The following is a 59,855-nucleotide window of genomic DNA, read 5'->3' on the forward strand; positions in this document are numbered from 1 at the left end:
GACCTTGAAGTTTGTCCTACCTTTCAAACTTTTAACTTTACATTAAATCGGTGATAAAATTTAAATAAGAAAAGATAAGACTATCATATTATATATGTACATTACCTGTGACAAGGCCTTTCCAAAAATACTTTGAATTTTGCCCCTGCGACTTTAACCTTGAAATTTGACCTACTTTTCCAAATTGTTATCTTTGCTTAAAACTTTTGATTCAGAATACACAGGGCTTTCATATTTGACATGTGCCTTACCTGCGACAAAGTGTTTCCGAGCATGCTATGATTTTTTACTTCTTGACCTTGACCTTCATGTTTGATTGATTGATTGTATATTATTTTACGTCCCATTCGAGAATTTTTCACTCATATAGAGACGTCACCATATACCGGTGAAGGGCTTCAAATTTTGACCTTTACTCGGCACTCAGGGCCATTGAGCAGTGAGGGATCTTTATTGTGCCAACGACTGCCGTGACACGGGGCCTCGGTTTTTAAGGTCTCATCCGAAAGACCCGCAACTTTCACTCCAAATTGCCGAGCGCATGGCAAAGGAACAGTTGTTACCTATTTTTTATCGACTTAGGTCTGTCGCGGCCGAGATTCGAACTCACGACCTCCTGATCACGGAGCGAGCGCTCTACCGACTGAGCTACCGTGAACGGTCCTTCATGTTTGAAGTTATTCTCAAAAATTTGCACTTTGGTGATTGCTTTTGAATGATATATGATAAGGCTTTCATATTTGACAAGTGCATTAACTGTGTCAAAATGTTTCCAAATGTTCTGTGATATTTGACCCCGTGACCTTCAAATTGACCTAATTCTCAAACGTTTCACCAGTATTGATAACTTTTGAAGGGCAAAGATAGGACATTCATATTTGACACGTGCATTACCTGTGACAATCATTTTCAAACATTTACATTTTCCAACGTCTTTCTTTGAGATAAAACTACAAATAAGGTAATGGCTTTATAACCCCATAAAGCGATTTGCTCAGCACTTGACAGAACTGTATGCTTTTTCGCTGTGTGTTGCTTAATTAGTAATACACCTGGCGGGGATGCTGAGATTTCTTATTATTGAATTTTTTTTATTGAATCAAGGATCAGGTAAAAATGTAAATATAAGGAATAACTGTCTGGTTTTTTCGATTTATGATGATGATCAATCAATTTGCTCGCATGATAATTTTACGCATAAACGCTTTCGGCATTTATGCTAATTATCACGCGAGCAAATTGATTGATCTCATCATAAAACCAAAAAACTAGACAGTTATTCCTTAAATGAACTATGATTTTTAACCCCGTGACCTTGAAGTTTGACCTAATTTCAAAACTTTTAACATTGATGATAACTTTTTATTGAGAGGAAATATATGACATTTACATTTAACATGTGGATTACCTGTTTCAATTTCCGATTGTGTACTCTGATTTTTGATATTTATTTCACAAGAGCATGCATTACTTGTGACAAGACATCACGAATTGTATTATGATATTTGACCTCATGACCTTGATCTTGCAGTTTGATGTAGTTTTGAGAAGCTTTAATCTTTGCCATACCTGTAATTAATTCAATAATTTTTGTCTTTTCATATAATGCGGAGACAGGACAGGACACACACACGAGACAGTTACAATATTCCATAAATAATGGCATCCCATCCACAAAGAAACCGAAAGCGGGGGACCACAATTCTTTGATTTTGCTTGTTATATTGAATATATCATACTTTCGAAACAAATATCAGACTTGATATGCAACTTAATAAACAAAATACTGATCTAGTCTCTTTTTTCGGGGATTACTTGGGTGGGGTTAAACGGTGCGTCAATTTACCCACAGGAGTTCGCAATTTTATCAATAAAGTCAATAAAAATCACTCGATTGACCAAGCCATGAGCTATGCGTTAGCATAGCGAACTGTTCGCTATGCTAACGCATAGCTCATGGCTTGGTCAATCGAGTGATTTTTATTGACTTTATTGATAAAATTGCGAACTCCTGTGATTTACCCAAAAGGACCGAAAAGGAACCCAAAAGGAAATTAAAAGCAACCCAAAAGGACTAGAAATAAAGGGGATAACTGGATATTCAATGAACGCTTTCATACTTTATTGAAAATAAAACAGTAATTTTGGGGGGGGGGGGGGGTTGGGGTAGGGTGTCCTCCCTTCCCCCATCCCCACCCCCGGATATCATATGCCTAGAATTTAACAAGTCATAACATAAAACTTATTGCTTAAATTAATGTTATAAATAAGTGTTTTTGATTTTTTTTTTTTAAGTTGAGAATAATGTCATAGAAGAGATATAAATAAAATTTTAATTAGTTACTGTTCATAGATATGCGGCGATAGACCACAAAAATATTTTGCTGATAAGACAGATTATGCCCCTTTAAATATTTATTTACAGATGGCGTTTTATCAACATGGTGGCTGTGGAGAAGTGCGAGTTCCTGTCATTGCAGCGTAGTTTAGGGTCCTGATATTAGAGGTATAAAAAATCAATTTGAGCAACCTATTCAATGATTTTAGACATTTAACAGGGAACTTTTATCGTTCTCGTCCATTACATCGGTATTTTTCAATATCCTGATGCTGATGAATGTGTAACGTTAATGACAAATATTATAAATATGGCAACGATGCTGTTTATCATCACTAAGCTAAAGCAGATTATGGAAAGTTGGGTAACATATACCCATTTTATTATGGAGTATGTGTAGAAAAAGTCTACGCAAGTAATGACTATTAAACACACAAGTCAGTGTTTTGTTATGGCAGGGTTGCAAATAACACTTGAAACCTTAAGGGCCATGTGGGCCCCAACTTTAAAAGTTTAACTAACCTAACGTTACATTGATATTTTGGGACCCAAATTTCCATTCAATTCCTTAAAAAAAAGAAGAAAAAATCGATCTTTTAGCATTATAATATCTGGGAAGTATACTTTGCTCTCCATAGTCTTTCATTGTCCTGATTATTTTGACACCATGAATGATTTATGAATGATATTGCATGAAATTTTATGTTTTCCTTCATTTTGAGACCTCACAAAGTCATAACATTAAGGCAGTTTGGGTTAGAAAACAATTAGTTGGTAGGAAATCAAGAAAATGAAAGTGCATTTAATTGTAAAATCAAAGGATGGACAGGTTCTGGAAAAGTTCTGATAAAATTCGTACTCACCACATCATGTACTTGTACATCCTCAAGAATTGGTCACCCACAGACAAAATTAATAGCATTTGCTAGTGGGCAAGTGATTATTTGCAACCTGTTATAGTCATCATAATTACATAGATAAAAGACATGATGAATTATTAAATCAGATAATAAAAAAAATTGATGTGTTAGCATATCTGGCCTATTAAAAATGATTGTCATTATGTATCCTATGCATGTACATGTATAGAACAGTGCACACCCCTCCTACACATTGCTTAAAAATCACAGAAAATACATACATGTATTCACTGAAAAACTGAAGAAGCAAGTTAACAAAAGTGATTATTATACATTAATTAGTATCGCAACACGTACAGCATTGGTATAGAGTTTGAGTTTTATTTATTTATTTTTTTTTTATTTATTTATTTATTTTTTGCTTGGATAAGAGCAGAACATTATGTGTATGCAAAAATGAAAAAATTCCTCCCAGAAGACAATTTTTTTTACTTATACTCTTGACAGAAAATTGCACATGAACTCAATCTAAAGCTTAAACACCTGGATCCCAATTTTTGAGAAATCTCTTGGAATTGTAATGATGTTTAAAGGTCGTACAAAACAGTCTCCCATGCATTTTGAGTTGTTTATGGAAATGAGTTCATCTGAGCTACTTTAATAAGCCTGATATTATATTTTTGGATTTTTAATGTAAGGAAGCAGCAGCAGAGTCAATCAAAATTATTTCATAACGAAAATGAACTTCAACTAACACGGCTTACCTCCCCTTACATATGACATCAGTAAGACCCAGTGGCTGTTCAATGCTGTGTATTATACTTATATGTACACAAACGATCATGTCATTTTGCACCGTAGTTTTAAGAAATATCACAGTCATGGCTAGAACCTTGTATAATTGTACAATGTTCAAACAAGCCAGTATATATTTGATTTTTAAAATGCCATTTATATATTTGCAAGATTTTAGTAGTTTTTTCTGTCCTTAAAAGTTGACACTTCGAGCGATCAAAAGAGAGAGAGAAGAGAGATCGATTGAGAGAAAGAAAACGAGTGACAGAGAGAAAGGGAAAGAGCAACAGATTCAATTCATTTTCCATAAATAGATTAAATTCTTTTAATGAAATCATTTTTTTACTAGTACCTAGTTTCACTTTCAAACACTGGATCAATCAAATTCAGCTTTACTTATGCGCCACGTGCTATTGTACATTGGTAGCATCATGGCTTAAATTTTTTAATCAGAAAACAAATCAACAATATTCTTGTATTAGAAATTTATTCAATTGTAAATTATTTGACAGCATCTATATTCACTTATTTGTATAAAGCCCCCCCTTTCTTTCTCTCTCTCTCTTTCTCTTTCGTATTTTCCCCTTTTCCATGAGAGTTCTTGAAATAATCTCTTTACTTTCAAAACGCTTGTAGAGATTTTTCTTTTAAATCAACAACTTTGACAAACATACACATACATGTATAATAATAATGCGGGTTAATTAGAAACTAATCGAAATAAACAAATAAAGACTCTGAAATCCTTTTGGCATGTATCATAAATGTATCAAATAGGAATGAGAGTATTTTTGTGTCTAAAGAATTAATTTAAAATAAGTAATCATGGAGTGGAGAAATCATGGGGTATTCATCAGTATCATCCTACGAAGAAAAGCTCTTGTTTTCAATAGCTGTGCTTATAATTTACTACTATATCAAACAGAGTTGACTACACTATAGAATCAGATAGCTCATCTGTAAACATAATCACATTTCTATCCACAAAAATGGCTAAAATTAACTCGATAAAATACATTAAAAATACACTAAATCTAATGCGTTATTTACATCAATGGGTCTTTGTGACGTCGTAAAACTACAAAATTAAGAACAATAAGCGGGTAACAAATTTATCAAGTGCACAAGTTTGCGCCTTCATTTCTCAGTTAAGCAAAGGCAAAATTTTTTTACTAAACGTAATTTGACATTCTTTCATACCAATCTTTGTGTTTAAAAAGTACAATCCTAGTGTTAAAAACTGTTTCATCTTTAAGAAAATTATGTTAAATGAATTATGTAAAAATAAATTCATCACTCATCCTTCATATACATGTATGATAGATTCATGTAATGATGTATGTATGAAACATAGTGGATATACATGTATGGCTAGATTTACTATCTTTCAAGAAAAAAGAATGATATGTGAACCAGAAATCTCCTGTTGAATAATAGTCGAAATTTCTTTTTGATTTCTATGTTAGCAGTATTTCTTGAGCAAACCATTTGAAAAGTCTATTTGGGTAAAAAAAAATTACCCCCCCCCCTCCCCCCCCAAAAAAAAACATTTGTGTTGTAACATCAGCCATCATGTAGTGTGGAAAAAATTGTTGTTGTTAAAAAAATTCCAGTTGTAGGCAATACAAAATTACCAAATATTTATATTAAGCCATAATTTGGAATTTACAGCCACAGTATACCAGCATTCTATTAAAATTTCAGATGGGAGTAGAAAATTTGTCAGGACAATATGTTCGAGCTGTTTATCCTTTTGAAACGAACCATCCAAGGGAGATAAGTCTATCTAAGGGTGACATTATTAGAGTGACTAGTGTGATTGATGATAACTGGTACTGCGGACAGTTAAGAGGGAAGGAGGGGAACTTTCCCTCCAGCTTTGTGGAGGTTCTTAACCTGCCCGCAGTAGAGGAGGGACAGATATTGTTTGGTGCTATAGAAAACTTTCCTGCTCAGCAAGATGGAGATCTGGAGTTTAGAAAAGGTGAAATTTAAATATCAGTTCTACATATAATCTAAATCTACATGCATTGATAATTAATTTAGTGATAATAATACAGTAAAATATGCATATATTGAAGTTCCAGGGATAAATAATTTTGATTCATTATAAATGTACAATGTAATTTGTTATTTCTGATAAGTTTATAGTAGGTTTTAAAACTTCAGGGAATGAAAATCAATTTGCTTTAAGCATGCATGTGCTGGTATTCATTATATGCATGTAAGCCACTGTAAGGTGACTCTGTTTTTCTGTATCTACTTGTAGATAATACATGAAGATATGCAGTCTATGCAAAAGTTTTTTGGACCAAACAGGACATTCAGTCCTGTGTAATCAATGAACACACAGGACCAAACCAAATTTTGTCAGACCGAAAAACCTAATGTAAAAAAGTGAAATACGTGAAAATGCAGAACTAAGGAAATCTTATTACTGTAGACGGTCCATGCGGTTTTAATCAATTCATTTACGTATTTGGATTTGTGCGATATTTTTTTACTTATAACAAACATTTGAATGACTCCTCGTCAAAATAGTAGAGCTCAAAACCGGACGCTGAGAACATCGGACATTCTGGTCCGGTGTAAAAAATGACGCATCGGACCAGAGGCACTGCACATCGGTCAGGTCCGACGGTCCAATGTCTTTCGCATAGACTGGATATGACAAGATTGAAAAACAGATTGAAAAACACATTAGCATCTTCATCAATTTAAAAATCACTTTGCCAACCTCTTTGCACTGCTTTGTCAAGCTAAATCTGTTTAATTTATAGAGTCATAGAAGACGTTTAGTTGTAATGTTATTTTACAGAAATAGCCATCCTTATATCGTGTATATATTCATAGTGTTGAAATATGATTGTAGGTGCTATTATCATGGGGACACATCAGATTGATGCCAACTGGTGGCAAGGACAACTGGGGTCTCATAAGGGGATTTTTCCAGTCACACATGTCATGGAGCTGGAACTCCCACCCTCCCTCAAGGAACGGAGTCACAGTGTCCACTCAACAGAGCCTCTGTTTGCCTTGGCGCTGTGTGACTCAGTCGCTCAGCTTGATGAAGAACTCGGGTTTAAGACTGGTGATATCATTACTGTGACTGAGATTCTAGATTCGGATTGGTATTATGGGGAGCTCGGTCGTAAGAAAGGGATGTTCCTTTCTTCTTGTGTGGAATTGATACAAGATACATCACCAGGTAGCGGGTCAATACATCATCAGCCCACTAAAAAATCCAGTTCCACAATTCAGAAATCTTTCTCACTGGATCAGTCTTATTATAGTAGTGTTAGTGATGGACAGCCTTCTGAAGTTGATGATAGCCAATCAGGATCATCCAATGTGCCAAATAACCAATCACAGTTAACAATACCAGATCAAAGTGCTGCCTACACCAGCGAGAACACAAAGAGTTTGGACTCTTCTGTTAGTCCATATGCCATGACATTGTACAAGTTTGAAGGACAGTCTGACAATGAACTTTCTTTTGATGCCAATGAGATTGTGTACCTTATCCAGCATGTAGACGACCAGTGGACAGAGGGGGAGATTGATGGGAGGATTGGACTGTTCCCCACATGCTTTGTCTCCATTATTGTTGATTGTCCATATGCTTTCTCTGGGAATGAGGCAATAAATAGAACAAAAATAAATGCTTCTGAAGAAGAAAGGACAAGAGATTACCATGAAGAACAATTAAAAAATGACCAAGAGGTGAAAAATAAAGATCTAGATATAAATGAGAATCAGAATTGTTCAACAATGAAAGATAGATTGAACATCAGTGATGGCAGTGTTGATGAAGTTGAACAACATGAGAGCAGGGACCAGTATGCACTTGTTTTGTTTTCCTTCTCTGCAGAAACAGACCAGGATCTTACCGTAACAGAAGGGGATACAGTTAAGATTTTAGAATATCTAAATACCGAGTGGGTGAGGGCATTAAATGAGAATTCTGGGAAGTCTGGACTGGTTCCCACTGTCTTCCTTGACATAATTGATGATAGTCCTATACAGTCTCCAGCTGCTGATTACAGAAATCATGAACTTAAAGATAAAATGAGTGTAATTATTAATGATAAAGAGGAACTGAGTGTTGAACCTCAGGGACTTGTAACACCACCTATTGATAAAGTGAAAACGGAGATTGATGACAGAAATTTATCATTTTCACTTGTAAAGCCAGGTGTACCAATAAGTGACCATGTGACTGAACATAGGGAAAACAATATAGCTCAAGAAACATCCCAACAAAACATACACAGAAGTAATATTAAAGAGAAGAGTGGGACCCAAAGCATAAATTTTACTTTGGAACAAAAACCAGTATTACCAGTTAAACCTCAGATTAACCCTAAACCTGTAATGAAGCCTAAACCAAGCCTTTCACCCAAACCCAATCTGCCAAACAAAATGAGATTACAACCTGTAAAAGAAACCGAAGATGGCGAGGCTTCAATGGCCAAGTCATCATCTGCTCAAGTTCTTCACAGCCATGATGAATCGAACAGTACATTACAAAAATCTCTGTCCACAAATGAACTGTCTAGTTCAGCATCAGATATGAAAACTGAAAGTAGGAGAGCTACATTTTCTTTCGGTGATGTAGATACATCAAAATCTTTAAATGACTTAATATCAGGTGAACTTTCCAAAGCAAAAAATGATGTGAAAACTGATGATGCCAAAGAGAAACTAGGCAATAAATCAGCTCACCCAGCCAAGCCAATACTTAAGAGAGATCAAGTCAGTAACAAGTCTTCTAGTTCTTCAAATTTGATTAAAACAACAGATCCAAAGAGACACTCTGTAAATTTTCCAATACAAGACACTACACATCAAAGAATGATTGCTAATGATGATTTCCATGGTAAATTCTCAACAGGAAATTCTGTTTTCTTTGTGGACCCAGTTCCATCCAAAAAAAGTTACCCATCAATGAGAAAACCTCCTCCTATTCCACAAAGGTCATTTGAACAGAGCTTTCAGTTTGACCGTACACCCTCCCTTAAGAAAGACCCCCCACCCCGCCCCAATGGCCCCAGACTGGCATCTGCCCCTCCAACTGTTCCTTTAATTCCTGTTAAAGTGACTGATCCTAATCATATGAACCAAAATGGTCAAATACCAAGGACAAGACCATCCAGACCTGCCCCTTCATGTCCAATTCCCTCAAGACCCGCACCAACACGACCAATGCCAACCAGACCTGCCCCAACCAGACCACAGATGTCATCTACCAAGCCAGCTCAGCAGGGACCAGAGGAGGGACTAATTGTTCTGGAGGATACATTTAAAGGTAATGACTTTTATCAAGTACATAAAAGCAGATACTGTATCTCTTGAATTAGGGCATGTACAAGGTCATATATTTTTTATTGGTACAATGTATGAAAGGTCCTCATTTAAGTGTAGTTGTTTTGTTACCAGGATATGTAAGAACACGTTAATATGTTGATAAGATTGTTATTTTTCCCTAAAGAAAGAAAATTTGCTACAAGATAAAACAGCATACCTCAAAAGACATCCTGGCTGAAAATCCCTGTTCAAATAAATGTGTTGCACTTAAACATGTTAAATATAAGGTTGTAAATATTTGATAATATGCCTTGATTTTTATCTTTGCCAACAAACTTTCATTACATGTGTCCTGAGTAGAACAATTTCAAAATGTCAGATGCAGGTATGATTTAAATTCCTGACCCAGGTGTCATAAAATATCTGGACTCTGGTTTGTTGAAAGTGGTCACTGACAAACCTAAACAGCTAATGAGCTTTCTACTTTAAAATATAGAAAGTACTTTGATAATTAAGAAATAAGGTATCATTTTTAGAGTTTCATTGGGATACGACATGAAATTGGTCACATGATCAAATTCCAGTGGGTGTTATTTAGTTGAATGTTGACCTACATTTTTCATTTAAATTGTTAGGCCATTATTTCACACTGAATTGGCTACAGATTTTTTCCATTTCCTGATCATTACAAGGAACACACAGTGGATGTGTGACTGGTCGACAGGGGATGCTTACTCCTCCATTGCACCTGATCCCACCTCTGCTCCAAATTTGTATTGTTTCAATTGACTTTTAAGCTTGATTACTGTTCATTATCTTTATATTTTGTAGTAGATTTGATTATGTACTAACTTCATGTCATATCCCAGTGAAACTCTAAAATGTGATATTTTATTAAGTATATTTATAAACCTATTTTGATTTGTGATACAAAGAAAAATTTTGCACTTACATAGATGTAGGATGTGATGACATCACAGTCTGGACCCTCCAAATATCTTGTGTAGAAAGTCTAATGTGCCCAACTTTGTGTCATCAAAAATTGAATGTCAATTTCATTAGTATTGTCATTTAAGGAAACACAATGGCAAATGTAAATATAATGCTTTGATTTATATCTTGCATTGCATGTGTCCTGGGTAGTTCAATTTCAGAATAAGACAAAAAGCAGAGGCATAATTTAAAAATGTGTGTAATTCTGGACTAAGCTGTCATATAAAATCTCTAGACTCTGGTTTGTCTGAAGTGGTCACAGATAAACCCAAATACCTATCTATCTGGAAGATGTATAACATTGCTTTAGAGATAAATATAGTACCCTGCTATAAATAAAGATAAACTCGCTGAATTGGTCAGTAAGAAATCTTAACAGGGTATTGCTACAGAGTTTGCTGACAAGGAATGTACAGCGTAACTTTGTGTGGATGTTTTTCTATATGAAGCAGGATTCATACCAGTGAGGTATAGTTCATGATGTAACATTTTACATTTAAAATTCCTGCTGTATACATGTACTGTGCAGGTTTTAAAATACCTTGTAAAGTGAAAGCATAATTGGGATGATAATGTACAGAAATATGTTTAATGACATTTTTATAAAAATATATCAAACCTTCATTACATGTAAGTAAATTCTCAAATTAAACCAGTGTTTAAAAAAAAGTTCAGAACAATTAAGTGAAGTGGAGAGCTTGTGGAATTTAGTCAAATCAGATATAGAATAATTAATGGTAAACGACAAGGAAGTTTTGACTGTCTCATTTCTGTTTTGTTGTCTAGCTTGTTATCTCTTGAATTCACAATTTTCCTCTTTAACGTGTTTAATTTGTTTTGAATTTATTTTGGTACACGTATATGAATTTTTAATTCCTTTTGTTTTTTATTGGGTTTTTTTTGAAGGGTTGATCCTCAGTAACTAATCATATCTGGAGGTTGTTTTAATTCTTATTCTAATATCAACTTTTACTGCATTTTTTTTCTCTTCACCAATGTATCGTACTAATCCAGTATTTATTTTGGAATTAGTTCAACATTGATTAGTTGAGTATAATCAGAGCAAATGAAATTTAATATGAAATGAAAGTAAGTAACATATAAAATTTTTTTTAAAAAAATGGGCATAAAATGTGTGGACTTTTAGCAGTGCATTATCTGAAAAATATTGTTAACTTTAAACATCCAAAACTTTTGCAATTAAAGTGAAATATGAGTATTCTTGGTACTGTATTATTTTTAACCCATTTTTTAAATGCATCTATGTAATTGTGATATTGAGAACTAGTGTGGATCCAACCCTTATTTTAGCTCACCTGAGCTTTTCTGATTGGAGGGTGTCTGGCATCCATGTGTTTGTCTGTTGACTTTTCACATTTTCGACTTCTTCTAAAGAATCTCTGGGACAGTTTCAACCAAACTTGCCACAAAGCATCCTTAGGTAGAAGGGATTTAGGTTTGTTCAAATGAAGGGCCATGACCTCTTTCAAGGGGAATATTGTAAACATACCTTTTTCCATGGGTTCATAATTTCGCAGGATCACAATTTCTTAGCTCTACTGGTCAGAGACCAGAAGAGCTTATGCGATAGTAAGGTGTCCATCGTCCGTCCATCTAGCTGTCTGTCCATCTGTCTGTAAACAATTTTTAGCTCACCTCGACGAAGTCGAGATGAGCTTATGCTATACCCCCGACGTTGGCATCGGCGTTAGTGTCGGCGTCTTGGTTAAAGTTTTAGGAGCAAGTCCCATTCCCAAGGAATTATAAGCCCTACCTGGACCAAACTTGCATGGATGATGCATCTGGGGATGGACACTACCACACTTGCTTCAGATGCTGGATCTGACTTAGATTTTCTAGATACCGTAAGTTTTGGAAGATAAGACGATACTTTTTTTCTCAGAACCGCTGGGGTCGTCCTATTTAACGAATCGTCCTATCTAAGGGTCAAGTTTACGAAAAATGCCCCCAAATCAGTAAAATTAACGTCAATTTTAAAGGAAATCTGTGCCATTTTCGTATTTTTTAAAATTATTTTCCCGAAAAAAAAATAAACAAAGAATTAATCAATTATTTATTTCATTGATTTCTTACAAAATAAGTTCCATTAAATATCCGTCGATGTACAAAAAACTTATAATATCATCTAGTAAATAATGTCTCAAAGTAGATTAAAATTTTACAAAATGTTGTGTCCATCTTGTGAAGTTGGAAGTCGCAATCGTTTACTAAAAATAAAACCGCAACCGTATCAAAGTTTAAAATACGGAAGAGTTTTTCACAATCGCAATTGTAATCTTTTTTTCTTTGTAACGAATAATTGAAATAGTATACCTAAATATTTTTTCATTGTCTTGTGATATTTATTTATGAGTAAATGTAAAATGCGTGAAATAAATTGTTGCCAGTAAATTCCTAAAATTATTTACTAAATACACCGCTAGTCATAACTATTTTGTTTTATATCCCAAGGGGTACACTGAATTATACAAAGATTGGCCTCTAATATAATTTTCATCGTCTGACAGATAAATGGATATACACTGTGTACACAAAGGTGTTAACACCTGTGTTGGTTTAAACACCCGAAGGGCATGATTAACAGATCCACGTGCCGTTACAGGGGTATTAATACATCATCGAACAAACAAAACAGTGAAATTCATGATGACTGTTAAATTGCGAATGTACTCTCAATTAAATTTATTTTTTACAACAACATCTCAAGCAAAATTAAAGCATGATAATATGATTAATTTCAATTGCTCACAGTTATATGTAATAGTCAATTGCGTGTTTTAGCAAATCCCTGGACAAGAAATATAAAAATGGCGGTCTTCGATGTTAATATTGTACCCCGGTAAATAATGTCGGAATAAAAGAATGTGTTCACGATGTTCTAAAATGGAAATAATTATTGTTTGATTTCGGGGATTTCCCTAATTATAGCTGTTGTATACTACCGTATTTATGTGTTTAACGACAGAGTGAAACTACGACGGCATTTAACAGGCAAGTTGGAGAAAATACGTTACATCACAATTCAACGAAGTTTTAGGTATGTTTGTATAAAACACTATTAAAATGCTGTACTCATAAAAATACCAGTTTATTTTATCAATACGTTAATATCACGGGTTACGTTAAAGAGGCTTACATGTTCTGATACGTAGTATCTACGTAAGAATCTCTAGAAAATCGATATACAAAGCCTCGTCTTATCTTCTGAGTTCGTCCTATCTAAGGATTTTTAAAAAATTATGGCTAAAAATGAGCCTTTCGACCTATATATCCCATCGACATATACCCCAAAACTTACGGTAATTGACCAGGTTAAAGTTTTTGGAGCAGGTCCATTCCCAAGTAACTATAAGCCCTACCTGGACCAAACTTGCATGGATGATGCATCTAGGGATGGACACTTCCACACTTGCTTCGGATGCTGGATCTGACCTAGATTTTTCAGATGAGTGACCAGGTTAAAGTTTTTGGAGCAGGTCCATTCCCAAGTAATTATAAGCCTTACCAAGATCAAACTTGCATGGAGGATGCATATAGGGATGGACACTACCACACTTGCTTTGGAAGCTAGATATGACCTGGATTTTCCAGATGGGTCACTAGGTTAAAGTTTTTGGAGCAGGTCCATTCCCAAGGAACTAATAGTCCTACCTGGACCAAACTTGCATGGATGATGCATCTGGGGATGGACACTACCACACTTGCTTCAGATGCTGGATCTGACCTAGATTTTCCAGATGAGTGACCAGGTTAAAGTTTTTGGAATAGGTACCTAACTATAAGCCTTACCTTGACCAAACTTGCATGGATGATGCATCAAGGGACGGACACTACCACACTTGCTTCAGATGCTAGATCTGACCTAGATTTTCCAGATGAGTGACCAGGTTGAAGTTTTTGGAGCAGGTCCATTCCCAAGTAATTATAAGCCTTACCTTGACCAAACTTGCATTGATGATGCATCTGGGGATGGACATTACTATACTTGTTTCGGAAGCTGGATCTGACCTAGATTTTCCAGATGAGTGACCAGGTTGAAGTTTTTGGAGCAGGTCCATTCCCAAGAAACTGTAAGCCCTACCTAGACCAAATTTGCATGGATGATACATCTAGGGATAGACACTACCATATTTGCTTCAGATGCTAGATCTGACCTAGATTTTCCAGATGAGTGACTAGGTTAAAGTTTTTTTGGAGAAGGTCTATTCCTGAGGAGCTGTAAGCCCTACCTGGACCAGACTTGCATGGATGATGCATCTAGGGATGTTCACTAACTAACCTGCTTCAGATTCTGGATCTGACCTAGATTTTCCACACGAGTGAATTTTAGCCATATTTTAACCAAATTAGCATGGATAATGATGTATCTAGAGATGGACACTTCCAGACTTGCTTTGGATTCTGAATCTAATATTGATGGATATTAATCTTGGATGTACACCAACTAGGAAAAAAATATGTTGTGAGATTTGCCTTACTTATAGATAACATTCGTCGAGGTGAGCTTAGTAATCTTTGATTACCTATGTTTCAAAATGCTACTCCTCCTACAGTTTGGTCTGATTTCAATGTAACTTGGCACACTAGTAGACTACACTAAGATACATAATTCTATGTATCGGTTTTTGATTTCTATGAATGATGTTGCCATGGTTACTAAAATTAGAAATTTCTGTGAAATACTTTAAAAATGCTACTCCTCCTACAGTTTCAATCTGATTTCAGTGTAACTTGGCACACAAGTAGACTACAATTTGATACATAATTATGTTTATCAGTTTTTGATTTTGATGAACGATGTTGCCATGGTTACTAAAAATAGAAATTTCTATGAAATACTTTCAAAACGCTACTTCTTTTACAGTTTTGGTCTGATTTGAATATAACTTGGCACACAAGTAAACCACACTAAGATGCATTATTCTATTTGTCAGTTTTTGATTTCAAAGAACGGTGTTGCCATGGTTACTAAAAATAGAAATTTCTATAAAATACTTTCAAAATGCTACTCCTCCTACAGTTTTAGTCTGATTTCAATATGACTTAACATACAAGTAGACAACACTAATGCACATAATTCTCTTCATCGTTTTTTGATTTCAAAGAACAATGTTGCCATGGTTACTAAAAACCATCAAAATGCTACTTTTCCTACAGTTTTGGTTTAATTTCAGTATAAATTGGCACACAAATAGACAACACTGAGATACGTAGTTATGTTTATCATTTTTTTATTTCAATGAACGGTGTTGCCATGGTTACTAAAAAAGAAATTTCTGTGAAATACTTTCAAAACACTACTCCTCTTAAAGTTTGTTCCGATATTAATGTAACCTGGCACACAAGGAGACTACACAAAGATACATAATTGTCTTAATTGTTTTTTTTATTTTGATGGATGATGTTGCCATGGTTACTAAAATCGAAATTTCTGTAAAATTCTTTTAAAAGGCTACTCCTCCTACAGTTTTATTCTGATTGCAATAAATCTTGCCACAAAAAGAGACTAAACCAAGGATTATCATTCTATTTATTGCTGTTGCAAAGTTTCAAGTCCAACTTCTCTCTTCCTTTGTTATAAGTTCAAACCAGTAGAGCTACAGTCTCATCAGAGACTTCTGGTTTTTCAATCAATGGGTAGAAAATTACGCGGATTTCTTCTATTGCCATTGTATGTCTTAAATGCTCTTTAAGTATGCTTTGACAAATTTCCGTGAAAGATTTTTGACCATGTACCTAGAGATAATTAATCCCACACGGAAAAATGTAAGTCTACAGTAATTAATAATTGGTGAAAATTTAAGGGTATCTTTAATAGATCTTCTTCTCAATAACCACTTGGCCAGAAAAGATGAAACTTATGTGAAAGCTTCATTACATAGTGTAGATTCAAGTTTGTTCAAATCATGACCCCAGGGTTAGGATGGGGCCACAAGTGGCGATCAAGGTTAAACATAGAAATGTATAGAAAAATCTTTAAAAATCTTTTTCTCTAGGACAGCAAAGTCAGTATTAGTCATACTTATATGGAGGCATCCTCAGATAGTGTAGATTCAACTTTGTTCAAATCGAGACCCCCAGGGCTAGGGTGGGGCCACAATGGGCATGCAATCAAAGTTATACATAGGATTGTTAAGGGAAAATCTCTAAAAATGTTCTCCTCAAGAATGTCAAAGCTTTGGTTAGTCATTTTAATATGGAAGCATCTTCAGGTGGTGAAGATTCAAGAATGTTCAAATCATGACTCCCAGGCATAAGATGGGGCCACAATAGAAGATCAAATTTTTACATAGGAATATATAGGAGAACATAATGTAAAAATCTTTTAAAGCCGTGATTAATCATAAAAATATCTTCAGATTCAAGGTTGTTCAAATCATGCCACTCCAGGCATGACCATGTGCTGAGCCAAAGTGCTCAGGTGAGGTATGTTGCCTATGGCCCTTTAGTTTTTTTAAAGAATATGACTGCTATGATAATCATGAAAATTATAACTTGAAACTTAAGAGTTTCATAAGTAAGGTTTACTTAAGAAACTTAAGTAAATTAAAGTTCCTTGTTTTTAAGTTGAGTGTTTATTTTTTTTAGCTGAGGCTCATTCAGTGGCTGTGGCAGACCTCAGAAAAAAGATTAAAGACCTAGAAATGGATGTGGAAGTGAGTAGCACTGCTCTGTATGGAAAAATGATTGAAGATATTCAACGATGAAGTAAGTATGTAACAGTGAAGTAAAACATTGAAATCTCTTTTAGAACTGCGAGAAATCTAGGACTGAGTTAGAAAGAACACGACAAGGAAGTGAAGATAATGAGGAGATTAAAGAAAATATTGAGTTTTACACAGACAACATTAGTGGTCTTAATGCTGAGTTGAGTGAACTCAGGAGTGAGTATAAACCATGTTTAATTATAGCAAGAGTCTATTTTACAAGTTTTGAAGTGCTTCATTCTTAGTGTTAATTGTTTAAAAACACACCACATTGAATGAATATACAACATAGAAAACATAAAAGATCTCCCAAATATTATTTAAGATAATTAAGAAATTTACTCATGTACTCTGACAGAAAATCTGGTGGAGCTGTGTCCTGAGGAGGGAGATTTAGAGGCTCAGAGAGAGGCTGAGAGGAAGAGGAAGGAGGAGGAGGAAAGACAGTGGGAGGAGGAGAAGAGGAGAGCTGAGGAGATGAGAGAGAAGCGAAGAGAAAAGCGAGGGAAGGTGATAGAGGAACTGATACAGACAGAGAAAGACTTCCAACACAGTCTGGGTCTGTGTATAGAGACATTCCTGTCTCCTGCTGCAGAGAGGGTAGGCAGAGTGTTACTGAAAGAAAGGAAATTTCTTTTGGGGGTGCTATGGGGTTGTTCAGGGTCAGTAATGTAAGCAGGTCTCATTTATGGCTTAAAGGGAGTAACTTCTAATATATGGTGAATGAAAGAAGTTAAAGCTAAATATGTAACTGGATATGACATGGACATATATATACTGTATGACTTGAAATTGGCAGCACCCTGAGGTAGATCTGTCTGTGTTAATGGGGAACATTGAGGATGTGGCAGACATATCACAGAGATTACTGAGTGCTCTGGAGGGGGCTGTACAGGGGAAAGACTTTGAGGAGGAGGTCATAGGTAAATAGTCTTATTACACAGTGTAGAAAAGCCTTATAAAACATTTAACTATCTGATGTATCCATGTAGATTGACCTCAGCAATGATAGTTATGATTCTATTGAAGGACTCTTTCATGCAATATCATTTAAATGAGAGATTTGTCAAAAATATTTTAATATTCTATTGAAATATAACTCATTCAGTTTTGCATATAACCCAGTTTTTATTATTAAAAAAAGAAAGGTCAGACAACTTTTCAAAATTTCCTTAGCAGTAAACTAATTAGATGTATTATCTCAAGGTTCAAACCAAATTGATCCTTAAAAATTACAAAGAGGACAAAGTTTTTAGAACTTATGTCGTACGAAACGTTGTCGTAAAAATTGGGTCAAAATAAACATTTTTAAAAATTTAGCAATATGTTTCTTTACAAAGAATTTGTTACTATGAAAATTCACTGATGTGTTTAAATATCTTTATTATTATACAGAAGATGCATTATACAGGAAAACAGGGTTGTGATGAAATCTAAATATTTGAAATAAGCATGGACTGTGCTTTGAAATGATTGATTATTCACATATTTGACATTCTTTTAGGTGTGTGTTTTGTGGTGCTATCAGAAGACATGAAAACTGCCTTTGCTCCATACTGCCGTAACCATGATGAAGTGATCACACTGCTAGAGAAGGTAGAAAAAAAACAGGCCAAATGTTACTCACTTATCTTAGTCTAGAAACTGAGTACATGATGTTTCATGTGCCAAACAGTATTATGTGATGTTTAATGCCAGTTACATGTAGTTTGAATGTGATTTCATACATGTAAAATTGTTAGCTGTTTTTGAACACTGGTGCACTAATTAGGGCCCCGCAAGGATTTGTTTTGAAGTTAAGGTCAAGCCTGGGTGATATTTGCATTCACTGAAGGCTGGTATTTTAGAAAACACATGCTTCATTCTTCTTTGAATATACATTTAATTGAGTTATTATAGATATGATGTTTTTTACTACCTTATGTAAATACAAGGATGCTATTTAAAGGTTGTTGGATATTTAGCAGTTGCTGTTCCTTATTCTTCTTTATATATTTTTAAATTTTTGTAATCAAGTAAAATTCTCATCCCCTAATTTGCACTTTTATATTTCTACCCCTCGGCGGGGCCCTTGCTGACTGGTCAGATTTCTAGTTTAAATGCCGTGTACAATTACAGTATGAGGAAAGTGAGTCCATCATGGGGTACATAAACAAGATGTTGGACAAACTTCGACAGAAGACGGTGGTGTTTGATCTTGGTGCCCTCCTTATTAAACCAGTCCAGAGGATCCTCAAGTATCCACTGCTGCTTAACGAACTCTTCAAGGTCAGTAAACAGCATACAAAAGAAAAAATCATCCCTGTATAATACTTTACTGTATACTGATCTTAAAGAGGTTTGTACTGAGCACCTTTCTCTGTGACTATAGTCAGCAAAATGCATGATCCTCAAAAAACATCTATTCACTATGTGTGATAATTAATAGAAATATCAACAGTAGTAATTTATGATTGTGTTGATAAGTCCATGACTTGCAATGTGTTCCAAATTTTGAATTTGTTGCAGCTACATGTAATACTGTGAAATCATTATTGTTTGTGGGGGATCAATGTTCATAGATTTCGTGGGCAACCCTTACCCACAAATCTACATCCCCATGAACATTGATACACACACATGTATACACTGAACACAGTAGATTTATCTCTCTTAATAGTAACTAGTACTAGTAAAATTTTGGTTGCACACGAACATTGACCCCCCCTCAAACAATGATGATTCCACAGTTAAGTAACAATTTTGTTTAACACAGAAAATACATTTGTGGTGAGGTTTGTCTGTCTTTCCCAAGCAAAGACTTTACTTGCTTTTGATCAGAGTGTGATATGCTAATGGTGTTTCCATTGTTTTAATGGCTTACAGGCAACAGAGGATGACCATCCAGACAAGAAAGAAATTCTGACTGCCATCAACGCCATGACTGATGTAGCATCAGCCATCAATGAATACAAACGCAGAAAGGACTTAGGTCAAACAACCAACAACTTACATTTATACATGTTTATGTATTTAAACAATCTCAGAGGAAAATGAAACTAAGATATAATATTATTTGTTTTTCACAGTGTTCAAATATAAGAAAGTTTCAGATGAGTCTTTTGGAGACAAACTTGCCAAGCTGAGCTTCCACACTATAAAGAAAAAAGGCAGCAGGTTCAAAGGTCGAATTAGTACAAATCTGGGACTTCTGCTGGTAAGTGAATATAACTGTACACAAGTTTTATAAAGATTTGATTGTATGGGAAGCTTAACTTCATGTACATGTACCTGGTATATTTAAGGAATCACTGTCTAGTGTGTTGGGTATGTCAGGCCATTAACAACAGTTGCAAATGTAAATTATAGATTATCCCATGTTTCCAACTGTCATTGATGTCCCTAGCATATCCAAGAAACCAGACAGTGATTCCTTGTATTTACATTTATAATGATGTAAAATAAAATAAAAAAATTCTGACTTATAGATATGAAATACACATGTTAATTTTCATAGCCACTGCCCACTGATATCTAACGCAGTGACGGCTGCGGAAAATTGACATGCGTATAAGGCACTTGACCTTTCACTTGGCGAAATTTATGTTCAATTGTAAATATTGAGGAATCAACACAATTAAATTTCAAAGAGTTATCACATAGAGAAAAAGTTGGAAATGTAAATATTTGCAGATAAAGGATGATGACTTTGACAAAGAAGAGCTAAAGTTTAGACAACTGGAGAAGATGGTGAAAGTCTTTATAAGAAATACACAGATATATATGGACCACTTACAGGTAAACAGCTCGTCTTATTTCTGTATTTCTTTTGTTTTGCAAGTTGCTGTTCAGTAAATTGGTATTTGAAATGTGTTTTTAAAGTTAAATTCATTTCTTATTTCTATTTTAAATTGAGTTGACTGATATGTTGAGATTGTTGATTGATTATGTAGGAGTCTGTGTCCTGTCATGAGTGCATGGTGGCTGACCTGGCAGATTTTTACGATGATCGACAGAGTAATGCAGAGATGCAGAAATACCAGGAGGCCCAGGAAAATCTGGATAGAAAGCATCTTCCCCTGTTTGTATGTACAGATTTTGCTCGAATTGCCATTTTATGGTGGAGGACACTGATCAATTGTTTAGTCTAAAATACTAAAATTTTGTAATTTGTAGACAGATTTTCAATTCTGAAAACTAGGTTTTGTTGTGTTTGACAATTGTAGCAAGAGACAGTTAGGGACCTGGTGACCTCCCCTTTGAACAGACTGATGTCCCTGTTTGAGGCCCCTAACAAAGTGATACAGAAAAGGTTTGACAAACTGCTGGACTATGACTCCATGCAGAGGAAAGTCACTGATGGAAGGGTGAGGAGGAAATGTTTAAATGAAAATCAGTCAACTTTGTAAGACAGTGTGATGTGCACAACATCCACTTATAAGCAATAAAATGTTTTCTTTTTTTCCTTTATGCTGTAAATTTATTTATCATGATGCAGACAGTCATATATACATAAAGAAAATCTTAGTTTAAATGTGCTACAAGTTTTATTATTTACACCTCTGCTATAAAAGTATGCACTATTTTGATATCATTAGATGCCAGAGAAAGCCCTGCAGCCAGTTAAGAGTGACTACGAGGGACTGAATGCCCAGCTTCTGGACGAGCTTCCTAAGCTGTATAGCTTATCCCTCCATCTCCTACAGGACTGTATTGCAGCTTTTGTCCAAGCTCAGAGAGAGTACATCAACCAGAGATCTCTCCAGCTGTCCGATACCCTGGATGTAAGTGAATTCACTAACAGGCAGTTTTTAATGGTATATGTGTACATTTTCTTTTTTGGTAGCAGAAATTGATAAGAGTCAGTCATACAATTGATTGTTTGTTTGATTAGAGTTTTAGTGTGCCTGCACATTGTTATTTCCACTTTGGTGTTGTTTGTCACACGGTAGTTTTATTTCGGATGTAGTAGTGTGTGGTAGTCTATGGATGTGGTTTTTATTATCATCCAGTTGTTAAAAGAAGTTGTCATCTGTTCCTAATGTTCTTAAGTGATAGAATTTCACATCTTTTGCATATTTGAATTACTGGTAATATCATTAATTGTCATATATAACTAATCATTTTATAATTGATAAAATTAATATTTTATTATGCTTGACTTTTTTACATTTTATTGTGCAAATCTGTGTAATGTGATATGTTTATAATTGCATATTAATAGTTATATATCTAATTTTGATATACTTTGCTTGTGTATAACACCATTTTGTTTACATATTATAGTTATATATCTAATTTTGATTTATTTTGCTTGTATACAACACCATTTTGTTTACAGAAAGTCACTCAGCATGAAATAGAAACTAAATCTCAATCACCAAACTTATCTACTGTAAGTCAGTCATCCAGTAGCGCTACAGCATCATTTCTATCCACCATAAACTGCAAGACACAGCTGTCTGCGCAACTTGTGCTGCTAGGTCAAGGGAGATAAATTCTGTTGCTTTGCTTGGCAATCACATATTAGTTATATTTCATGTGCATGCTCTTAGGCTACATTTGCTTGAGTAGAAATTTCAGGTGGAGGCAGCCAAACTAGGCAAAGAAGACAGCAAGTTACAGCACATTTACTCAGCTTATTTATCAAAACAGATTTGGAGAGGAAATGCATGAAATTTGGACTTATAAATTGCATATTCAAATGTTCAGACTGTCATACATGTAGTTTGAGATTAAAGTTGCATGGTTTTGATTCGAGTATTTATTTCAAAGATTTAAGAGGAGTGACATGAATGAATTGATAATTTATTTTAAATGATTTATTTGAAAATTAATCATTTTCATGAAAATATAAATCTAGTTTATGTAATTTTAAGACATTTATATGCTCTGGTATTGGTGACTTTATAAATGGTTGAAAATTATTAATAAAAGTACATCCTTTCTTCATAGTATATCCTTTGCACATTATCTGTAGGCATTGCAGTAACATTTCATACACTGTACCCTGCTGTTACATTATTATCGTGCTATTTATAGCTTCCATCCCTGCTCTCTTCCACTGACAACCTGATGGAGAACTTCAACATCGGACATGTTGCTGTGGTGGACAAGATGTCCTGTCTTAGCTTTATACCTAAAGGATTTAACCCTAAAGTGGATGCTCTGAAACAACCAGACAAAAAAGGGAAAAGGCCATCCCTAGTTGTAAGTTTGGGGGGCAGATTTCTCAAAGGTTGCTGAGAATGATACTCTCAAGTGAACAAACTGTAGTTCTTGATGTTTCTGATATACATAGTTGTTCAAAAGTAAAGTAATAGTTTGATACAGATTATTTGAGTTTAAGTATCTTCCTTCTCATAAAAGAGAAGATTTTCTCAAGATATATTTATGACTTGATTAAGAGAGATATTTTCATTGAATTTAACTATCAAGCAGATGTGGTTCAAATCTTATTTTTTGGAATAATTTTGCCAAAAGATATATTTAAAAATACTAAAATTTCAAACATTGTGAAATCACTCATTTTAATGAGGGTTTAAGTTTTGTTGTTTTCATGGTATGAAAAGACCCACTAATTTATGTCTTCCATGAAATGTTACAAGTAAAGAACATGTAAAATGTACATTTTAACCACAAAATCAAAACCCCATGAACCAACATTTTTTCCTTAAATTAATGATTTAAAACAGAGGGATTGGGTTCATGGGTTTGTCCTGTGCTTTTATAGGAGGAAATGGCCAGTTCTCAGGCTCAGAGTCAGAAAGTGTACCTTCAGCAAAAGTTCCCAGCAGAAAAACTATACAGGGTGTTACAAAATTACACTGCCAGTGATCTGATGGACCTTTCCCTCAATGCTGGGGATCTGGTGGGTGTTGTTCAAGACAAGGATCCCATGGGGAACAAGGACAGGTGGTTTGTGGACAATGGAGGTGAGGGACTCTCTTTACTTTTCATTTTTATTTTGTTAAAAAATATTTTATGACAATGCTATATGTGAGAGGAACTCAATTATGGTAGTATAGTTGTACAAATCACAATATGTTTAAGACTCTGAACAGACACAGTTTTTGAGAAAATGTTTATTTGACAGCTGCTAAAGGGTTTATACCCTCACGACTCCTCCAGTCTTATCAGTCCTCAGATGTCACAGTCAGTGAAGAAGCCAATCAGATTTATCCTAACATCCCTGTACCAACATCACCTCTGTCACCCACTGTGATTGGTCAAAGACAACGTCTGACCTCTACTGGAAGTCAAGGGTCAACAAGTTCATGTGCAGTCAATTATCAAAGTTCAACCTCAGTGGATGGTGGTCAGTTATCATCTCAGAGGTCACCAAAGCAATCTACACTGATCAGTCAGAAAAGCCTAAGCAAAGAGTTAGATGAACTTTTAGATGAAGACATGACCCCTGACCTACCTACAGTAGAGGATTCTATCAAGCATGAATGTGAAGAGGTAGTTACAAGACCTTTTCTGTAATATTCAAACAATTTTTTGCCTGTTGTCTCATTTATGCCCAGTACTTATGTATAAGTTAGACAGTAAAGGCATTTCTTGACCTTTGTTTTCAGTTTTACTATGCTGAGTATGCCTTCCAGTCCCGTGCAGCCAATGAAGTGAGTTTGTTTGAGGGACAGGTTGTGACTGTGTACGTCAAACATGATGAACAGGGTAACAGTGAGTGGTGGTATGTAGATGCTGATGGGGTCAAAGGTTATGTTCCATCTAATTACTTACAGCCAATGAGCTGACAGGATCGATCAATGGACAGAGGTGAATCTCTGAAGGCAACCAATCAATGTGCAGATAACAAATGCATCACAGTTTTTTTCCCACAATTTTGAAGAAATACAATTTTTAATGATTAATGGAGAAATGAATTTGTCAATGTGACAGTCCATCCTCTAAGCTAGTCTATAATGTTCAGTGTGTTAATGTTTTATTTTTGAGTGCTGCATGTTAATTAATGAAAGTTCCATTCGTGTATTGTAATTTTTTTAAACTTACCAAAGACGACCTACTTTTTATGTAAAGTAGCATGAAACTTTGTATATGTACATTTTATTTTCATTCCATGCTAACAGGTTTGGGAATTAAATTTCATTTGCATCTATTCTTGAAGAAAATTTTTTAAGCTTGTAAAAATGTTCAGCAGAAAAAGATGCTTTATCAAAGTATGCATAAAAATTCTTGTTTTTAGTGCTTTTATGTGAAGGGTTAATATAAATATATATACTTGTATATATATATAATTTTTTTTGGGGGGGGGGGGGGGGAAGAATATAGGAAGATTTTAAATGGGAAACTCATGAAAAATGTTATGCTGGCATAATTGTGTTGTAATACATGTACTGAAAATTTATACATATTTATTTTAAGACATATTTAAGGCTATTAATGTTTTGTTTACCTGTATCTTGGGTGTACAGTAAAACTCATTAAGTATGAACACAGATATAATAAATTTACAGAAAAAGCAATAGGTTTTAAGGATTCCTGGCAAAATTCTTTACGATTCCCTGTAAATTTTACGATTAGGCCAAAAAAAATTAATCAATAGTTTCTCAGGCACCGCCGCATTAGGTCAAACACTGCCGCATTGATCAAATGTATTGACATATTGAAAAGGGAAATAACTCAATTTTCTATTTTTCCAAGCTGAAAAAGAAAATTGAGTTATTCCCCTTTTCATAAGTGCTAATAGACGTTTTTATTAGATAAACAATACATTTCTTGTTAATACAGTAGTTTATGAATTAAATTTGTTTGGAATAACATTATTTAAAGTTGAATGCATATTATTCAATTCAATTCACTTTATTGACAATTACCATGTCGGCATACAGTCATGACATAAAACGAATTAACAAGAATAATACATACATATTATAATTAATGAGAGAACCGAAGAAAAAAAAAAAAAGAATCAGTTGATATCATCATTTTGTTGAACAGCTGACATGAAAAAAAGGTAACAGCTGCTTCCAAAAAAAAAAAAAGAAAAGAAAGAAAGAAAAAAAAGAACCTGCCTGCCCCATTGAATTTTGAAATTTTTGGCCTGAGAAACTATTTATTTATTTTTTATGGCCTTATAACATATCTGATATAGCAAATTTACAGATATAGTGAACTGAATTTTTTTCCCTTAGAGGTTTGAAATAATGAAATTTACATCTCCTGTACAAATTTTCAAAGATCTCAAAAGCTAGAGTATTGAACTGAACTGACATAAATTTTTTGAAAGTATTTATATTTGAAATTCAAATTCATATGAAAACTTTATTAGTTCAAGGTGAATTTTGTATATAATACTTCCATCAATATATTCCATAGGGAAAAAAAATCTATATTGCAAAGTTGATACATGTGCTATAACAAATTTTCATATGGGTATAATGAATTACAGATATAGATAATAGTGAAGTAAATTTGCAGGTCTCCGGGAGTTCGTTATGACCAAGTTTTACTGTGTACCTAAATTATCCTTGTATATTTATATGTGTATTCATTTTAATATTTGGTATTCTAGAACATAAATCAAAAACAAGGTAGACATACACTGTACATGTACATTTAGGTTTTGTTCTTCAGTCATTTGCATAATGTTGAGAGAGTACAACTTTTAGTTATTAATTAGATATTCCATTAATTTTTTTACTTTGTGATAAAGGGTAGCTCTGTTATTTATGATGTTTATTGGAAAGGTATGTCTTTGCATTATGAATTTTTCATGTTTTACAACTGATAGTAATGATTTTTCAGCCTGAGATTATTAGATTGGTTGATTTTGAATGTGACAGCTGTGGCATCCTATAGCGGATGGACATTAGACTTTGTATGGCTTGGATTATAGTGTGGTGCTTTCAAGCTTTCTGTGATAATTAGCCAGAGATAGATGTAAACTATTGTAACTCAACTTGCATTTACACCTTGATTATCAGGTAGAAGATGTGTAGTGTTTCTTTGTACTGGTACACTATATATAATGAAACATTATTAATTAACAGTTAGTCATATACATCAATGCATTGCTTAAAGATTTTAAGAGAGAATTAATGAATTATTTGTAAATTTCCAGCTTATCTTTCACCAAGCAAATGCCCATTTTTTTTGTAATAGCAAAATTTATTTACATGCAAGAAATATCAACAAGGGTCATCACTCTTTCACTTTATGAAAAGTTTTCATTGTGAAGGAGGATGTTTTAGTAAAATTATTTATTGGAGATGAATCAACACAATTAATTATATTGTAAAGAGCTTGTCTTCGTGATACTATACAGTTACAATTAATTAATTTGTCCAGAGAAACATGGCACATGTAATTATATGAATATTCACAAGTGTTGAAATTTCTTAAAAATTTCGTTGATATCTTTGAACAAAACAAAACAGCTGGAATCATTTTACGCCCATTCTCCTCTCTTTCCCAGGAAAACTTGTAGATATGTATTATGAAACAAGCATGTAGTGAAATTAACAAGTGCAATATATATATATCACCCTGCCACTAACAGGAATGTTACCTTGTAATGTATCATAGATCAGGAGATGTATCTACATGTATTTGTTAATCTTATCTTTCTTTTGGTTTAAAAATTAAGGATGTGTTTCCATTTGTTAACTATGGTCTTTCCTGTAGCTAGTATCTAATATTAAAATTTTTCCATTGTTTGCAAATTTTCCCTTTCATACATTCCATTGTTGTTAGTCAGTATGCTATTTTGCAATTTAATATCCATTTACATGATTATTTCAATTAGGGCAAATGATTTTTTTACTTTATATGCATCTTGGTTGTATAGTGCTTTTATATTAAGGTAGTGGGCTCTTTTTTAATCTTTTTGGTATGGACTATTTTAAATGTATTAACATGAATTTTTTAAAATGTTGATGTTCATGGACACATTAAAAAAATAGTGCAGATGTCTGTAAAAAAGTAGAAATTCTCTGATAACAATATTAAAACCAATAAGTACCTGGGTATGTACTCTTAGAATTTAATCACATACAAAGGACTTTTTTTTAATTACCATACATATCACTACATTTCTGAAATGGATCATCTTTCAGTAAACTTTCACTTGGATTTGATTTTTAAACAAGGAAAGACAACTCTTGTTACACTATCATTTCAGTCTAGATGTATGTGAAAGGGGGGGGGGGGATTCAAATCTGAACAGATTTGCTTTATGATAATTATTGCACTTCCAGGTATAATCATATTTTAGTTTTTCTGAACAAAAAGATAGATCTTTACCTGTGACATATACTCAATACCTTAATCTGTAGGAATGAGTTCTAGACAAAAAAAAATCTTTTTCATTGTATGTATAATATTTAAAAGGATGTTCCACACTTAAAGGGTATATAGCAGTATTAAATATATTAAAAACATATATTCAATTATCTACTTTTATGCAGGACAAGTTAAATGTGTACAAACCATATTTGGTTGTAACTTCTGTATCAATGGAATAGATTAACCCTCAATTTTTCTTTCGAGGTGTTTTGGAGACAACATTTTTTAATTATTTTCTATATTTTTTTATATCCTTTTTTGATAGAAGAAGAAAAAAAATAATTTATATGTTGCTGCTGAAATTTGTCTACCTGATACTGGTATGTAGAATGAACCTAATCCACTTCAATCAAACATGTGCATGAAATGTTTTAACTAAAAACTTCACAGTTGGTATATACAAGTATATACAAGTAAATGTATGTTGTGAAACAAGTTGTATTTACATCTAGTTGAAGAATTGCTGATTATTTTTCAAAAGCATTTTGATACGTCTTTATTCAATGTAAACTTTTTGTGTATTGTAAAATCTCCCACTTGCTTACTCATTGCTCAGATAGTTATAAATTGAGAATAAAACATGTTTTACTCACTTTATCTATGTAATTTTTTTTCAATGTTATTAAGGACATTATTTTTACAGCCATTATGTACCCTTCTTTATTGAGAAGTGGGAATATTTCTTAATTGAAACCTTACAACTATGTGGGAGAGAGAGAGAAAAAGATGTACTCTGCAGACTATAGAAGAAATAATGTTTTATCTCAGCAAATTGTACTGGATGGGTATAAGGAAGTTTTTATACTTTTGGGGGAAAAAAGTTTGCAGATAAAATATACAGTAAGGTTATGTAGGAATCAGCTGGTAGTCTTGTTGTAAACTCTTTGTCAAAGTATGTAGTCGGTGAATGCACTACTTTTCACTTTTATATTCTTGATAACTTTCTCCTTTCATCACCTACAGCTCAAATGTCTTAGAATCATGCATCTTTTCAAAAGGTACATAATGTGGAATGATAAATTTGATTTTTTTATAGGCCTTTGTTGACTTTAATAATTGAAATGCCATCTTTCTTTTGCTGTAAACAAGCACCTGTTTAGCGTTAAACTTTCGTCTACCTAGACACACAGGAGGGTACACACACAAAAAAAAATAGTCCTCCACATTTTATCATTTTGTTTAATGTGTCATACCTCATTTATTAGCTGTTTTCCCAAGGTCATACTTTGATATATTTTGTCATGTCATGACACTTATAAAGATTCCTACAATTTGGTTTTAAAAATTGTACATGTGTTTTTTATTGATACCTGAATGCTACACATTGTTAGCTTGAACTTGACGGTATGATGTTGGGTTAAATGTTTCTAAGATCAGGAATCAATCCTGATCATTGTGCAGTAGTGCAGATTGCTATTTTGAGGTATACGTAAATATTGATTATGTTCTTTTGTCTTAATTAGATTGATTGAGGATAAATTATATGGCAGACAGCACGATTTTGATATTTATCAGTCAATACTGGGGTGTGTCAGATACAAATCTATAATTGATAAGACAGACGACCACAGGCTGATTTTATGACGGTCCAATTTCATTTGGTGCAAAGATTCCTCTATAGTTGATTTTTTTATTTTTGAGTGTTTGTTATTGATTCGATCAGCATGGATAGATATTTCATTGTTATTTAGGAGTAAAATGTCACTTTTAAATGATGCTTTAGGTAGAAATTGCTGGAACAAGATTCCTTTGTATGGCAAAGAAAGATTGAATTCAATTAAGTGATTAAGTTTCAAGAATTTGCACACTTCATGTGTATTAAATTTTGGCGAAAGTTTAAGTGCATTTTCCATAAATAAATCTCATTTTCAAGTATATCTGTCCACAGGTTTAATGTTGTCACATGAAACATTATTGCATAATTTCCCCCACAAGCCCCATATTGTTTTGTAGTCTAAGTAATGTATATATTTTGTTTGATCGGTTTGTTCTTCTAAAGTATATAGGTTTAACTTTCCATTAAATTTTGGGACTGGCTGTTTATCGCTGTTTATAGATGTTTATTTAATTATGAGCCAAATTTTACCTAGTTTTGATGAAATGATACTCAATGCTGCCTAAATTTGATCAGTGTCATTACATACCAAAAGGTTCCGGATTACAAATCATAATTAATAGCTCGTGTAAGCCTTTACAGTACCAAACTGATCTGGAGTCTTCTATGCGTTTATCAAGCATGGTAGATTAGACATTGATTAATTGTATATCTAGTGTTTGAATGTTTAATTTACCAGAAATGGGCTCTAAGCACAATGTTAACCTCTACCTTAGATGAATCAATTGTAATAGCGTACTTCCATTAGAACTTGGTATAGACGGGGACCGTTACTTGGGTACTAATCTCTTCACATTTTAGTGTGACTCCAGTGTTGTTTTTGTTGGATATTTATGTCTAATTTTCCATTGGTTTCCTTAATGACTATTCACCTATGCTGTTTGCAGTGACTGGTTTTATGTGAAGAGAAGGTTATTTTGTTGTCCAGGGGTGATAAAACTTTTGGTAAAAGTCAGAATTGATCCTTATAGATCCCCGTGAATTGATTTTTCTGGTAGGATGGTGATTGGAATTTTCCTTTTTAGATTTTTTTAATTTGAAAGTCATTGCAAGTGAAGAAAGAAAGTCCTAAGAATGCTCTTTTGCATATCTATTCAAAACCATGATCAATAATTTTTACGAGGAAAATAACGTAAAGAACTGGTTTTATCATAAGCAAGACAGGAAATTCAAAGTGAATTTTTTTGTCATAGTTTTTGAAGAACTGATAGTTTCTTTTTAAATGCAAGAAAAATCAAAGTAGTGAATTATGAGAGATTTATTATTGTTGTAAACTTAATGGTGTAAAAACTGTCATATCTGTATTATCAAATGGCAGAACATTTAAATGAAAAAAGGCGTGCAGTGAATTTCTTAAGTATTTAATCCAACCATATCTTAATTTAAATCCATTAATTCATACAAACTATTGGTCCCATATAGTAAGATTTAAAGGTCCCCTGATTTACTAAGGATTTCAGAGGTATTGTTATGGCCCTACAAGCTATAAATATTTGCAAACTTCAGAAGTTTTGAATAGAATCTAAAACAGCGAAACATTTAAGATAAGTAACAGTAAAAATGGCAATGAACGGCCCACTCAGGGTGGAAAATGTAACAGCCTTGTGTACTGTCGCTGAGCTATGTGGTAACCGGTCAATTTAAATTTGTGGATGTAACTGTTGGAGGATTCAGTTAAAGATGAGGGCGTGAGAGGAAATGTTTCATTTAAAGTTTCCCAAATTCAGAGGATTTTTTACATGGGAAGAATTAGGGTAAGTTGCTAATAAATTGATTTTTCTTTTCATTTATAATTTGAACTTGACTGTTGAATTATATGGTACTATAAGTATAATTGTTTTAGTACTAAAACTACATCTGTTCCATGTATGTTGGATTTTAAATCAGCTGAGTTTAGATTTCAGTTTTTTTTTTTTTGAAATTATAAGACTGGAATTAATATTCCTTATGTTATATAAATATGGATTAATAAAGACATAGTAAATACTAACAGAAATATGCAGTTTTTCTTCATTGCATTGATTCTGTTGCATTATATCTATCTTAATTTGTTCATATATTTATCTCTGAAACTTAATGACAGCTAGTATTTCAATATATATGTGTATCATAATCAATTTATTGATTTAATATTAATTATATTTGTAGTATTATTTTTATAATTTATCCAGAACTTTAAAAGAATATTGTTCATAGGAAAATCAATACATTCTTCCATTTGAAAAATAACTTCTACAGATTCTAATTAATGGAAGGGATCCCAATTACTGTGTTGTGTTGTCGTACATTTATTGGAAAAGTTAGTATGAAATATAGATTAAAACTGAGATAATTAACTTTTTAAAAAGATTTTATTTCTTCATTACTTTATGTTGACTTCCATTTTATTTGTCAATTATTTTATTTAAGGAATGAATATAAAAGTTACACATTAAGTTATACATTAAGTTATTACCTGGGTTAGGGCAGTTAGTAAGTTTATGCTTAAGCTTTATATATACAACAAAACAATTAAATTATAAAAAAGCATAAACTGTTCCAACCCAGACAAAAATGGCATAAAAATGTACAAAATTTAAACATAATGGCAAGTTGATTGATACATTTTGGATGCAAATCATAAAGTGACAAAGGCAACATAGCTACATAAAGGTTATGCAGAATAAACTTAATTTTTCTAACCCAATCAAATAGCATGTTACAACCAAATTTGATTATAATTAAATATTTTACTTTATTTTTCAGATGCTTAGCCCGAGCTCTGGGAGTAAGTATATGTTTTTTATCAGAGCATGTATATAAGTACAGATCTAGAATCTGCAGTGGAGTCTTGTTAATCAAGATGCTAATTATCTGGACACTTCACCTTTTGGATTACATTTGTGGCGAACAATTTATACTTGAATATACAAAGTATGTTTCATTAGTCTGGATTCTTCATTTATCTTGACAATCTGCTCAGTAACACAAAGGTCTGGATTAATGTGACTCGACTGTAATTTTTAAATTTTGAAGTACATGTATATGTCCAGTATTTTATAAGGCTGCTTAATAGGCGTAGCAGATCTAGAACAGAGCTAATCTTAATTTTTCTCACTGCATATTTTAATGTATAAATAAATATAATAAAGTCATTATATTCAGCTTTAGTTGTTTTTAAATGGATTTAAGGTATATTTATACATTTGAAGTTTTGTGGATGTAGACTAAGTTTTTCTTTTTTAATAGTTAAGATTTTAATCATTGGAAAAGCCTATAATTTTTTTTTTAATTCATTTAAAGTGAATTAGTACTTATCCAAAATCAACTGGAGGTCAACCTGTTTTAAAACTAACATAAAAACTTGATTATCACTTGATATGATTAAATATAAACACTACGAAATTAAATCGTCTTAAGTGTCCGAGTGTAAGTCTACATCAGGAACAAGGCAGAGTTAATCTTCTACCTCTAGCAGGACAATAGGTGTGTTATATACAGGACAGTCTGCAGTGGTGGTAATATGTACAGTCATTATAAAACATGTGCAGTTTAATCCCTATAAACTAAAGGATTAGCCCTAATGACTTTATTAATTTATTAAACATCTGCATATTATTGTGCTTAATCTTCTTTTTAGCAGATTAAATTTTTGAAGGAAAATTTAATTGATTTAAAGATGATTCATGATTTTATACCTCCTGCAATGAAGTGACATACTTTTGTTGCTGCACATGACCTACATTTTGTGCCCCAGTGCAGATTTGTTGAAAATCGTCGGTCCTGCATGTCCACAAGGCCGGTAAAAATTTGTCTGGACCAATAACTTTGAAGACGTGGGTCCAAATGACCATTTGAAAAAAATTGAGCATGACGCAAATTTTAAAAATATTGGGATGCGCAGGTGAAGGTCACAAAAATAGCAGAGATGGCGCATGGTGACGATGGTCGATTAAATTTGTTACAGCAATACATAATAACGTCATTTATTTCTCTGATTAAAGGCTCTCTATCCAAGAAAAGAAACTTTTGAGACTGAAGGCTGTTGAAAATAATAAAGGGCATTTTTGTGCAGTTATTTTTTTTCCTTTCTCAGCATCAAAATAAGGTACATGTACATGTATCTGGTCTGATAAAACTTTGTCCATCTGTCGGAACATTTTACTTTCTTTTTTTTTTTTTCAGACCAAATGTCTGACAGTGATTTCAAAATTTTGACAAGTCTGCCAGTGACTTTCAAATTGGTAAAATGGTCAAACCCAATATTAAGCCCACCCAGCATTTAGGTCACTCTCTGGCTTATTTCAAGTGATGTCCAAAGCAAACTTGCAGCTTAGATGTATCTGTGGATACTAAGTTTGATGCAGTGTTCAAGAGGCTGCATTTGACCTACATTTTGTTTGTGTGACTCGACATTCTGGACAGAATTTAGTCCAATTCTTAGCTTATTACAAGTCTGTCAGTAAGATATAGTGTCTGTCTTTGACATATTCTTTATGACAGTCAGACAGGTTCGATCGCCGTTGGCCAGATAGCTCAGTTGGTAGAGCGCCTGACTGGAGGTTCAGGGAATCTCATATCCTGGTCTGGTCCGGCACACTTTTTTCCTTTCCTGTTACATTTGTTGCCATGCTATGCCCTGTACATAACAGGTGAAAGACCTGCCAGGGAAGAACCTGGGTTGGTGTCTTTGGGGCCAAAGATCTTAAAGGAGGGAGGAACTTGACAGTCAGACATTCAATTGTCGGTTGCCAGATAGCTCTGTTGGTAGAGCATAAAGACTGGTAGCTCATTCGGTAGAGCACTCACTCCATGATCGGAAAGTTGTGGGTTCAAGCCCCCATCACAACAAACCTAAGTCAACGTAGAATAGGTAGCAGCTGTTTCTTCCCGAATCTCTTGGCACCTTGAGTCAAAGTTGCAGATTTTTCTGATGAGACCTTAAAAACTGAGGCCCTGTGTCACGGCAGGCATTGGCATGCTAAAGAATCCTCACTGCTCATTTGCTCTGAGTGCCGAGTAAGGTCTAAATTTGGATCCTTTCACTGGTATCTAGTACCATCTCATATGAGTGAGATAATCTTGCTAGGATCGACTTAAAACTGCAAACATTCAATCTATCAACCTTTCATAGTTGTTTCAAGTGAATAAGGCCACACACCTCCTTGATATAAGTTACAGAGTAAATGTTACAATATGTAAAAATACATGTATAACAATTAACTGTAGTATTAGTTGAATATTTTTTGAATATTTTCAAACAGAAAAAAAAATAAAGCATGGGTGAAGAATTCATTCTGATATTGGACTTTGTACTTTATATATGATCAATGTGTATGGAAATGAGACTAATTATGTGATACATGTAATATGAAGACAAGGGAGATGTATACATATGGAATGGAATCTCTTTTTACATCAGATTAATGTGCACTTTCCTGTGTACACAATGTGCAGTATATGAAATAAATGGCCAGTTCGTGTGATCAAACATTGACACAGGGCTTAAGGGAAGCTAATTGTTTTGGCAGATTTATAACACATGATAATTCACATCAAAGTTGTCTCGGGGTGCTTGGTTCAGACACCTGTCTAGAATCCTCCATTGCCCACCCCTTTATGTTCTTTCCCCGATCACTGATTGAGTGGGTACCAACCTTCATAAAACAATCATGATTGACAAATGTAAGGGTATACTTCAATGTCTTTTGTCTAATATGATTGATTTTAGAGAGCTTGTTTCTGCATTAGTAATTTAAAGTTCTTTGACAATGTAATGTGCAAAAGTGACCTTCAATTGTTAAATTGTGTCAAGTTGCACTTTTGAGAAGAGAAAACATCATTTTTATGAATCAGAATGTCTTGTTTTAAGCTTCTTAATTAAAAATCTGTTTCAGTAAAATAGATATTGTGATTTCAATTTTTTCTTCTTTTTTTTTATAGCCTAGGATTTTTTCAAAACTCTGAACAATTTTTTTAAATACATTTACATGTAATAGCTTACATGTCTATATTACCATTCTCGGTGTTCATCTACATGTATCTTATTAATAAATGTTTAAAGTCAGAATTCAGCAAATTCTGTTGTGTGTTATAATGACTTATAATTACTCCATTACCTGATCAAAATAGGTGGCTCAAGTTGGGTATGATGGGTTGACAGGGGATGCTTAATTCTCCTGGGCACCTGATCCCACCTCTGTTGTTTCCAGGGGTCCATGTTTCTGCCCTAGGATGTTCATGAATTGACATGAGATAGATCACTGTTATCTTCAGTTTTTATATTTTTTATACTTAAGTTCTCTGTAACCTTATTATGATTATCTTGCAGTACCCTGTGGATCTCTTTAAGAAGAATGTCAATGGGGCAGAGTTGGTCATTGAAGAACATGGCCTTAGTCTCAAGGTAAGTTTGTAAAAACATAAGGCAGAAACATCATAAGACAGAAGCAAAGGATACAGGTGCCCATAGCACCTTTAATTCAAAAGTTTGTGAAAATAATTTGCGATTTTTAGCTCACCTCAACGAAGTTGGGGGAGCTTATGTAATACCCTCGGCATTGGTGTCGGCGTCCCAGGTTAAGGTTTTTGGAGCAGTTTTCTTTTCAAGTACTTCTAGGGCCTATATTAGTCAGAGATGCATGGAGGATGCTTCTAGTGTGTTTCATTGTACCAGTCAAGGTTTAAGATGCTGCAATTTCAGCTAAAGAATGACCAGGTTAATGGTTTTGGAGCAGGTTCAAGTTTTTGGAGCAGGTTCAAGTTTTTGGAGCAGGTCTCATTTCCAAGTAACTATTAGCCCTATATTGACCAAACTTGCATGGATGATACATTTAAGGATGCACACTACTGGACTTGCTTCGGATGCTGAATCTGACCTATATTTTCTGGATGAGTGACCAGGTTAAAGTTTTTGGAGCAGATGTCATTTCCAAGTATTTATAAACCCTATATTGACCGAACTTGCATGGATGATACATCTAAGGATGTACACTACTGAACTTGCTTCGGATGCTGGATCTGACCTATATTTTCTGGATGAGTAACCAGGTTAAAGTTTTTGGAGCAGATGTCATTTCCAAGTAACTATAAGGTCTATCTGAACCAAACTTGCATGGATGATGCATCAAGGGATGAACAATCTCAAAACTTGCTTCGGATGCTGGATTTGACTTACATTTTCTGGATGAGTGACTAGTTTTAAGTTTTCAGATAAGTCTATTCCCAAGTAACTGCAAGCCCTATCAGACCAAAATTGCATAAATGTTGCATCTAGGGATGCACACACCTAGATTATTAGTTTAGTGTGGGACTTTGCCTTACTTTAAGACAACATTCGTTGAGGTGAGCTCTGTAATCTCTGATTACCTATGTTTTATGCTGCCTATTGTTTATAAAGAAATCCATTTCTCATGGGCACAAAGTATAGAATATTTGACATTCATGTGATAGTAGCCTATATGACTGAACTTTTTAGGTAGCCTTGAAACTTTTTGGAGGAGGTTCATTCCCATGTAACTATAAGATCTACTCTGACCAAACTTGCATGGATGCTTCATCTAACTTAGGTCAGACTACATTTTCCAGGTGATTGAACAGGTTAAAGGTTTTGGAGCAGATTCATCATTAGGAATTCAATAGTCTTATTCTGGCTTAACTTGCTTGGATGTTACATTTAGGTGTGCACTCCACCAAATATGCTTTGGATGCTGTATCTTACCTAAATTTTCTACATAATTGCACAGGTTCATTTTGGAGCAGGTCTATTTCCAAGTAACTATTAATAGCCTCACCTGATCCAAACTTGCATGGATGTTGCATTTAAGAATGCACACTACCAGACCTCCTTCAGATGTTCTATCTGATGTGTATTCTCAGTACAGTTGAGCTGTTGAAGATTTGGAGCAGTTCCATTCAGTGCCAACTGGACCAAATGTGCATGAATGTTGCCTCTAAGGATTAGGATGCACATTACCAGAATCTTCATTAAGTGTTAGACTTTACTCATTGTCTTTGATGACCCATGTTTTTTGTTTGTAGGAGGCATACAAGATGGTGGACCATCGATTGCTGGAGAGGGCACTCCACAGAACCTGTAACCTCCACTCCGGAGACTGGAACATGAATGTTGTCAGAAAAAGTCTCTACTTCCTAAGTCATTCAGCCATCACGTAAGTGTCTAGACCATTACAAATTAGTATCTGTATTTCCTCAGTCATTCTGCCATCATGTAAGTGTCTAAGTTATTACAATAGTATCTGTACTTCCTCAGTCATTCTGCCATCATGTAAGTGTCTAAGCCATATTACAATACCGGTAGTATCTGTACTTCCTCAGTCACTCAGCCATCATGTAAGTTCTCGGCCATTACAATAGTATCTGTACTCCTAAGTCATTCTGCCATCACATAAGTGTCTAAGCCATTACAATATCATTCTACCATCATGTAAGTGTCTAAGCCATTACAATATCATTCTGCCATCATGTATGTGTCTAAGCCATTACAATACTCTCTGTACTTCTTCAGTCATTCTGCCATCACGTAAGTGTCTAAGCCATTACAATAGTATCTGTACTTCCTCAGTCATTCTGCCATCACGTGTCTTGACCATTACATTTAATAGCGTCTTTACTTCCTAAGTCATTCTGCCATCACATTAGTGCCTGTGCTGCCTCAGTCATTTTGCATCACAAAAATATCTGTACCTCTCTCTCATTCTGCCATCATGTAAGTGTCTGTACTTCCTAATCATTCACCTTCATGTAAGTATTCATAGTCATCTTCAATATTGTGTGTCCTCAGGCAACATATCTTTTAGGGCTGGTCCACAGGTTAGGTTAACCCAGATCAGCTTGAACTGGATTAACTTAACCCACAATATTTAATTTACATTGTGTCTACTAGCAATTTTTTGAAAATATTACAATATTACATGTACCATAGCATTGCATTATCATGAAGTGATGATATATACAACCATCATTCAGGATTAAATTTATGCACAATTTTTGTTATTATGCATAACTGTTAACTCAGTATGAATGTAGTTTAAATCAAGCTACATTTACATAAAGCCTGGTCCACAATGGACCAGGTACACACCGAGTTAAGTTAATCCAGAGATAACCTGGATTATTGAATCCACTGCAAATCTATTGCAGCTAGGTTAACTTAATGTGAAATAATGATGTCATAGTTGTCATGGTAGCCCAGTGTGGATTCTGAGTTAATCCACAGTTACCAGACTTTATCTGGATTAATTTATAGAGTGAAATGACCTGAAGTTTACCCAACTCATTTCTGAAGTGTGCAAGTCACTAAAAAGTCTTCAATCTAACACTTCACACCTTTATTAGATAAACTAAGTGGATGTCAATGAGGATCATTTTTCCTGTTAACTCGTGATCTAGACAAATATTAGTGGGGCTTCAATTACTTTACTCCCTTATTAAACATACTTAAAGGAGGTGTCAAAAGTCTTATTTTACCAGATATCTCATGATCTAGACAAATATTATGCTTTCTTAAGCTTGGAAAGGGCTTTATTTATAAAATAAAATCATATTGTCATAGATAAGAGTTTTTCATAAATCTTTTCAATGAATAGTGTTGCCATGGTCACTTAAAATAGAAATTTCTTATAAACGCTTCTCCTCCTACAGTTTTGGTCTGATTTTAATATACATGTACTTAGCACACAAGTAGATTACACCGAGATACATAATTGTCTTTATCATTTTTTTTATTTTGATGTTACCATGGTAATTAAAATAGAATTTTCTGTTAAATTCTTTCAAAAGACTACTTATAATCCTACAGTTTTAGTCTGATTGCAGTAAATCTTAAGACAAAAAGAGGCTAAACCAAGGATCATTATTCTATTTAATGCTGTTGCATTTTCAAGTCCAAGTGCTGCTTTTCTCTCCCTTTGTTATATGTACAAACCACTAGAGCTACAGTCTCATCAGAGACTTATGGTTTTCCTCAAATCACTGTTTAAATAAGATTACTGTCTCAACACACTTTTAAAAATTGAAATAGAAAAAAAACCTTCCTGTGGGTATCTGAGTAAACTTACTTATAATTACTAAGTAAGTTGTACATGTATTTCCATTGGTAAGTCTGTAGTAAAATACTTTTTTATGTAACTATTTTATGTTTACAGTATGTCTGTTTTACATTTACAGTATTTATCTGTTTTATGTTTATAGTATGTCTGTTTTATGTTTACAGTATATGTTTGTTTTAGGTTTACAGTATGTCTGTTTTAGGTTTACAGTATGTCTGTTTAAGGTTTACAGTATGTCTGTTTTAGGTTTACAGTATATGTTTGTTTTAGGTTTACAGTATGTCTGTTTTAGGTTTAAAGTATGTCTGTTTTAGGTTTACAGTATGTCTGTTTTAGGTTTAAAGTATGTCTGTTTTAGGTTTACAGTATGTCTGTTTTATGTGTACAGTATGTCTGTTTTAGGTTTACAGAATGTCTGTTTTAGGCTTACAGTATCTCTGTTTTAGGTTTACAGTATGTCTGTTTTATGTTGCTGTACTTTTGTAGGTTTGAGGAGCTTTATAACATCAGAGTGGCCTACCAGGCATTTGAACAGTTTGACATGAAGGGACTGTTGATTGACCAGGAGATTCTACTCAGCAGTATTAAGGTAGGTCCTGGGAAGATTCCGGTTGACCTTCAAGAGTCACAGATGACTATGAATAGCTTTGTCATTACTGCAGCAGTTGTACTGTTGTTGTTTGTGGTAGGACAAAACACCACAAAATCATTTGATTTACTTTCAGACTTTATAAAACATAAATCAATACAAAAGACATAGAATACCACATACTGAAACAGCCGAAACTTTGTATCAGTTAACTGTGACAATGGCTTTTTTTTACGGACTTGATTGCTTAACAATATAGTGCATCACTCAGAGTATGTCTGTTTTGGGAAAACTCCTGTGACTTCAGTTCTGGGAAATTTATTCTTTACTTTGTTTAAATGTTTCTAAGGGGTTGGTATCTCTACAGTGAAAATATGATCTTTCAAGTTTTAAAATCTCTACCTTCATCCTTAGAATCAAAGTTTGTTGATAGGTTGACAAGAGAATCATTTTAATTATCTTGGCATTCAATAGCTTCAAATAGAAAAATGTCAATAAGTTCTTAATCCTTGTATAATAATGTAGGATTTCATTTTAATATTGATAAAAACGTGGCTTTGGTGTCTTTCTTCGTACATATGAAAATGTCTTCTGAACTGTTAAATCTATTGCAGCAATGGAGGATTTTCATTAAGTCTTTGGTAAATGAAATGTTTGAAGTCAAAAAATCTTAAAGTAAATTCAAAAGATTGATTTTTTCACTTTTTTTCTTTTTCCGTTATCAGCATTGCATTAACCTGTCATGCAAATGCAGGATTGTTTAAGAAAACGTAATCTTGTATTCATGTTAATTCACATATTCCTTCCTTGGGCACTTTAAACTTGTATGTGAAAGTGATTGTAATAAAAGCTGAAAATGCATGTGTGCTATTGATATGGTCACCTGGGATATTTAATAGAAATTCTTGTCCCTGCTTCGTATCAACAGCAGGGAGCATGGTGATTAAGACTCTTGTATGGCAGTTCAGCAGGAGCTTATCACCTGTTTATATTTTTTTCTATTTAATTAAATTTGTCTGTTTTCTTAGTCTGCCCCTGTTGAGAAGGTCAGATTACTGTTATGAAATTCCGTTATTTTATAGATTTTAATAATACTTTTATTCAATAAACTTCTCATGCTTCTGTGTATTCATTTTGTTTCTTGTTTTTTTTTTAATTTTTTTTATTGATTGGATATTTAGAATAACCACATTCTTGTTTAAACAATTGTCTTGGCACTTCTCTCTCAAAAGAAAAGATAAAATTGCACATTTATATCAGGGCTGGTATCATTTATGGACTATTTGACAGACAGTTTAACACCAAAGAACTAATTAAACAAGATTGAGATGACTCTATAGTTCAATATCTACAATACGTATTATGTAACCACCATGCAGATATTTACATTTCTTTGTTAACGATTTTTCGCACAAATTTATGACAGCCCAAACAGTTATAATTCACCTTCTCGAAGCTTGATCATCCATACATTAGCACCATGATATCTGCTTAGAATTTACCCTGTACTCATACTTCGTGAGTGCATCGTCTTTTGCATATATGTGCACTGAGAACAAAATTGTTTGACGTGTTGATTTTTTCAGATTTTGAGAGGTAATGATCCATTTTTACTTAGATATAAGATTGATATTATCTATATATTATCTATCGTGAGTTTTGTAAATGCAGTACCTCAAAGAGATCAAATACTTCTTTCATTGGTTCTCGTAATTCGATATCTGACTTTAAAGTGCGTCATAATTGGAGGGTAAAGAAAATATTAATAAGATTTCAATGGAATAATTGATCTGAAGATGCTGTTGTATAATTTAATATTCTACTGAGAAGTCAGTCTATAGTTTATATTGGTTGGCAAAGTTCTCTCACTCATGGAAACAGAAAAGCCATTTAGCTTCAAATGAATTAAACTGCGAAAAAAAATCTGTTGGACAGTGACAAATATGTGCTCTCTTAAATCACAAAGGACCAAGTGTACTAGGTACATACTGTATCATGTAAATGATTGTTGTTAAATTTATTATGGGTGTTTATTTTATACCAAACAAATATTTGTTGAGCTTTCAAAGAGAAGTTTATGTATAAGGAAGACAAATATAGAAGCGTTAGGGCCCCTATAAAGCACTAGACAAATTATAAGTGGACAGTGTTAGATCTGATAGGAACCCAAAAATCTAGAAATCAGGAATAAGGGTTGTCACTTAATAATTAGCCAAGAAATAAAGGAACATACTGTGCATTTAGCTGATTTTTTAAACATGTTTTTATATTACCAAATGGTAAAGCAGTCTTTGAAGAACCCAATTAGAAATCATATTTGTTAAATATTTTCATATTATGTGAGGTTAGGTTATTGTAAAGTAAGAGGACAAATGCTTTGGTATGTGAAGCATTGCAACCAGACCTGCATGTGGTTGTATACCTGTTTGGGATTGAAAATAAAGTCTTTTAGACATTAGGCCTCATAAAGCATCGATGTTCCCTGTATGGATGGTAAATGTATTTAAAAGAGGAAACATGAAAAAATCTTATGATGGCCGGCTTACTGTTAATCCATATTAAATTAAGGTCCATATATGAAACCATATATGTAACACATACATATTAATGGACTCATCCTCATGTTTGGGTATAAACCTCAGAAGAATATATTAACAAATCAACATTTTCTCAGACTAATAAAATGGACCAGTAGCAAATTACGTTTAACAAAAAAATTGTACAATGTACATCAGCCCAAAAACATTGCACACAATTCGTGTACTATAAATTACTTTTTATTCGCTAGAACTTTATTTTCGCTTAATTACGCGAGCTGTCTACTCACGAAAATTTTATTCTTGCGTATATTTGTATTGTTAAGGATTATAAACAACAGGAATCGCAATTCACGAAATTTTTGTCTCATTAATAAATACCAAATAGCTATCTCACGAAAAGAAGGTGTCGCAAAAGTTTAGTGATCTACAGTATGTATATGTGCTAACAGTCTATTTTAGAATTGTGAATTTAGCAGTCAATCCATAAATAGTACAGGAATATATCAAATTTTATTGATGTTTCCAATATTGTTTTGTTCCCAAGTTAAAACCCATTTCTGTCAATTGTATTCTGTGTTTGTTTTAGAAATTGTTTGCGATGGAGTGGGTATATTCTTGTATCCATTATGTAGAAGGATATTTTGAAATCCTCTATTCTTCCATTAATTTTATTATAAGCAATAAATCATTAAAATTTGAAAGGCCAGTATAAATCAATTCACTGAAATCATTTCATATGTTGTTAATGTTAAATTAACGAGTTCAGAAAGAATGAATACAACCATCATAATAGCCACGAAAACATGGTGTCAAATGTTCGTAAACTTTGCAATGATTCTACAAACGTGTCAGTTCTCCATAGCTAAGGAATAGATTTATCAAACACAGGAGACATTTTTGATTATATTTTATATTTGATATCACCACCCTTTTGTTGATATACGGAATGTCAAAACCTTACAAAGGAAGAGGTTGACCTTTATTTGTTCTGCAAACAGTATGTATATATATATAGGACTTGCCTTTTGCAAGCTTGCTTTTTTGGCAATTGTGATAGATTGCCCCGCATATTCATGCAAGTTAAGTCAAGTATATTCTTCAACAGTTCAAATTTTTTAACGTAGAAATATATTGTACTCTGTAAAAAAAATATATATATATTTTCCATAGAATATCAAGCTGCAATTAACAAAATTAATTAAATGTTAAGCATCATCATGTAGTGTAGGTATAGATTTTACTAGTTTTTTCAAGTCATCAGCCTAAGGCACTTAAGTGTGGGATAGAAACTAAATGAGCAAGTGATATGTAAAATAACTTTCAAGGAACTGTTAGTTTATATATTGTATATATCAAACAGTACAAAAAAACTAGAATTATGTACATAGGACATGTAAATGCCCCTCCAGGGGGATATTAGTAATGCAACATGAAAAATTGTATGAAGTTTGATGAGAATATCTTGAATAGTTTCTTTAAAATTGAAATCTAAAAAATTGGATATACACTGTAGATGATAAATTCTCACCAAATTATGTATAAGAGCATAAGCTTACATAAATATATCTTAAATGGTTTCTTTAAAACTAAGCAAAATTGCAAATTTAAGAAAAATGATGTCAAGATCACAGGAAAGTTCAAGGTCAAAAGTTTTTGGTGCAGTTGAATAGCGCTCACTAATATGTATCAATATATTAAGTATGATTAAAATATCTTGAATGGTTTATTCAAAAATGAGCTAAACACTAATTTAAGTAAAGTGATGGCAAGGTCAAAGCAAAGGTCAAGGTCAAAAAATGTTGATGCAGTTGAATAGCTTACATCAGTATGTATCAGCAGATGAAGTTTGATAACACTATCTTGTCAATGAATGGTTTATTTCAAACTGAGCTAAACAGTAATTAAGAAAAGTCAGGTCAAGGTCAAAGGAAAGGTCAAGGTCAAAAAATGTTAATGCATTTGAATAACTTACTTCAGTATGTATCAGCATATGAAGATTGAAAAAATATCTTGAATAATTTCTTAAAAACTTAGCTTTGAACTGAGCTAAATGCAAAGCGCAATGAAAGGATAGAAGACGGACATGACAAACTCTATATGCCCTGGCCATATTCAGGGCAGAGCATAATTACATCTTGTATGAGTATATGATCAAGTTTTATATAAGCAGCTGCAGTTGTTGAAGTGTGGGATAATCAAAAAATCAAAGTTTAGTCATTCCACTTAATTTTCAACTATAATTAGATTACAACAGGTCATCTTGTTTCCTTGATTTCAATCTTGTAAAAGAAGAATTTTTTTGTATTAAAACTAGCTGTTACGGTCCTTGTAAATGAGGACATTGTATATTTCATTCACTAGATTAATTCCTCAGTGTGCGATAGCTACAGACTGTGTACAGTAAAAATAAAAATAAACTTTCAGCTTTCATGCTGTATTAAATCTGGCTTAACTTTGTATTTTAGATGTGTGGTCGATCCATTGCTCCAATGAAGCTAATGCACAGATTAAAGCATATGAAGGTTCATTTTGAAGACAAAACTCGCATCCAGTTATCTGAGTACCTTGAGCTTATCTTGTGGTAAGTTAAAACATATGAAGGTTCATTTTGAGAATCTAAAATTTAATTTTTTGGGGGTAGGTCATTTTGACGACAAAACTTGCATTTAGTAATTCAATCAAGCTTTCTTGTGGTGTGATACCACTTAGGTTACTGAATTAAGAGAGATAACTCTTCATAAAATATCTGTTTTGTAAGAGATAAGTATCTTTTTCTTACCTGAAGTCTGTCATGCTACATAGTATTATGAAGTTAACAAAATCTGAATTTTTTTTTTTTTTTTTTTTTTTTTTTTTTTTTTTTAAATTTCATTTTATTTATTTATTTTATTTTATTTTTATTATTTTTTTTTTTTTTTTGCATATGTATGCATATTTTATAAAGTAAAGTACAATTTTCCTAGCTTTGTTAGTGGAAGACTAAAACAGTATGATATGCATTGTTAATGGTGCTATTGTCCACCAGTCTGTCTGCTTGAAATTTAATATTTTAAAATACTTACCCTATAAAATTTAAGAATTATACAATGTAGCAATGATTCCTATGACTTAAGATTATTTCAAAATGCTTCACCACCTGCAGTTTTCGTTATTTGATCAAAAGCAGGTGCAGCTGTAAACTACATCAAAGTACTTGTTTGATTAAAATCTGTACATCCATCTTGATTTTATTGAAATGTGTCATTGCTGTTTCTAAAAATATTTTTTAAATGCTCTTTTTCCTGTCTGATCATAAAGTTAAACTTAGTAAAGAGTAAGGTTCATCAAGGTACAGTTGTATGTGTATTAATTTTTATTGTAATGAAATGTGTAGGAATTGTCCCTAAAAGAACTCTGAAATGATTTGAAGAACCTTCATATTATAATGAAATCCTCTTTTCTCCCTGATTTAAATGAGCATTTTGTTACATCTCCTAGAAAAATCTAGAACCTCATTAAAGCATACCAGTTTAAGGATCTGATCAGTGGAGCTGCAATTTCATCAGAGACTTGTGGTTTCTCTTGTATGTCAGTATCACCATGTGTAATGTGTCTAATAAATCAGGTCAGTTTAAGGGTTAGATCAGTGGAGCTACAGTTTCATCAGAGACTTGTGGTTTCAGCGTCATGTGTTATGTGTCTAATAAGTCAGTTCAAGCATGAAAGATTGTTGATCAAATTGCATATCATGGCAGCATATTTCTTCTATACAAAAGCAGCTAGAAAAACGTCATAGTTTGAGAAGACCAGATTGACATTATCTGTACAAATTGATTTCCATCGTCAATAATGAGTATATATATATATGTATGTTTTGAAGTCTGATAAGCTTGCTATTTAACAACTGTTGATGCTATCATCATGTTTACACCCATTCAGCTTTAACAGGAGATAACAATCTATTAGACAATGCTTCATCTAGTTTTTGTTATGGTTCTTTGTTATAAATGTTTCTTTTACTTAGGTACCATTCTTTATTTCCCACATTTTTCATGAGAAAATGCAAAGAACACACCTTCAGCCTAAAAAGATAAATGTTAAAGACATATTGCAGTTTGATTTTTTCAAGAATTTTCATATAATTTTTCGAGAGAAAGGTAAAATTCCAGAAACAGGATTGTATGAAATCTCTGAATGTTTGGAGGAATTGCCTCATTTCAGGTGTGGGACTTATAAAGACTACAAACCAGAGGATGGTACAGCACCCCAGGGGAAGGACAAAGATCTCTATAAGGTAAGGACAGGTTCATTAAAAACGTAGATGTGAAGGGGCTCAGGGTGTTGTTATACTCCTGCCCCAAAGAGAAAACAATTCAGGAGTGTTATATCTAGATATGTAATGAACAGTAAAGAGAGAAACAAAAGTGTAGTTTCTTTTTGTTCAGCATTTATATATAAAGTATCCATATTAATCATCAAGAAAACAACCATATAACTTGGACTATAATTATGATTGCTACAGTCAAGTCACTGAATTGGTCTAAATGAGTTTGTAGTATCTGAGTTCAAATCATATTGGTTACTGTTTATGCTACGTACAATACCTATGTACAGGATTATACAGTTTGCTTATATTGTAGCTTGTCCAAAATATTTTTGTAGCTTAGAGCATGCTAAGTTCTGTCTACAAGATCATTTAGTTAGCTTATACTGTAGCCCCTTTTTGATTTGATTTTGTACTTGTAGTTGGATGATTTTGAGCAGTTCCTTTCACACTATGATTTTATTTTGTAGCTGACTGACTTTGAGCAGCTCCTTTCACACTATGATTTTATTTTGTAGCTGGCTGACTTTGAACAGCTCCTTTCACACTATGATGCCCGTCTTGCCAAGAAACTGAATGATGAATACCTCAAAGAGGAATGGGACTTTGGAAAGGAAAACCTCGGGAGTAAGAAGATGTTCAAGGAACCCCCCATTATCTGTGCTCAGGAAAGAATGGACATGGTAGGTATCCCCCTAAATAGGATGATTTTATACACTTGTCTCATTAATCAGACTTTGGATTTCAAGTTACATCAGTACTTTTTACAAGGGGGATAACTCTTTACAACATCTCACTACTCAGATTGGATTTTATGTTTTCACAAGGGGGATAACTCTTAACATGCATGAAATTGTTTGTCTTTAGGAATATTAAAGCAATATATTTAAACAGCTGTATGTTTTTATATATACATTTATATAAATGCTCCAGAATACAATTGTCTATTCAGTAATGGTAGAGGGAACTTACAGTCATGTTTTAAAATGAGAAGAATTCAAATGAAATTCAGGAACTTCATTTCTTTTCTAGATATTTTCTCTTACATTAAAAAATTGTGAACTATTTCAGGCTGAGACTTGTTTTTGTGATGAATTTATTGAGTTTTATGCAGAGGTAAAAAGCTAGGTGCAGATATCTTATAGGTCACAATGATATATGTAGAAATTTAATGCTTCCACAGTTTTTTGCTGTTTTCATAGACCTGTACAAGTAATTGCTTTCTTTTTCTGTAGGCAAGAAAAAAAGCAACAAAAAATCATAATAAAATACATTCAGTTGTAGGTTTTAATTAGGTCTTACTAACTCAAGCATATTTCTTTAGAGTATTAACAAATACTTTTTATCCATGAAAAACTTATTAAAGCACTGCTCATAATTAATTGTTCTGGCATGTAACATGCACTCAATTCCATGCACATATAAATTCAATATCACTACAGCTGCATAACCACATTCTAATTAGACTGCAATATTTATCTAAGACTTGTAGAATTCAGTTTAATGAATTACTTTGCTTTCAACAAACAGGTTTTTGTTGGCCAAGCATCATATTCAAAGAAATATGAATCAAATATGTAAAATCACAAATTTAATGACAAGAAATATATACACTGGATAGCTGTTATTGTTTACAGATATTAGAGTTTTATCTTAATAAACAATATTTCTCAGAACTATTAAAAAGAATTCAAATGTGTTCTGTATGACAAAAGCTCAAATGAACTTTTCTGATTGAAAAAGTGTCAGTGGGCTAAGATGGGACCAGAATAGGAGTCAAATATTGCATTAAAAGAGTGTTCTAAAAATAAAATTCCTCTAAGGGACAACAGAGCTGTAAAAACTCTTATGTCGTACATTTAGTTTTAGGCATTTTCATTTAGTTTGACATCGATGCAGACTTGGACCCTGGGGTCAGTTTGGGAGGGGGGATGGGGAACACTAGGGGTACATAGTTTACCAAGAATATTTAGACTAGCTTCCTTAAAAAATAACATACAATTCTAATAGGGAAATTTGATGACAAGAATTACCACATACTTTAGGGCTTAAAATGGTTAAAATCATATGAGCCTGAATTTTATGGCCACTGTACCCTTGAGTGTTACTTGTCAAAGAAATATGTTTCAGGTGAGCACTGTGGCCTATGGACCTCTTGTTGACATATTTTCATTTTAAGGAATATCTGAATGTGTGTATTATTGGCTAGTATATATTAGAGTGAAGTTCCTTGCAGACTTATAGTGAAATTTAATTTTTTATGTGTGTGCATTTTTCTGTTGTTTGTGATTTGCAATCCAATCTTAGCTCCCCAACTATTATTAAAAATAATTCATATCTTTAACTCTAAATATTCATTTATCAGTTTTGGAGTTAGTAAAGGTCAAGATTACTTTCAAAGAAAAAAAACAGTCATTTGTGGACAAAGTTGAACACAGTACAAAATTATAAAGTTGTTTAGCATCTTCAAATCCCCTTGTGTCATTCTGCGAAGGTTGTTTATTATTTTCATCCATTTCTTGGATTTCTGGAAAACAGTCATCCTTGTCAATTATGAGACCATGACTCTAGTACAGATCTTGAATGGATAGTTAGTCAGACATATTTGTTTACAGAATTAACAAGATTTGAGATGTAGGAATGTATGCAGACTACTGTTATACATATATAAGATTTGTAAACCTAGCTTTTATAACATTGTAAGTTTAAACATTGACAGACATAGTATATTAATTCAAATATATAAATATATGTATCAGATTTTATCTGCCACAAAAGAAGTGCTTTTATATTGTTTAGTTTTATATACTAATTTACTTGGTATGTAAAATGTTTCATGGAAATCCAGAGTCGTGCAATCAAAGTATGTTTGGAAAATCTATGTGCATGTAAAGAATCTTTTCCATGTAGACAGCCATAATAATAATGATAAATCAAAATCTGAAAACTGTATACCATTAAATAAATGCATTGTATATTAAAGATGAAAAGTGCATGGCACCCCTGCATTAAGAATTAATTCAGTTCTAACACCTTGAAATCCTTTGCTTTAGGGTTATGTTGCTGTATGCCTATATCTGAAGATTACAGGGCAACATTTATATGGATTTATTATTGGAAATTTCTTTTGTATGAATTTGCTATTTGCCATATTAAATACCTCTTCATTCCATTAAGAACATGCACGATATGTACATTGTATTGTATAGACAAGAGCACTTCACATCAATAGAACATTTAAATATTTCTAATGGTATTATCCACTTTTTCTTAATATTGACCAACGGTTTCCATTAATCTTAATGTTGACGCGAGTAAATATCTGCTCTTTCCTTTGATAGAAGTATATGTATTACTAAAAGATGTTAAGTAAGTAAAAATGACCAAGAAATTGAAATGGCTTATGTACATACAATAAAGTAAAACACTGCCTGTCAATTTCACCCCTTGGTTGAGATCTAGGGAGAAATTTGATTGTTTTTTATATTGGCAACGAGACAATGCCAATATCTCTCATTTCCTCAGAATAAGTCTAGCCTTACAGGTAGGTAGATATTATTAATCATATTTTTTGACAGGCGTGTCAGAAAAAACTGACAATTTTTGTATTTTCTGTGAATGCAATGTTTTGAGAGAGATACATAATTCAAAATGATTTTTTTTTTCCCTTCTGAGGACATTTAAGATCGGTGGACATTTAAAAGTCTTGTTAAATTACATTTGTTTTGGTTGGCAAATGTTTTCATACATAAAACTCCATGTAAAGTCATTAAGAAATGGAATCATACCTGTAATTACTCGGTTTGCTTAAACACAAACTGTTTTTTAAATGATATTTAATCCTTTTAATTCAGGCCAGAAAACAGAGAAAGCTCTACAAACATCTGAAAAAAGAAATTGGAAACTCGCAGAATATGGTTTACCGAGTGAAAGCCGGTTTTGTAAGGGACCGACCGCTGACAGCACCTGATTTATCTATGTACCAGAGGAGCCAGAAAATGAAAGAGAAACCGGAGATGACAACCAAATCTGCGTATGACAAGATAACACATCGGATTAACAGTGCCAGATCACGATGTAAGAATTTTATCTATTGATACCCGCTGATATTCTATTTAAACAAGTGTGCATAAGAGAAAGAAATTTGCACTTTTCAATTATTGGTGTAGTAGGACTTGACAAAATCAATTTATACAAAGTTTTTTTTTTGTTTTGATTGTTTGTTTCTTAAATAAGTCACAGTTTTTGCCATAATATAGATTGTTCCTTAAAACATCATACATGAGAAAGCTTATGGATATAGCCATTTTTGAGTATCAGTAATATGATAACAAATAATTATTTATGTCTAACCACCTACTATTACATGTAGTACATGTAATTATATATTTTCAATGAGAATTCCTTCAGAGAACTCAATACTATATGTGTTTTTATTTAAGCAGTATTCATATTTTAGCAGTCTTTTATGTAGTGCTTATTCATGATCAACAGAATATACATGATGAATGTTAATGATGATGATGCTAATTAGGATTTGATAATTACTCCAAGAATTGCAAGTCTGTACATTTTGATGTACATATTCAGTAAATGTCTGTGAAAAAATTCTGAGATTGACAAACCAATACGATATGTCCATGCACTCGTAAAAGGTGTACAAATAATGAAATGGATTTGTTGATAAAGTATTAGAAGAATTTGATTATAAGGATATCATTCCTATTTTAGCAGGTGGAGAGGACAGTCCCCTGTGTGATACCTCAGATTGTCCTCAGTATGTCCGTCCCCCAGAGAAAACAGTCACACCCATTGTCTCCGAGGAGGAAATTCAGGAGACTCAGCTCAAGAAAGACAACCTGGTGTTTGATATAGAAACTGTGGTATGTGTAGAAAATGATTCCTGAATATTTATATAGAAAGACTTTTTATAGTAAATGTAGTAAATGATAGAATAAAAGCACAGTATTTCTGAGCATAAATAAGCAGTAAATGCAGTACAAAGGGCAGAAACTCTTATTTCTACAAATTGAAGAATTGTATGTTTGGAAGAAAATCAAATTTATTGAGTTTATAGGTTTATAAGAATATGTATAACTGATAAATGAATGATTAATTTCTTTTCTCAGGAAAAAAGACATAGACTTCAAATGGAACAGACACTGGATTACTATATTCCTGGCATTATTGAGAAAATAGCTAAGAAAGAAGGTAATTCTTTTCTCTATTTCAAACATAATATGCGAACACAAACTGTCCAACATTTCCTCGTTTGCAGTTGTACTTTATATAAACCTAAGTATATCCTTCCAGCTGAAGAACCACATGTTGTTGTGGAGGATAAACCCAGCAGTCCGAGGAGGAAGACAACCAGTGAAGAAACCATCAATCACTTAGCTTACCCAGAATCCCACAATAATCAGTGTCACTCAAAGGCTTGTGATGCAAGGTCAGTGGAAATTAGCTTAACTACAGAGACACAAAGGATTTCTGAAATATTGGAAGCATTTTCTTCCATGTATCACATTCAATTACTACCAATTGCTAAGATGACCTATGTTTTTTTGCTTGGTTAAGATCTAACAGTTTATGATGAAAAAAACCACTGTGCTTCTGTACGTGAAATATTGTTACATGTGAAGATGAATTTTGGTATCTCGAAAAACCAATATCTCAAGTACCTTGGATATGTCGAAGTGATTTGGCAGTCCCAACTCCTTATTCCTTACATATTTTACCCGGATATTTCGAATCCTCAGATATCTCAGTTTTTTCTTGGTCCCATTGAGTTTGAGATAACGAGGTTTGACTGTATGTACTTTCTCTGTCTGCAACTATGGTAATCCATGAAGAAAAAGGAAGCTAAAATTATTTTTTCTTATGTTAGGTATCGTGGATGGCATGAGGTGCAAACCAAGAAAGGGGGACATTTCATTCTAACTTCCCCAACATTTGAGAATTCTTACCAAGGCAGGCTTCATAAGAAATTACACTTGAGAACAAAAGTACAAGCGAAAAAAGTCACCTCTGAATTTGCATATCGATACACAAAATCAAGTGAAGTTAAAAAGAGGATTCAGGTTTCAGCCAGCCGTCCTAACACTGCCCCTGCTGTCATGCAGAATTCTGTGGAAGTAGAGGAACAGGAGGAAATCTCTGAAGAAAAGGACCTCTATCACACAGAATCTATACTTACTGTCGACACAGGTTATGAATCTTGTGAAGATAAAAGTCTTCCCAGCTCCAAGGCTAGTCTCACTCCTTCACAAGCTTGGGGTAGTGAGGGGGACAGCATTGTATCTAAGAGTCCTATTGAATCCCACCTTCCACCTGAGGCTGAAAATGAGGAAATGTTTGTTACCTCCAGGAGTACAGAAGATTATGACATGATTCAGCTAAAACCAAATGAAAGGGACCAAGTTTCACCTACCAGAAAGGTTCAAGATACAAGTGAGAGAGTTAGCAGTGTCTCTCTAGATAGTGCTAAAATTCTAGTAGTGCCAAAGAAAGAGAAAATTTCCATAGACTCTGCACCCATTCCACAAATGCAGCATTCAAAGCCAAAAGTGGTGGCTGTGGGAGGAATAGGAAAGATATCCCTGCTGGAGAGTATATCTGAACTGAAACAGTGGGAGGAAGAGACAGAAGAAAGAAAAGACTTAGATTCTGTCAGACCAGAGAGCATGCCCATTCCCGATCTACGTGGGGATCCTGGTCACAAGAAATTACCGGAGGGTGAGGAGAAAAGCATGGAAGACAACCTTAACCTGCTTAATCACAGGCTGAGTGCTGATGGTGGTAAAGACAGTAAGAGAAACTCCAAAGCAATCAATGAGATGCCAGCCTTGACTATAGAGGAAAAGATTGAAAGGGAAAAACAAGCCAGAATAAAGAAGCAGAAGAGATTGCAAGGCTCAAACCTTGAGAAAATGGGAGTAACTGTGTTTTCAAGGAAACTGAGTTTGAAATATACTTCTGCACAACATACAACATCCACTTCTTCTGTGGACTCTTCAGATCCACAGAACAGCCAAACAAATCATAACCCGCATCTACAAAGGAAAAATCAATCCAAAAGTGGGGATAACAGTGTCACAACTACTCCTAGAAGCCAGAGACCTAGCTTTGGATGCAAGAACCACACTGTAACAGCCAACATAATCACCAAAGAGAAGAGTACCAGATCTCATTCAAATTCATCAAATACAACCGAAAAAGATAAAAATAATAAAAATTCTAGTCTGCAACAGAATTACAAGAAATCTGTACGGAACAATGTCACAAGCACAACAGACTTTGAAAAGGAAAACTTCAATGTAAAAGATTCCAAGATAACCACTGGACAGCATGCAAAGAAAGCATCAGACAGCAGCAGGGGACAAAACTGTGGCAAGGGAAAGTATGATAGATTACTTAAGAGACTGGAGGGTAGTATATCAGATGTGTTTGCTAATAAGCTGGCAGCAGCTCCTCCAAAAGTCAAGTAAAGTTCCTAGTGCATCAGTACTAAATCCTAGTGCATCTGTACTAAATCCTAGTGCATCAGTTCTCATGGGTATCATGGTGATAAGCTGGTAGCAGCTCTTCCAAAGTCATCTACTATATGTATAGTGCATCAATAGGATTGTGCAAAAAAGCTAGAAGCAGCAGGTCAAAGGTCAAGTCCTAGTGCATATGTACTAAATCCTAGTGCATCAGTACTCATGGGGATCATTACATAGTGCTTGTTTGTATAATTGTCACATATTTTGTGAATCATTGGTCCAGAGGCCTGTTCAACAGAGCGAACGTTCGCGAGCGCTCGCAAACATTTCTGTTGGAAAGATAAGGAATTTTGGCGAGCGCTCGCGAACGCTCACTCTGTTGAACAGGCCTCAGGAGTTTATACTTGTTTTATAATTGATGTCTATATTTCCAATTTTTCCTTATGTTCTTTAATTCATACACAGTTTTTTTAATGTGGCAGAAATTCCCAGATTTTGTTATTATAAATTCATGTACTTTTCATGTAATTTTAAAATTCACACATTTTTTAGTTGTACCAACGCATACAAAATGCAGTGAATTAAAAGAAAAGGGATCTTTTATTGATAACAAATCAAATATTGGTGATAGCTACAGTGTTAATATCAACTAACAGGTTTTTTTTTAAGATTATCATGGGTTTGTTTACATTCTTTAAAGTACATAAAAAATTTTCCTATATATTGAAAGCAATCTCTATATGAAATCAAGCGCAGCTATGTTAAGGCTTCCCGAAGCTTAAAATGCGCTCTAAACATAATATGTCATTGCGAGGTCGGTCTTGGTTTTAATTTATAAGTATTGAACTTTAGTATTTCCAATTTATATAAAGTGTTTCCTCGGCTATATATTAACATATTTGTTATGATATCACATGACTTTGTTGATCACGTGACGGTCATTTATAAATTTTTGTAGTGTTTCATATAAACTGCTTCGGCGCAGCTGATTAATACAATAATTATTAACATTTTGTAATATAAATAAACTCATCGTATCCTTGTCTATCCGAAATGTGCTTGGGAAAAGTCATAGTATTACTTGGGTACAAAATATTTCCTGAGAAATTCAATTTACATACAAATTTGAGGGTATTTTCCACACAATATCGTAATCTGTATTAATTAAAACAAAGCCAACACACATTTTTCCCAAGCAAGATTCAGTTAGAGAACAATCTCTTGTTAAAGATTTCCACAAAAATTCTCAGATTAATCCTCATTAATCACCTGCGCCAGACTCTTTTATATACACAAAATAAATTCTACCTCCAACCACGGGTATAAAACAGAGTACATTTCAAAAGTATATTTTTCATAAGCATTTTGAACATGCTGAATTTCAATCAAGGGTAGGTAAGCGGTATATTTTTAAAATATTCGGACATACAAGACTTAAAAAAAAAATTTAACGACCCGTGAATTTTGCAGTAGTTATCTAGCATTTTACATGCAGTTTGAAATAAAGTGTAAAGTTTATGACACTCTCCCCGTCATAACACCTCAAGTTTGCAGTGACTTGACGTCATTTTCCATTATGACGTCATATTTTGGTAGTTCCGAGATGTGAAGGCACAGAGTGCACTGTGATATTCTTCGGGAAGCCTTAACCTACCTGCGAGAGGAAAATGTTATTGTTTTTCTGTTAACTCTGTACTGAAAGTTGTTGCTCAACTAACTAAATTGTCTTGTGATATTTCTATGTGGTGCTAATTAAATCTACAAATCATTTGTACTTTTCTATTTATTTGTTTTGGTGCTTTAGCACTTTGTTTCTACTCTCTCCACTATTACCTGAATTAATAGGTTTTAACCTGTGAGCTTGACCTTGAGACCTGAATTAATAGGTTTTAACCTGTGAACTTGACCTGAATTAATAAGGTTTAACCTGTGAACTTGACATTCAACACTTCATCTTTCTCACATTCAAAGTTGAACCAATTTTAACCTTCGGAGTGAAATTATTGTGAATACATGTATTGTGCAATATATTTCAACCTTCAGTTGAAGGCTTTCAAAAATTTTAGGAAAGTTTATTGAACAGAATTTAAATTCATTCCACACCCCAAATCAGAAATCTATTATAATAATTACTGTGATTGCAATCTTAATAACAATGTCTTATTTTAATGTTTAATGTTGTCTTGAACAAAATGAGCAGGAACTTCAAAATAATCAATCTCGCTTGCACTTTTGAGTTGTAAAGTGCAGGACAAAAAATCCAATGTCTAACACACAATTTGTATGTTTTATTTGTAATCAGCACTTTTAACAAGAAAGATGAGTAGGAATGTATTAATGTATATTTGATCTCCAAAACAATAGCTTAAACACTGCACTTTTTCAAAATAGCACTGTAAAATCAACAAAACGCAATCAACAACACCAGTTCCACATTCATAAGTTATATAACTACACAGTTATATAATATTGTAGTCAGTTTATAAACCTGAGTATTGATGAAGAAAAACTGCAGATAAAAAAAATATTTTCCAATGGTCTAAGATTCATATTCCTCTATTGAATTGATTCAAAATGAATTCTGGTTAAAAAAAAAAAAAAAACAAGATGTGTTTGTGAAACACTGATGCCCCCGTATGGCAGCTTATGGCGAAGGTTAAAGTTTCTTCAAATGCAACTCAAAATCCAGGCCAAAAGATAAGAAATGTTGATACCCAAAGAAAGGTCTTGTCTCGAGGAATACACCTGTGAAATTTGAAAGACCTAGATACAACTGTTCAAAAGTTATGGCGAAGGTTAAAGTTTTTTAAATAAAAGTCAAACGTCAAGGTCAAGGTCAAAGTGGTTGGTGTCCAAAGGAAGATCTTGTCACAAGGATTACATTTGTGAAGTATGAAAGCCCTAGCACCAACCATATAAAAGTTATGGCCAAGTTTAAAGTTTTTCAAAAGTAGGTCAAACTCCTAGGTCAAGGTCAAAGGGTCAAAGTGGTTGGTACCCAAAGGAAGGTCTTGTCACAAGGATTACATATGTGAAGTATGAAAGCCCTAGCATCAACCATTCAAAAGTTATGGCCAAGGTTAAAGTTTTTCAAAAGTAGGTCAAACTCCTAGGTCAAGGTCATAAGGTCAAAGTGGTGGTTGATATCCAAAGGAAGGTCTTGTCGCAAGGATTACATATGTGAAGTATGAAAGCCCTAGCTCCAACCATTCAAAAGTTATGGCCAAGGTTAAAGTTTTTCAAAAGTAGGTCAAACTCCTAGGTCAAGGTCAAAGGGTCAAAGTGGTTGATATCCAGAGGAAGGTCTTGTCACAAGGAATACACATGTGAAGTTTGAAACCCTAAGCACCAACTGTTCAAAAGTTATGGCCAAGGTTAAAGTTTTTCAAAAGTAGGTCAAACTCCAAGGTCAAGGTCAAAAGGTCAAAGTTGTTGGTATCCAAAGGAAGGCCTTGTCACAAAGAATACACAGGTGAAGTTTGAAACCCCAAGCACCAACTGTTCAGAAGTTATGGCCAAGGTTAAAGTCTCATAAAATTTTGCAAAAGTAGGTCAAACTCCAAGGTCAAGGTCAAAAGGTCAAATATGATGGTACCCAAAGAAAGGTCTTGTCACAAGGAATACACATGTGAAATATGAAAGTCATAGCTCCAACCAATCAAAAGTTATGGGCAAGGTTAAAGTTGACAACAGACAGACAGACAAACGGACAAACAGACAAACAGATAAACAGACAAACAGATAAACAGACAAACAGACAGACAGGACAAAAACAATATACCCCCGGGATCTTTCGATCCGGGGGCATAAAAAAAGGTAAATATTTATGGCAAATTGCATAGTACAAACTAAATGTGTACATATTTAGGGAATGTTGTACAATCTCTAAAAAATAAAATGCATCAAATCGGTAAAATAAATACAGTCAAACCTAGATATCTCAAACTTGAAGGGGCTGAGAAAAAACTCTGAAATAACCAAGGATTCTAGATATCAAGGTTCAAATACATAAGTACATGTACTGTCGTTGGCTGGTGCTTCCAACTCATTCAACATACTCATGGTATTTGAAATATCGAAGTTCAACTGTATATAGTATTACATAAAGGTAAACATAATGAGGAATGTACTTTACATAAATACGAAAAATATTGCCTGAATACCAAAAAGATTTTAAAAAAAATGAAAATATAATAAGATTCACAAAAAATACATCACAGAAAACAATCTCATGGGTTGTAATTAATATACACTGCAGTAATTTTAATTTCTACTTCCTAGATAATCATGATATCCTTAAAGGGGCCTGGACACAGTTGCATTGTTTACTTTTTAAATTTCTATGTTTATTCAAAACAAAATAAATAACTTCAGTTTAATGAATTGATCTTACATGAACATTCTTAAAATTCAATGACAACGACATTCTTCATATCATCACAACAAACATATGTTTTTGTAAACAGGGCTTGAGCTCTGTTAGTGTTACCAAGTTTGTTCAATTTGTTTAGTCTGCTCACATCACTGAGCATGGATTGACAATACTGGTGAGTTGGTTTTGCTCTCTCACATTTCTTCTCTGAACTTTCTGGATTATATGTACAGTTCTCATATTTTTCATTAATAACAGTTTTCATATTTTTCATTAATACACAAATTTCTACTTTTTTAAGTAAAATGGATAAAATTTACTTTGTGAAAGTGCAAGGATATGTGTAAATCAAATGCATCCAGAAATTCATAGTTTTATAATTTCCAGATAAAAGAAGTTTCTTAACATGCTTTTAATATATTTTGATGTGAAATGCTCTAGCAACATATAAGCCATGATATTATTTAGAAAATTTTAGAAAATATGAGCTTCAAATCTGTGTCCCAGTCCCTTTAAAAGGGGTTCAGTTATTAAAATAATGCAAGTTAGATGGATATACTTATAAATTAAAAGTACTTTTTGATTCCCACCAA

The 59,855-nt window shown here is 33.5% G+C and overlaps 1 protein-coding gene across 1 annotated transcript; it reads left to right on the forward strand.

Annotated features, from left to right (window-relative positions):
* Positions 1-2,428: 2,428 nt before the first annotated feature.
* LOC133175724 (dynamin-binding protein-like) lies at positions 2,429-55,124 on the forward strand. Its single transcript, XM_061310831.1, has 31 exons — positions 2,429-2,506; positions 5,698-5,977; positions 6,866-9,301; positions 16,903-16,970; positions 17,066-17,198; positions 17,380-17,621; positions 17,821-17,944; positions 18,526-18,617; positions 19,140-19,289; positions 19,887-19,992; positions 20,090-20,217; positions 20,694-20,798; positions 20,954-21,085; positions 21,227-21,367; positions 21,599-21,784; positions 23,043-23,210; positions 23,734-23,935; positions 24,097-24,464; positions 24,581-24,747; positions 32,671-32,692; positions 36,236-36,310; positions 37,945-38,075; positions 40,461-40,563; positions 45,569-45,684; positions 47,304-47,376; positions 47,925-48,089; positions 51,261-51,483; positions 52,138-52,289; positions 52,536-52,617; positions 52,720-52,855; positions 53,294-55,124. The coding sequence occupies exons 2-31, from the start codon at positions 5,698-5,700 to the stop codon at positions 54,891-54,893; spliced, it is 8,106 nt and encodes a 2,701-aa protein (XP_061166815.1). The 5' UTR covers positions 2,429-2,506; the 3' UTR covers positions 54,894-55,124.
* Positions 55,125-59,855: the final 4,731 nt, after the last annotated feature.

Source organism: Saccostrea echinata, unplaced genomic scaffold (assembly GCF_033153115.1).
Source record: "Saccostrea echinata isolate AGI-Se365-2 ecotype Australia unplaced genomic scaffold, CSIRO_AGI_Sech_v1 ptg000064l, whole genome shotgun sequence".
Taxonomy (NCBI): domain Eukaryota; kingdom Metazoa; phylum Mollusca; class Bivalvia; order Ostreida; family Ostreidae; genus Saccostrea; species Saccostrea echinata.

Excerpts from the sequence above, each read along its gene's own strand:
- LOC133175724 (XM_061310831.1), top strand. The coding sequence starts at position 5,698 with ATGGGAGTAGAAAATTTGTCAGGACAATATGTTCGAGCTGTTTATCCT. Across the intron at positions 16,971-17,065 it reads ACCTAGAAATGGATGTGGAA|AACTGCGAGAAATCTAGGAC; the intron begins GTGAGTAGCACT and ends AATCTCTTTTAG. Across the intron at positions 19,290-19,886 it reads TGCTTAACGAACTCTTCAAG|GCAACAGAGGATGACCATCC; the intron begins GTCAGTAAACAG and ends AATGGCTTACAG.